We start from the raw sequence: 72089 nt of genomic DNA, 5'->3' as shown, positions 1-72089 counted from the left end.
CCTTAACGAGCCGTCATGTTTGCAATTCTTCTGCCTGTTACCTATATACTATACGTCACAAGTTAAAACATTAGCATAATCCCCGCCTGCCCACAAAACACGAACACTCTGACCTGCACATAAACACTTTCGCTAGTTACTGTGTTTACATCATGTTGAGAAGATGCTGTGTTTTCAGCCACACTGGGCATTCTAACACAGTTCCCACAAGTGCACCTCAAATAAGTAAATAATAATAATAATGAATGCCATAAAACATCAAGTAAAGTACCACATATATAGTTTAAACTTAGCACTGAGAATCGTCCTGATCAAGTTGTTCTTGCGATTTAGTTTCTGGTTGAGCGACTGCATTGGTGTCATCGTCAGGCTCGGGATCGGGCTCGAATTGTTAAGGTAATGTCAATGCCATTTTTGTAACCTCACAGTCTCTTTGTTTACAAATAACCCTCTGGAGCAAAAAAATTAATTATGGTAATGGGCGTTTCGTTTCCGACACGCATTGTATTGCATTGATACTGTTATTTACACTACTAACTTTGATATGTTACAAATCCAGAATTCATTACAGTCTGACTTAAACCTGGTTCAAAACTGAATTTTCCTTTTAGCCTTACAATTTTCTATTATATTCGTCTCTAGGTGCTAATCCACCATCTGATCTGGATCCAGTTGACTGCAGTGACCATCTGATATGGATACTGATCAGATCTGGGTGGCTACGGTGAAAGTGATGTAACAAATGTTATGGGAAGTATTCCCAGGTTTGGCTGACCTATTTAATGCAGCCTAACAATCCTTTAATGGATTTGAATTACAGAAATGCAATAGTGTATTATGTGTAAGCCATGTTAAACAGATGGATCTTTAATCTAGATTTAAACTGACAGAGTGTGTCTGCCTTCCAAACATTGCTATTAAGACTGTTCCAGAATTTGGGTGTTAAATAGGAAAAGGATATACCACCCACAGTTGATTTTGATATTCTAGGTATTATCAAATGGCCAGAGATTTGAGATTGCAGTGGACGTGAAGGACTATAATGCAATAAGAGTTTCCTCTGGTCCCTTCCAGGACTAAAGAAAGGTCCCAAGAAGGAACTCAGAGCCTGCATATAGGCCTCAGCTGTCTGCCACCATGCAAAAATCAAGGGAAGGTATGCAGGTAGCCTTGACCACATCTGCACCATGGCATCCAGCCCCACTGGAGCTTATTAAAAGTTGCTATATTAATATAGTATATTCAGCCTGTCATCCAGACCGGGTTCCCTTGTCGGGTGAATTCTGGCTGCATTAATTTCTACATTTAATGTGGATGACTAGTAATCTCCTACTGCAAAATTCTGAAAAAATGTGTCAATTATTGGATCAAAAATCTCCACATTTAATAATCAAGAACACTGTCTAACACTTGAAAGCTGTGCTGTCAATTCTTCGTCATCAGTTAATAAACTATCACAACCAAATAAATCAATCAAATAAATTTCACTTTCCCATAATTTATTAAACCACATTTTTCCATCTTAAAAATATATATGAATTATGATTGATAATACCATTTGATAACACCTAGAAGATCAAAATCCACTGGGGGCGGCAGAGCCTTTTTCCTATTTAGCGCCCAAATTCTGGAACCATCTACCTAGCATTGTTCTGGAGGCAGACACACTATGTCAGTTTAAATCAAGATTATAGACCCATCTCTTCAACTTGGCATACACATAACACACTATAACATTTCTTTAATTCAAATCTGTTAAAGGATTGTTAGGCTGCATTAATTAGGTCAACCGGAACCGGGAACACTTCCCATAACACCCGATGTACTTGCTCTATTGTAAGAAGAATGGAATCTACGCTAATATTAGTCTCTTTCATTCTTATTCCGAGGACACTGTAGCAAACCAGATCCAGTCCGTATCCAGTCCAGATGGTGGATCAGCACCTAGAGACGACCTCTACAGCCCTGAATGTCAGAGGAGACCACGTCAACTAAATGTGTTCCAGAGACAGATCCCCTGCAAAAACCTTATCACCTTGACAACCTGTAGCACAAGACTACGGGAACCAGACGAGTCCTCTGCACCTATGCAGCCTGGAATTAAACCACATCATACTGGGCCCCTGACTGAGACTGGTTTCTCCCAAGGTTCCCCTTTAGGAACTCAAGCTGCATCAAAACGCTTTGGGAAAGCCCCAGCGAGACCACATTCTGAAGCATGTGTGAAATCAGTCCAGTCCAGTAGAGAAGCGAGACATCACAAGTTGGGTGACTTGAGCAACCAGGAAGCATAAAAGTGCACCCGGCAAATGCACGTTAGCTTCTGTTCTTCAGCAAGTGCATGTATGTATGTGTGTCAAGTCAAGTCAAGTCACCTTTATTTATATAGCGCTTTAAACAAAATAGATTGCGTCAAAGCAACTGAACAACATTAATTAGGAAAACAGTGTGTCAATAATGCAAAATTACAAGGCAGTTCATCATTGAATTCAGTGATGTCATCATTCAGCTCAGTTCAGTTTAAATAGTATCTGCACAATAATTTGCAATCAAGTCAATGATATCGCTGTAAATGAAGTGTCCCCAACTAAGCATGCCAGAGGCGACAGCGGCAAGGAACCAAAACTCCATCAGTGACAGAATGGAGAAAAAAACCTTGGGAGAAACCAGGCTCAGTTGGGGGGCCAGTTCTCCTCAGGCCAGACGAAACCAGCAGTTCAATTCCAGGCTGCAGCAAAGTCAGACTGTGTATGCAATCAGTCAGATTGTGTATATGCAAAGCACTCAGTAAGTCAGATATATCTCTGTATAGAAAGCGAGAAACTGCCAAAGTGTAAACCCAAATCTAGTTCTGGGGTGGGCGGATGGCGTTTCGAGTCGTGTGTTCCTCCCTGCCCATGCTATCTCTTGGGTGGAGATACACACGTGTGGCGTCTGTTTGGAAGCAGAGCATGCACGATCAGCTCTTGAGGGGGCTGACTCTCCTTGACTGTGAGCTTCTCCCACTCTGCATGCTCCAATACCGCCTGGCCGTCTTCAATGAAAGCTGGCCAAGTTCGCAAAGCTGGATCCGGCACCGTTGTTGCCGAGGCACAGCGGTGGCTGTTATTGAGGGGATCATAAGTGGATTTAGCAGAAGGATCCAAGACGGTCTCATTCTTATCTCAGTCCTCACCCACTATATTCAATTAAATTCAATTCAAGTTTATTTGTATAGCGCTTTTTACGATACAAATCATTGCAAAGCAACTTTACAGAAAATTAAGTTTCTACAATATTTAGTAGTAGCTTATCAGTGGTGACTGTCAGTTTATGTGCATACGGCAGAAATGTTCAGAGAAAAATCAATAAAAGACGTAAACAAACAGACGATTAACACTATTAACAGCAATTATGCAATCAAACTTATAGCAAAATATGGTAATTCTGTATGTTGTCAAAGGGTTAGCCTCGTCTGAGGTCCTCTGAGGGGTTGGCATCATCTCTTCTCAGGTGTTCTGGATCAAGAATGGAGCTTGTGTAAATCCCGTGGCAAAACAGAGAAAAAAATAGAGACATAATTAGCGTAGCCGCTGTTCCAACCAAGTAAAATTAATTAGTTTAACCCAAGCTAAAGAATAATAATGCGCATTTGATCAGATATAACTGCAGTCCAAAAATTATGAGATGCATTATTTGAATGCTTGGCCAAAGAGGTGTGTTTTTAATCTAGATTTAAACAGATAGACTGTGTCTGAACCCTGAACATTATCAGGAAGGCTATTCCAGAGTTTGGGAGCCAAATGTGAAAAAGCTCTACCTCCTTTAGTTGACTTTGCTATCCGAGGTACTATCAAAAGTCCAGCGTTTTGTGACCTTAGGGAGCGTGATGGATTGTAGCGTGGTAGAAGACTAGTTAGGTATGCAGGAGCTAAACCATTAAGGGTTTAGTAAGTAATACTTACTTATAAGTAAGTAATAATATTTTGTAACTGATACAGAACTTAATAGGTAGCAAATGCAGAGAATGTAAAATTGGGGTAATATGATCATATTTTCTGGACCTGGTAAGGACTCTAGCCGCTGCATTTTGGACTACCTGTAGCTTGTTTATTGAGGATGCAGGACAAACACCTAGAAGTGCATTACAATAGTCCAGTCTAGAGGTCATGAACGCATGAACTAGCTTTTCTGCATCAGAAACCGGTAACATGTTTCTTAGCTTGGCAATGTTTCTAAGATGGAAGAATGGTGTTTTTGTAACATGGGAAATACGATTTTCAAAAGACAAGTTACTGTCTAATATAACACCCAGATTTTTGACAGTAGAGGAAGTAACAGTATATCCGTCTAATTACAAATTGTAATCTACGAGATTCTGTGTAATGTTTTTTGGTCCAATAAGTAATATCTCTGTCTTATCTGAATTTAATAGGAGAAAATTATTGGTCATCCAAACTTTAAAATTTTTAACACACTCTGTTAGCTTAGATAATTTAGAAGTTTCATCTGGTCTCGTTGAGATATATAGTTGACTATCATCAGCATAACAGTGGAAACTAATCCCGTATTTTCTAATGATATTACCAAGGGCCAACATGTATATTGAAAATAGCAGAGGACCTAGGACAGATCCTTGTAGCACTCCATATTTTACTGGTGATAAATGAGAAGACTCCCCATTTAAATAAACAATGTGGTAGAGATCGGACAGGTAGGATCTAAACAATCTTAAAGCCTGCCCTTGGATACCTGTATATGTCGTGATCTATGGTGTCGAACGCAGCACTAAGATCAAGTAAAACTAGCAATGAGATGCAGCCTTGGTCTGATGCAAGAAGCAAGTCATTTGTAATTTTAACAAGTGCAGTTTCTGTGCTATGATGGGGCCTGAAACCCGACTGAAATTCTTCATAGAGATATTTTTTTGCAGGAAGGAGCACAATTGAGCAGACATAACTTTTTCTAAAATTTTAGACATAAAGGGAAGATTTGAAATGGGTCTGTAATTTGCCAGTTCACTAGGATCTAGTTGTGGTTTCTTAATAAGAGGCTTAATAACCGCCAGCTTGAATGGTTTTGGGATGTGACCTAAAGATAACAGCGAGTTAATAATATTGAGAAGCGTTTTTTCTGCTACAGGTAACAACTCTTTCAATAATTTAGTGGGTACAGGATCTAATAAACATGTTGTTGGTTTAGTTGCAGTGATAAGTTTATTTAGATCTTCCTGTCCTATAGTTTTAAAGCACTGCAGATTATCTTTGGGTGCAATGGATAAAACTAAAGTATTAGATGCTGTAGAATCTACATTTATTATTGTATTTCTGATGTTATCTATTTTATCAGTGAAGAAATTCATAAAGTCATTACTATTTAACTGTGAGGGAATATTTAGATCGGGTGGCGTCTGGTTATTTGTTAATCTAGTCACTGTGCTAAATAAAAACCTTGGATTGTTTTGGTTGTTTTCTATGAGTTTGTGGATATGCTCGTCCCTGGCAGTTTTTAGAGCCTGTCTATAGGTAGACATACTGTTTTTCCACGCAATTATAAACACTTCCAAGTTAGTTTTTCTCCATTTGCGCTCAAGACTATGAGTTTCTTTCTTGAGAGAGTGGGTATTACTGTTGTACCATGGCACAGTACATTTCTCTAACCTTTTTCAATTTGATAGAGGCAACAGCTTCTAATGTATTAGAGAAGATAGTGCCCATGTTGCCAGTCATTTCGTCTAGTTCATGCGTATTTATGGCTACACAGAGCAGTTGAGATAAATCAGGCAAGTTATTTGCGTATCTGTCTTTGGTGGCTGGAACAATAGTTCTGCCCGGACGATAATGCGAAGCCATATAGTTATTATCATCAATACGCAGAATGCACAAGACAAGGAAATGGTCAGTAACATCATCACTTTGAGGTAAGATCAATTAGATATCAGTAAGATCAATTCCATGCGATATAATTAAATCTAGCGTATGATTAAAACGATGAGTGGGACCGGTGACATTTCGCTTGACTCCAAAAACAGTTTAATAAGTCAGTAAACGCAAGTCCTAATGCATCATTTGTATTATCAACATGAATGTTAAAATCTCCGAAAATTAGCGCTTTATCAACGGTAACCAATAGGTCTGAGAGGAAATCTGCAAATTCTTTTAGGAATTCTGTATAAGGCCCTGGTGGTCTATACAGAGTAGCCAGAGCAAGAGATACGATAGATTTATTTTGCATATCTGACAGTGTAACATTAAGCAGAAGTATTTCGAATGATTTAAACCTGTATCCTGTTTTCTGAGTAACATTGAGAATATCACTATATTCCCCCACGACCAGTGTGACGGGGCTCATATTTATAACAGTAGTTTGGTGGAGTAGACTCATTTAGACCAATATAATCATTTGGTTTTAGCCAGGTTTCAGTCAGGCAGAGTACATCAAAACTATTATCTGTGATCATTTCATTTACAATAACTGCTTTGGGTGTGAGTGATCTAATGTTTATGAGCCCAAACTTTAGAAATTGTTTTTGTTCATTTATTTTATGTTTTTCTGGTTTAATCACGATGATATTTTTTTTCTAGATCCTACATTACATTTATATTTTGACCTCATTATTCGGGGAACAGACACAGTCTTAATAGATTGGACAGCGCAAGTACTTCTAACATTTAAGCGGGTAGAACAAAAGCCATCATAGCAGTTATTTGAGAATTGGCTTACTAGTCAAATGGAGTGTAGAGTCCTGGAGATGTTGTCTATATCCATGGCTCCCTCTCAGGGACCGGAAGCCCCACTGTGTCTAATTACTCAAACATCACGGGGCTGAATGAGAAGGGATATGGGGCGATGCCATTGGTGGAGCAGACACTCACAAGCTATCTCTCCCAGAAACAGAGCGTTACGAACCGTACCCTTCCCCCACGGAAAGACCAGGGGGCAGGGTGGCACTCTCGGTCGAGGTCCTCTAAGCAGAAAGCAGATCTGCGGACTGATATTTTGTTGAAGAGGACCTCGGCCAAGCAGTCCTGACAATTCCATCGTCAGGACCCTAAGGGCAGCCCACCTAGAGAAAGAGAGGTACACACCTCGGTATACGGTGCCCAATCCTCCTCAGTGCCCTCAGGTAGCTTGACTGATACCCCTGCCACCCCCGGTGCTTCAGGGCTCAGTGAGCGAATGTCACAGCTGCCGCATGGTGATGGTACGGAACGGGAAAGCTCGTCCCCTCAAGTGAAGGCACTAGAGAGGTCAGTTCGGTCATTCCCTGCCGTTCTTTCGCTTCAGAGCACTGAAGTGGCTCCTCTAGTGACAACAGAAGCGAGTCTCGAGAGACTGGCTCCCTTAGTAGACTTTCTGACAGCGTGGTAACATCTGCCAAATGTCTCACAATGGGTCCTGCACACTGTAGAGAGAGGATACAGAATACAGTTCGGTGTTCATCCACCTCACTTTAAAGGGTTCATTCCTACATTAGTGGGCCCAGAGCAGGCTCTGGTATTGGAACAGGAAGTAGACACTCTCTTGAGGAGGGAGGCCATAGAATGTGTTCCTCTTCTCTCAAAAGAGTCAGGGTTCTACAACCGTTACTTCATTGTTCCGAAGAAGGATGGGAGGTTGCATCAAATCATAAATCATCATCTATTGAACCGCACTATAAAATGTTTTCAGTTCTAGATGCTCTATATCAGTCACATTTGTGTCTCAAATCAGGTCTGAGGACTGGTTTGTCACAATAGATCTCAAAGACTCAAAGTTCCACGTATCCATACTTCCTCAACACAGGAGGTTACTGAGGTTTGCTTTTGGTGGTGAAGCATACCAGTATCGCTTTCTTCCCTTTGGCCTGTCACTCTCACCCCACACTTTCACCAAGTGTGTGGATGCTGCCCTGGCTCAGTTGCGATTCCAGGGCATCTGCATACTGAATTACATTGATGATTGGTTGATATTAGCTCAGTCAGAACAGATGGCATTTCGCCATTAAGATGTTATCCCCGCCCATATGGAGGAGCTGGGATTAAGGCTCAATGCCATGAAAAGTGTGCTTTGTCCACTACAGAGGACCATTTATCTGGGTGTGGTGTGGGATTCGACAAGGATGCAAGCACAGTTGTCTTCTGCTCATATCGAAGCGATTTTCATGGTCATAAAAGGAGGAGTGAGAGAAGGCCACTCACTTACTGTTAAACAGTTTCAGAGACTGTTGGGTCTGATGGCACATGAGATGGCACATCTGATGGCTACATGAGACCCTTGCAGTGGTGGCTCAGGACCAAGGGGTTTTCCCAGAGGGGGAACCCACTTCGCACGATCAAGGTTACGTGGCGAAGAAACCTTGGTTCCTGTCACAAGGCATTGGGGGCTCCACCTCTCTCTAGGCCCGATATTGGGAGCTCCTTGTCATCGTGTAACACTAGCAATGGGCGCCTCCCTCACGGGCTGGGGAGTGCTCATGAATGGCAAGGGGTTCTGTGCTCGCTCCCTTTACAGGCTGGCACACCAGATCCTCCTGTGGGTTTAGGGAAAGCTCCTCTCAATCAGATCAGTCTACATCCCTGGGCACCTCAATCAGGGAGCAGACATCCTGTCAAGACAGGGGCTGAGGCCCGAGGAATGGAGGCTCCACCCAGAGGTGGTGGAACTCCTATGAAAGAAGTTCGGCCAGGTGTAAGGGATATGGCAGCCTCCAAGCCCTTATCAGTTTTTATTTTATTTTATTTTAGAGCCAAGCTCTGAGTATACTCTAGGAACATTTAAAAGTAATTTATCAGTAGTTATTTTACTATAATATCAAGTATAAGATTTTTTTTTTTTTAAAAGCTACAGATATAAGAGGGTAATTTCCCTACAAAGGCCTTAGCAGTAAACAACAACATATGTATTTTTCTCCTTTGAAACAAAGAGGACCAACCCACTAATTCATACAAGGTACAATGATGTGTGTGTGTGTGCGTGTGAAGTCACAAATCGTAATGCATCATGGCTTACACAATCCAACTTTTTTTTAAGATAGATAAACTTGCATGCATATCACATCACTGTAATCCCAAGTTGGGTTGGGGGTTTAGAGTTTAAAAGAAAATTTTAAGTTTGACATTGAAAGTAGCAATGACATAAAAGATTCTTGCAAAATATATATAGCTTGGTCCAAGGAATGCACTACTGTATAATAACAGTGTAATCAGCATAGAAATGAACTTTTGCTGGGGTTAGCCCACATCCCAAATCATTAATATAAATTGAAAATAAAATAGGTGCTAAAAATAGTTCCCTGTGGGACAGCTTTTTGCAATTGTAAGCTCTGATGAACTATAATTTTCAGAGTTCTGTCTGATAAATAACTATAGAACCAACTTAAAGCAAAAGTCTTTGCAACAAAATTCAAAAGTCAAATGCTTTGGTAAGATCTACAAATAAAGTTGCACAATGCTGTTGTCATACTACGCTGCCGGAAGGAACACGGAGCCGAGGACAATGGGAAAAGTCTTTATTAATCCAATTTGGAAAACAGGAGGAAGACACACGTACTTGACTTGTAGACCAGACAAAACTGAACTGAAAGGACTGGGGCATATAAAGACTGGATAATGAGGAAACACAGGTGTGCGGAATCTATTAATAATCAAACAAAACAAGGACAGGAAACAGATCAAATAAGGAAAAACAGGAACTGACACATGACAACAGGTCCAATCCTGACATTTCGCCGCCCTCCCGGAAGGTGTGTCCTCACACTATCGGCAACAACAGGAGGAGGCATAGGTGGGAGCTTGGGAGGAGGCTCTGGTGGAGAACGGACCCCCGGGAGGGGGCCGGCAGACAGAGACCACGGAGGGAGGAGCCAGGAGGAGTCCAGCTGGACCCAGGCCACAGCCATAATGACGGCCCACGGTGGAGCTGATGGTGGGAGGAGACATGGAGGAATGGCTGACGACTCCAAGGGGCCGACCAACAGTGGTGGAGCAGGTGCCCGAGGCGGAGAGCCAACGAGCCAGGGGGATGCCAAGGATCCAGGGGGGCCAGGGTGGAGCCGAGGGCTCTGGCGACTGAGGCGGAGATCCAGAGATGGGACCAGTGGAGACGACAGAGAGGGCAGTTCAACCTCCAGTTCAGATTCCCAGTCTATAAGATCCTCCTCCTCATTTTAGCCCTTTTGACACTCCATAGTCTGCTCACCCTCCTCTCCACACTCACACCATTCACGGCTTGCTCCCTCATGGAGGGGACTGTCGCCGGCTCTCGTACCTGTCTGATGGGTTGGGCTCTGACTCTCCATCATCAGTGGGCTCGGGCTTATGCTCCGTACCGTGGGGAGATAGTGGGCTGGGCTCTGGGTCGGGAGTGGCACTGGCGATCAATCCTTGGGAACCAGCGGGGAAAAGAGATCCATTTCTCACCAGTGTCCACTCCACAAAGGCGGCGAATTCCGCTCAAGGGCCATTTTCAGATGACGGCGCTCTGCACGAACTGTTGAGCTCCAGGTAGGTGGTGAGAAAGGCAATAGCCAGAAACAGTCTGGTATGAGCGAATTTTCCCCCCGGAGCAGGGGGAGAATGAATTCAGGGCGAAGGAGGGGGATCCACAGGGCACACAACGGAAATAAAAGGAAAACCAAAAAACAAACGGAGAGTAGACAAACGGAATTTAAACTGTATATTGGTCGGGTCTTCTGTCACACTACTGTGCCGGAAGGAACACGGAGCCGAGGATAATAAAAAAAAAAAAATTATTAATCCACCACAGGGATAAATCCATATATGGAAGACACATGTACTTTACTTGCAGACCCGCCAAAACTTAACTGAAAGGATTGGGGAATATAAAGACAGGATAACGAGGAAACACAGGTGTGGGGAATCAATTAATAATCAAACTAAACAAGAACAGGAAAGACCAAATAAGGAACAACAGGAACTGACACACATGACAACAGGTCCAATCCTGACAGCTGTTTACTATCCAAGCAGTTTATAATATCATTTATGACCAATACGGCTGTTATAGTACTGTGACCTGATTGAAATACGTTTAAAATTTCATTTTCAGTTAGAATTTTGTTTTACTTGTTCGTTTATAAAAGATTCAAATACTTTTTCCATCACCGACAACCTTGAAATCAGACGATAACATCTAATTTAGATGGGTCGCCACATCTTAACAAATGGAGAATCATTGCTGATTTCCATGCACAAGGAATAGCATTTAAGTCTGAACTTAAATTAAAAATAAAGTTATGGTCTCTGTTATCAGTGCTGCAGCAGCATTAATAATAATAATAATAATAATAATAATAAGGTTCTATTTTATGAAACCCTGCTGATTTTTTACAATCAAAATTTGATAAAGCTTTATAAACTTGTGTATCTAAAATTGGAGTAAAGGCGAATGGCTGAGTAGAACAATGTGAGGTGGTTTCCATAGTGCCTATGTTATACAGGTGCATCTCAATCAATTAGAATGTTGTGGAAAAGTTCATTTATTTCAGTAATTTAAGTCTTTGGTTCTTTTAATTGTGATGATTTTGGCTCACATTTAACAAAAACCCACCAATTCACTATCTCAACAAATTAGAATACTTCATAAGATGAAAAAAAAAAAAAAAAATAAAAACCTTTTTAGTGAATTGTTGGCCTTATGGAAAGTATGTTAATTTACTGTACATGTACTCAATACTTGGTAGGGGCTCCCTTTGCTTTAATTACTGCCTCAATTCATGGCATGGAGGTGATCAGTTTGTGGCACTGCTGAGGTGGTATGGAAGCCCAGGTTTCTTTGACAGTGACCTTCAGCTCATCTGCATTTTTTGGTCTCTTGTTTCTTATTTTCCTCTTGACAATACCCCATGGAGAATCTCTATGGGGTTCAGGTCTGGTGAGTTTGCTGGCCAGTCAAGCACACCAACACCATGGTCATTTAACCAACTTTTGGTGCTTTTGACAGTGCGGGCAGGTGCCAAATCCTGCTGGAAAATGTTCTTCTTTTCCTTAGCCCAGGTAAGACACCTCTGACGTTGTCTGTGGTTCAGGAGTGGCTTAACAAGAGGAATACGACAACTGTAGCCAAATTCCTTGACACGTCTGTGTGTGGTGGCACTTGATGCCTTCACCCCAGCCTCAGTCCATTCCTTGTGAAGTTCACTCAGATTCTTGAATCGATTTTGCTTGACAGCAAAACATAAGGCTGTGGTTCTCTCGGTTGGTTGTGCATCTTTTTCTTCCACACTTTTTCCATCCAATCCACTTTCTGTTAACATGCTTGGATACAGCACTCTGTGAACAGCCAGCTTCTTTGGCAATGAATGTTTGTGGCTTACCCCTCCTTGTGAAGGGTGTCAATGATTGTCTTCTGGACAACTGTCAGATCAGCAGTCTTCCCCATGATTGTGTAGCCTAGTGAACCAAACTGAGAGAGCGTTTTGAAGCCTCATGAAACCTTTGCAGGTGTAAGATGATCATTAGCTGATTAGCTGATGGCATGTCACCATATTCTTTTTTTTCTCGAATTGGTGGGTTTTTGTTAAATGTGAGCCAAAATCATCACAATTAAAAAATCAAATACTTAAACTACTTCAGTCTGTGTGCACTGAATTTAATACACAAGTTTCACAATTTGAGTTGAATTACTGAAATAAAAATAAAAAAAAACTTTTCCACAACATTCTAATTTATTGAGATGTACCTGTATGTTTTTTATATTATGTTCTCTTGAATTATTCAAATCCTTAAATAAACCAGCAGAGATAAAATGACTATTAAAAGCATTTACAATATTTTATTTTCCCCTGATTACACACTTATTTAATTTCAAATAATCAGGCAGACGGGTAAAAGTTTTTGAACTGATCTGGTTAACTTCCAAAACTTTGCTGGATCATTCAAATATTCATTTATCATACTTAAATAATAATCACGTTTTGATTTTTTTTTTTTTTTACCAATTTAGTACAATCATTTCTTTTTGTTCTGTAATTGATCCATTCCAATTGATTATTTGTTTTCTTTGCTATAGCCCAGGCAGCATCTCTTTATTTATTATAAAAATATTGACTCATTAAACCATGGATTATCTCGATTACTTATTCTAAATATTTTAAAAGGTGCATGTTTATCACATATAGCTAAAAAAAGTGCAGGTCACTATTACAAATATCTTGCAGAAAAGGTTGATAATTAAAATGTTTAAATTGTCTGTTCAAAATAAAACGTGATTTACCCTTTGGAATCCTGCAGTCTCTCAAACATACTATTGCACAGTGATCACTGACATCATTACAAAATTACATCATAGTGAATTTAGCTGGATCTTTCTGATTTAACCGGTAGGCAAATTTATAAGTTGCTCCAAACAAATATTTGCTCGCAAATACCCATGAATGGATCAGTCATTTGTGATGACCAGTCCCAATTTAATTCCCCAAGTAAAATCAACTCTGAATTAGTTCACTCGTGAAGAAAATCCGTAAGTGAACTGATAATTTCACTTGATGCCGATGGATGATAACATCCAACAACGACGATAGCAGGTCCATTAAGGAAAAAGTAATCTAATTGCAAGAAGTTTAAAGCATTTTGGTTTGCTGGTGGAAATAATACAATTGCAGTTTAGCTTAGTCTTAACATAAATAGCAAAATCGGCTATTTTTTTTTTTTTTTTTTTTTGTGCGGTCCGATCTTAAATCCCTCGATAAGTATCATGGAGTTTGACACTGATCTATTTAACTATCACTCAGAGAGAACAATAATATCTGAATTCGTTGAATCGGCCCATATTCTTATCCAATTCATTTTATTTACCAGACTGCATACATTAAGATGTAAAAAAAAAAAAAAAAAAAAAAAAAAATACAATGCGTTACTTGACTTGAACTCATCTGGAGTTTGAAACTGCATCCGCTCTGGGCCTGGATTCGGATGAATATTGCCCGACATTAAGAGCAAAAGAAAGACCATCCAGTTTTTCTTTGCTGAACCGGCTAATGGGCTGTCACCAATGTTCCCACTAAGCTGCGCGCGCGGCCGCGCACTTCTTCTATGGCAAGCCGAAAGATTCAGAATAACACTATAGATTAATCGCGTTTGCAGCCAAACGCCGTCAAATACGGCATTAAAAAAAAAAAAATACGCGAAGGTGTGATTACGTGAATACGTGTGATTACAAACGCTGTAAAAAAAAAAAACAAAAAACATGCGAAAATGACGGCGTATCTGACGGCGTTTTAGTGTGCATGAAAAATGCCGTTTTTACGTTGTTTATATTGCCATATGACGGCGTAAAAAACACTGTTTTGGTTGCACAGAGCGCGCGTCATTTACGGCGTTTTCCTTGTAGTATAATGAGACACGCCTGCTGATTTCCACAGCCAATAATATTGAACTGTTCTCACCCAATCAATGACGAACAGAACCAGACCAGACTAATTTACCACAGATCTTTAAGCGGAAGAAGTGCCTGTGAACTGATAGGAAATATTAAGTAACTTTTTGTATATTTTCATCTCTACAAACATTGAACATAGGCCGAATACAAGTCTTTATTATACTTTAATGTAATTGTTAATTACATGAACAGCATGTATTACACAAATAACCTTTTATGTATATAAATAAGTGCTGGTTTATAATATTCAATTAGCTTTGAGTAATTTAACTTCCAAAACAAGAAATCGTTCATGCTAACGGAAGTCAGAGAGTGTGTAAAAGCTGTGCATCTACAGAAGTTGGAGGCAATTCTGGTATACGGGGAGTTTATTTGCTGTTTAACAAACAAATATACAGTGATACATTGCTGCCACACATATAATTTTTTTCCACTCAGGTCATAATATCGAGATGTTATGTCGTTAAAACAATATATTTTCTCGTAATAACGAGATGCTACATCGTTAAAACGACAAAATTATCTCCTTAAAACAACATATTTCTTTCTCATAATAACAACATGTCATAAAAACAATATGATTTTCCCATTATAGATTACATTATGCGAGCAAGCTAAGCGATTGTCCGCGCTGCTGTCACCGCAGTCCTGACATAAACGAGCATCTGCACGCTGCTGAAGTTATAAAAATACAATGTTTAAAGTGTTTTGTAGTATTTTTACTGTAGCATCATGATTATTATGATTAGCTAATCTCCAATCCAATAACTGCACTCAGACCTAGAGGATATTACTCGTTTAAGATGATCAAACCAGTTATTTTTTAATAATACCGACTCTGTGATAGGAATATTTCTTTATTTGAGTGACTAGTTTGATTTAACAACAAATCTAAATACAAACAAAAGAAAAAAAAAATACAGTTTGATTTTATTATTATTATTATTATTATTATTATTAGCATCATTATTATTATTATTATTATTATTATTATTTCATTATATCTGAAGAACGGAAAAACAAAAATAAAGCTAGATATTTTGTAATTTTGTTCATGGATAAAAAATGAGCTTATGCATTTGTGCGTGAGCGGCCCTGAAACGCCACTTTTCAACTCAGCCTGTCTTTACTGTCTGTCCCATCAAGCAGAATAAGAGTTCATCTAGTGTACCGCTCTGCAAATTAGTCACAACGTTTCTTCATATTGTCTGACTGTTTCATAGTCTATATTTCTTGCAAATATACATCTCATATAAAGAGCAACACTGCACTTCTCGGGTCGGCGGCGATCCCTTGCATTGTGGTAACAGAGAAAAGAAATATAGGCCTAAATGTCTGCTCTATTTTGTGTACTTCCACTATAACAACAACAACTACAACAAAAGTTCCAAATTGCTTTTGTAAAATAACAGTGTGCGCTTTTTGCCGCACCATGTTATGCATAGACAGCTTGAAGGGTCTACTTAAAACATTTGAAAACAAATTAGTTTTTATTTAATTCATATCCAACAAGAGGCACTGTACAGCCTTTACCGTCTGAGCTCCTTATCTGCATTGTCCCCGCCACACACCCACACTCAGCACAGCCTCCCAGCTAACAAAAATGAGTTGTCAGAACGTTTTACTAACTTTTCATTTAAGTTATGAAAACGTTATTTTCGGAATGTTTTGTACATGTTGAAAACGGCAAGTTTTTTTTAATGTATTAAGAAAAACCGACACTGCCACATCCGAGCTGGAATCGGCCCGACACTGAAGTGTACAGCGCCCCGGATTCATTTTTAATATCTTCTTTACTGTTCAATAATCTTTCATTTAAAATTGATACGCTGCCAAAATGTTTACTTACCGCTAACCCTAACTCATCTCATTATGATAAATTGCATTTTAAAAGTAAAGAACTCACTGGATTAAGTTGGCATGAGATCAATTTATTTACAAAACTATGTAATTACAGCAAAAAAGAAGAAGAAGAAAAAAAAAGTTATACAGAAAGTTTATATAAATATAAAAAACATAACATTTAACTAAATTACCCTTACATTTATTTCTACTTACGTATAAATAATTTAACACATATAAACAATAAACACAGGTGAAACTTCACAATTTACAATAAGGTTTCATTTGTAACATTAGTTACCTACCCAACATGAACTAACATGACAAATAATTAACATTAACCTTAGTTAACTGTAGTTAATGTATTAACCTAGTTAATTTTAACATTTACTAATACATTAAGAACAAAAGTTGTGCCTGTTGACATTATTTAATGGATCAGAGCTAACATGAACTAACAAAGAACAGTTGTTGATTTTTACCGTATCAAAGATTAATGCAAATTGTAACAAATGTATTGCTCATTGTTATTTAATGTTAATTTCAACATTTACTAATGTTAAGTAATGATACCTTATTGTAAAGATACACCAAAACTTAGTGTTTTGAATAACACATTAGTAAATGGCAGAGTTTTAAAATTAAAACCATTTTGTACTTTTTATTAATTTATCTAATCATTTACTATTAAGATTTCGGAAGATGGCGGCAGGTAGCGGCAGAGTGGCAGGTACTGCTGTCTTACCTCCCCTAAACCATACTGGGAGACCGCCAGGTTATCATAAAATACGACATGAAACTTGGGCTCTTCGGCGATATAAAAACTTTGTTAAAATTAATACATCCTTACGCCATGTCACCTTGCTGTTGCACCTGCTTTTTTTGATGGGCACACAAATATGGGAGCTGGTGTTCTACCTCTAAACGTGCGCTTATGGACTCGCCTGGAAAACTCGCTGTCGGCCTGCCGGTGGATTCATGGAGCCAGTATATCCTATACTCAAGTGTTCTGGATGATGGTCGAGCGAGGCGTGTGCAAGGTGAGCTGCATGGACACTCTACAACATCGGTGTCAACAAAGCCAGGCCCAGCCATCGTGCTTTGCGCATTTCTCCTTTTGTGCGGGGATGTCCACCCAAATCCTGGACCGAGGTCTTTGGACATTTGCCAATCAGCTGATCCTGACATCTCTAGATCGGCGAAGTGTGCTGCTTTTACTGGCGTGGGAATTCGAGGTAATATTCCTCCAATAAACAACATCAAGCCTTATAGTAATGTTGGCCAAATGACGATAACATCGTTCCTGCACAGACCTCCAACACTCACCACACAAACTACATCGTACCTTAAACAGCAGCAGATGAAATTGTTTCAGACTGTAAATCATGCGAGTGTGTTGTGGGACGCAAAAACGAAGCCGAAAGGCATTTTTGGTGGACATCTGAATGTACGTAGCATTATCTCAAAAACTGAACAACTTGAACATCTACTGACGGACTCAAACATCGATTACTTATGCCTCACAGAGACTTGGTTAACCCCAACAACCCCTTTATCTGTTTTTAATATTCCAGGGTATAATGTTTATAGACGGGACAGAAGGAAAGGGAAAGGGGGCGGAGTCCTGATCTATGTGAAAGACAGCATTCAAAGTCAGCAAATAGTCTTTCCGGAAAACAATTTGGAATGCGTGGGGGTAAAACTTACGCTATCCCCCGAAATGTATTTTGCTGTCTTTGCAGTCTACCATCCTCCAACTGCCACAAATGAATTTTATGATTGCCTAAATGTTATACTTAAACAATATGGAAAGATGGAAGTTATTCTTATGGGTGATTTTAACTTAAACTGGCAAGATAAAACACGTAGGAAAAAGCTTAAAGATATTGCCAAAACTTTTCAGATGACACAGATGATACATAAGCCCACAAGAATAACAAAGTCTTCCCAAACGCTTTTAGACGTAATTTTCACAAATAACACAAAAAATAAATAAAAATTAATAACAACCACAACACTGTTATAACATAACAAAATCACACTCTTCTCCACAAAAAATAACAAAAAAAACACGTTTTAAAAATCAGAACTCAATGAAGGGGAAATCCATGCCTTTTATCGCTTCAAAGGACATGGCCCTCATTGAAAATGAAATAAAGCAAATAAACTGGCATGACACCATTGGTAGTTTGCCCTGTGAGCCAGCCTGTGCTGATTTAATGTCGACCATTAAAGGCATTATATTAAAGTACACCAGGAAAAGGGGCAAGAAAACAAATAAAAAATATAATCTACCCTGGTTTAACATAAATCTCTGGGAGTTAATGAAAAAACGGGATGCTTCTCTGAAAAAGTTTTTAAAATCAAAATTAAATACTGATCATCTAATTTTTAAAAGTTTAAGAAATAAAGTCACACAACAACTTAGAAAGGCTAGAGCAAATTTTTTCCTCAATGTTATTAGTGAAGCAAAAGGAAACTCTAAAAACGTTATGGAAGAGCATTGATAAATTACTTGGAAGGGGAAAAAATCAGCAAAATAAACATTTAAAACTCATGGTGGATGGCTGTATCCAGGATGATGATAAGATTATTGCGGAATGTTTTAATGATTATTTTATAAATTCGGTACCGGAAATGAGTCTAAGTTCACCAAAAATTCAACTTACACAAGCTTTAACCTGTAATGATTCTGCTTTTAAGTTTTCCCTAATCAACACAGAAAAAGTTGAAAATGTAATCTCACTTCTATCTAATAGTAAAGCTAAAGATATATATGGTTGTGATACAGATTTTCTCAAACAACACAAGACATCTATTATGATACCTCTAGTGATGATTATAAAAAGTCCTTTAACGAAAATATTTTTCCTAGTGTATTTAAGCCTGCCATTGTCACCCCTGTTCATAAATCTGGGGATACTCAAGAGGTCTCTAATTATCGACCCATCAGTATTCTCCCAGCTGCATCAAAGGTAATCGAAAAGGTTGTGGCAGAACAACTTATAGCACATCTAGACTCTAGCTGTAGTCCTTTTTCCATCCTATGCAATATTTGGGTTTCAGAAAAAAAATTCACACTGAAACTGCATGTTGCTACTTCCTTGAGGAGATTAAAACTAGCTTAGATCAAGGAGGAGTGGTGGGAGCTGTCTTCTTAGATTTACGCAAAGCCTTTGATACAGTTAACCATGAGGTACTGATACACAAATTGGCCAAATACGACATTTCCACAAATGTCCAAAATTGGATAAAATCATACTTGATAAATCGAAAACAATGTGTGCAAATAAATGGCACATTGTCTACATCTCTTGTCTCTACTATGGGAGTACCACAGGGGTCAATTCTAGGGCCACTGTTGTTTTGCTTATATATTAATGACCTGCCTTCGGCCTGCAAGGGCATGAATATTGTTATGTATGCTGATGATACAGTATTATATACCCATGGGAGAAGTGCAACAGACGTAGCCAAAAAATTATCAAGTGTCATGAGCAAGGGTTAGCCACTGGTTACAAATGACTCATGTCTCACATTAAATGTTGAAAAAAACTGTAACTATGTTTTTTACAAAACCGGTTTATACTTAAAACTTATCCGGAAATTTTAGTAAACGGACAACTTATAAAACATGTAGATAAATTTAAATATTTTGGGGGTAATTCTAGATTCCACCCTTAGTTTTAAAGGTCATGTTAAGAAATTGTGTAACCAATTGAAATTTAATTTTTAGTACATTTTAGATATATCAGAAACTCTCTCACCCCTGAAGCATCCAGTACTTATTTAAATGCAATGATCATCCCCCACTTTTTGTACTGCATTACATCCTGGTCTCAGGCATTTAAAACAGTCATAAAACCTTTAGAATCTTTGTATAAAAAACTGTCTCAAGATTCATGATAAAAAAACACGTTATTATCATCACTGTCAAATACTCGTCAAATATGATATACTTAGCTTTGAAAATCTAATAAAACACTCAAATGTGTCTTTGCTACATAAAATTATATATAGTGCTACTGCTCCCCCTTTGAAAAAGTTTGGGACCACTCTGCTCCGAAAAAACAGTGCGAACAACCTAGAAGCGTCCACAAGGGGGGAGTGTAGCTTCCCACAATGTAAACCCAATTTGGGAGCTCCTCCTTCTCATGTGTGGCCATGAGGCAGTGGAATACTCTTCCCACGGAACATAACTTGTGCACAGATTCTCACACTTTCTCATGCCTGACAAAGAGTGGTTTGCTAAGTAAGCAAGTTTGCACACATCTTTGAGATAGTATACCTCTCTGTGTGTGTGTGTGGTGGTGGGGGGGGGGGGGGGTATGTGGGGTGTGTGCTTAAGAGTGCTACTGAACCTGTTTTAAGTGTGTTTGCTGGAGAGAGAGGAGACAGAGAATAAATGGGTTGATGGCCTCCCTGGTTCTGATTTTTGCAAACTTGTTGTTTGTAATCACAATGGGGACATAATTTTATTCATAATGCTGTGAAATTTCTATTTTAAAATTGTTTATTTTGTAAAATTTGTCATACCTGCCCAGGGACTACAGGCCTCCCCCCCCCCCCCCCCCCCCCCCCCGGTGGAAATTAGCGATTGTTGCTACAACCTGGCCCAAGGACATATTCTCTGTGTTTAACAAGTTTAATGTTTATTTGTGCATTGTCCCTATAACAAAAAAAAAAAACCATTACCATGAATCATTTCTGACTAAAACAATGAGTACTTTTCCTTGGTTGTTGCCCATATTCAAATTACTCAGGATTTATGGTTGTTGTGGTGTAACATTGTGGTTTTTTGTAACATGTCTTTCCACATCTTAATCCGGTGACATCTTTGTTTGGGAGCTTTCATTTCTGCACCTGTAAAGAGCAAATAATATGCAAGTATCTATTAGTAAAGGTGTAATGTTGTGTCATTGTGAACTACATTAAATGTATGTTGTAGCAATGCACCTGTTATTTGACAGACTATTTACAGCACCAACTGCAGTGACAGCACAATAAGTGGCTGTGCCCAGCATGATTAATATTTAGTGTGTAGCATGCTAATTAAATAGAGTTCACCCAAAATATGAAAATCATTTTGTCCCCTTCATACTGTCCATACCTGACAAACTTGTTGGGTTTGATTACAAGCGTTCTTCAAAGTATCTTCTTTTGAGTTCTGCAGAGAAACAAAAGTCAGAGGTTTGGTGAAACATAAAAGACAGAATTCTGGTTAACTATACATTGAAGTAAATTAATAAACACTTTTCACCAGTCATCACTATGCAGAAAAATAACAGTGAACCCTGCAATAAAATGCTTGAAAAATACACATTCAGTAGCTCCAAAGCTTGCTGTTGATCAGATATCTTCAATTAATATTCCCTGCAGTTACTGCAAAAAATAACACGGTGAAATGGTCAATGCAAACATTTTACTTGAACTTACTTTCTCATTGTCTCTAATGCTTCTTGCTAGTTCAGTCAGAAGTATAATAAAGATGATTTCACTGTCTTGGACTCCAACCACTGCTCAGTGTTCACAGGTGTCTGAGTAACGTCTGACATTCCTTCAGCTTCTTTTGGTTACTACAAACACATAGAATATTAGAAGAAATGTGTATGTTAAGAGAAATATCAGTTTACTCCTGTGTGTCTTTACATCCTGAGTGAAGTACCCAGTAAAGTGATGAACTGTGATGCTGTGTTTGTGTTGTAGTCACGTGTGTTTTGGCAGAGATGAGAATCTATATAGTCTGTTTATATTTAGCATCTGTAAAAGCAGGACAGATATTGCAGATGATCTCAGACAAACCGATGCATATAACTTCAGTACATTCTCATCATAAAAATAGCTGAAACTAGCTAATGCATTTAGTTGACTTTATTTGAAAACAACGACCCACTTAAACAAATCTTCACTCTTACATACTTTAAGAAATATGTGGGAAAAATTATGTTTTCTTATTGCAACTGCATTTACAAAAATAATAATGTGGAAGGTAAAAAAACAAACAAACCTTTCTCTTTGTATATGCTGGACCACTGTGATTATCATCCTCATCTTCCTCGTCTGTTGGTGGGTTGGGTTGCTCGTCAGTTTTCTGCAGAGTAAAAACTCTAGAGTAGACCCACACAACAATTCGATCAAAAATTAAAAATATATCGTTTATTTTATTTATTTTTTTATAGGTTTCGCACAAAGCCGCGTTCGCTGCAGTCTCACACGTGAGGTGAAGGTTTGCGAGTTCATTTATGAGCTTATAAGCGCCTGCGCTAGTAAAATACTAAAAATAAATGCTCAACGATGCTTACCAGAAGTGTTTTATCGAAATGAGTTCATACATCCATATCTCTTGGTAAATAATCCATTGTATTGTTTGCATCCAAACTGCCCAAACATGGCGGACAGTACTCGCGAGCACAGGTACGAGACTCCGCCCACGCTGCGCGAGTGAAGGTGATACACGTGAGAGTGCAATGAAGCGCGTTCAAAATACAAGCAAACGTATAAAAGAATGACCTGCTGCGTTACATAAATATAGATTTGCTATCGTTATAAATATTAGAGAATTTTCTTATTTTTTTTACATTTTATCGCAGATAATTTGTTTTTGACAAATTCAAGACATTAGACGTATAATTAAAATTATAAGATACTGTAAAGATCTTAAGCAAGTTTAAAACAGTTTTATGTTATTTATTGCTATATTAATGTAATAACCATCTATGACTGAACCGAGCCGAGTTATTGCCAGAAGTGCCAGCGGACTCTATACAGCCAGACTCGGGTCGGTTACGGTGAACAGGAAATCGGGTCAGTGCTTTTTACAGCCGCATCACTAAACACATGCGTGAGAGGTGAGCGAGCTGCGGGCCACAACACTCGGCCCGGATAACACTCGCCGATGCCGAGTCTGAGCCGAGGGCCAGCCAAGCTCGGGCCGATTACTACATGCTGTCTGGGGACTGGAACTGGTCACACTCGTAATTTCTGTTCCCATCACTTATAAAATGAAGGCATTCCAATAATGGTGTTTTAAGGAATGTATTTGTTCAACATTATGAAATAACACCATAAACACGTTACAAGAACGTTGTTATGAGAACATCAGTCAAGTAAAGATAACACCATACAGACGTTACAAGAATGTTGTTAAGAGAACGTTTTCCCTCAACATTATGAGAACATCAGTCAATTAAAAATAACATCATAAAGACGTTACAAGAACGTTGTTATGAAAACGTTTTCGCTCAACGGTACGACAATGTATTTTAACTATGAAAACATTATAAGACTGTTCCAGAAACATTATGTCAGGAACGTTTTTTTTCTACCATTTACATAACTTTAACATAACGTTAGTGAAAGTTATGGGAACGTTCCCTGTTAGCTGGGAGGCTATTAACCGTAGGCTACTATATGATATGGATGCGCAACTTTTAAACACTAAATCACTTATTAGGGACGTTTTCTCATTTTGGAAACAATACTCAAAGCTGTGTCCAGTTATTTAGTAACACAGTAGTAAAAGGTATCTGTGTGATAAGTTGAATACATAAAATGGGGAAGGTAGGATAATTGCTGAACATGAAATCTTAGCAATAAGCCTAAATTAAACGGAGGTGCAATCTTTAATACGTTTTAAAACGCCGTATTTGACGGCGTTTGGCTGCAAAAGCGATTAATCTATAGCGTAATTCTGACACTTTGGGCGTGCCATTCACACACATGATGCGCAAACTCTGCATTTGAACAGTCAATAGCAAATACTTAAACTAATAACAAAACATACTCACACAGTCTCATACACAAAAACAACATATTCTTAGCAAAGCAAGAACAGAAACACCCCTTCCTACCTATATTAATAAAACATTTCAACAAAAAAAATCATCTCTTTTCTGTTGTAAGTAATCTTAAAGCTTTCTAAATGCATCTAATTTCGGAAGGCCAAATAAATTGCTTTTGCTTTCGTCTAGATACACACAGCATCTCCCTGACATTACTGCTTCAACACTAACTGTGTTACTGAAACCACGCCTTCTTTCTTTGCGTGAACATCTGGGCAGCATTACGCAAATCTTCCCACATAGTGACGTAGAGATGTGGGGGGTGTTAGAACAAGCTGTTTCAGGAGGGCGTGGCAGAGTCTTGACTTTGACAAAGAATATCTCTTTGGATTTGAGACTTTAGTCTTTGCAACTTTACAGATCTTCTTCATGCACCAAGAGCTTGTAACACTCCAAAGAGAAAGGAAAAATTTTAATTGCATCATACGACCCCTTTAAAAAGAGTGGGAGATTTACAGTCCCTATCTGTTGCCTCCCCCTGCCTAAATTTTGCCCCGGTTAGTCTAATCAATGCTACACCCTAGACCAGTGGTTGGCAACAGGTGGCCCGCGGGCTAAAACTTGCCCACCAGCAACAATATCTGGCTTTGATAGCAGCTGGTTCGGAAATAGATCTGTCTTGACAGCAACAGTTACTCACATTCAGACTATGTGAGTTAAGGGCCCGAAGATCAAGGGCATCCAGTATGGTTTTCTGGCCTTGACGCTTATGCACAGAGCTTGTTCCAGATTCTCTGAATCTTTGGATGATATTATCACTGTAGAGGATGATAACTTCAAAACTCTTTGCAATTTTTCTCTGAGAAAAACTCCTTTCTGATATTGCTCCACTATTTTTCGCCGCAGCATTGGGGGAATTGGTGATCCTCTGCCCATCTTGACTTCTGAGAGACACTGCCACTCTGAGAGGCTCTTTTTATACCCAATCATGTTGCCAATTGACCTAATAAGTTGACCTAATAGTCCTCCATCTGTTTGGTCCTTATATGTACATTAAACTTTTCCGGCCTCTTATTGCTACCTGTCCCAACTTCTTTGGAATGTGTAGCTCTCATGAAATCCAAAATGAGCCAATATTTGGCATGACATTTCAAAATGTCACACTTTCAACATTTGATATGTTATCTATATTCTATTGTGAATAAAATATAAGTTTATGAGATTTGTAAATTATTCCATTCCTTTTTTACTCATAATTTGTACAGTGTCCCATCTTTTTTGGAATCGGGTTTGTACATAAGTGGGAAGTTATAGTTCTCAAGGAATTTGTTTGTTCTGTCTCTAGATGCTAAATATTTTCAGCTGAAAGCATGATTTAAACAAAGACTACAACACTTATTCACACACAATCCCTCTCTCAATAATGCATTCAAACAAATATAATCTTACAGTGCTTCTTCATCTGTATCTGATTTCGAATGAGCAGAAATCTGTAAGAAATCCATCGATGCGATATTTTCATCACAAACTAAATTTGCACCGCAAAAAGCATTTTTTTTTTTTTTTTACTTTTAATGCTGACAACCATGTTATTAGCTTGTCATGTGGTAGGAAAAAAGTTTGAAAACTATTGTTCCAATAAGCCACTTTAAAACTGTTGTTAACTGCTGTTATTTTATTTTTTAATATACGTTATGAACAGAACTGTGATCATTTAAACATACTGAAATACTTTAGAGAGTAGAGAGCGGTGGTCTTCTGCGAGGAGTGGAGCGGGCCCAGTGGGAAATGGTGAACCCGGAGCGGAGGATTTATTAAATGCTCCTGGAGCGCAGAGGGGAAATTAGTTGATGCTTCCACTTCCGCTCACATAGCCCTACTTCTGCCGGACGACACCACCACACACAAAACATGTGGCTTTTTTGTTAATGATTGTTCTCCTACAGGAATTTAACACAGAGTAAAAGCTCACTACCAGTTACAAAAGACACTGTAACAGTCTTTCACAGGCAATTCTAGATGCATTTTTCATCAGTAAATTTCTTAAATTATCCTTTGACTATGTTCTGGCCCACCATCTTGAGGCAAAACATTTTTTTGGCCCATTGCCAAACTTACTTGCTGACCCCTGCCTTAGACCATGCTACATGCCTAAGGTACTATCAAATACCACACAGTCTACGATTCTGCAGGCCTTCCATCCTCCTCCTTTTGTGTCAGTGGACCAAGAGAGACTAAACTTACCATGCCTGTGAGGGCCCTTGAGATTTTATGTTCAGAGAACCTCTAAATAGCAAATTTTAGCTCAAAAGTAAACATCGCGGGTAATGACTGTAAATATGGTTCCTTGAAAAGCCTAATAAGATACCGCATAACCCTACTGTTAACCTTAACAAGATACTGCATCCCCTTGCCATATTCCCTGCATGCCTGTGAGTGACTTCCTTCAGCCAATCAGAAGCTGCACTGCTTTGTGTTTAGTATATCCTTTATAGCGTCAGTGGTACACTCACACACAATTAATGATTCATCAACAATCAAAAATACAATTTCAATTTCATCCTTGGAACAAAACCTAACCTTCCCCCTCCCCCCGAAACAATGTCAAAATCCTAAACCAAAGCAAATTCAAATACTCTCTCGCGAACATGAGAAAACATGCGTTAACACACCGTCCTTAACCAAGGCACGCATTTTCAATTACAAATTATTTTATAGGGCTCATTTAAAAACAAAGTTATCGTGTTGACATAGTCCTTAGTACTTGCTCTGTACTGACAAGTTTTAATTATACTTTGGGTCTTTCTATGGCTGAGACAGTAAAATTTATTTTTTATCTCCAGCTATATTTAAAATATTTGCCTTTCAGTTCATTGTGAACCATTATGTACTTGCTGATGTAACATTTCAAAATTCATTTCAAAGAAGCTTGTTAAATCAGTGCTTTATAAAAAAGGCACACAATCATTCCCATTGTTAAATTCGCCATTGTATTTTGAGAAATTTCTGTATACCATGTCCTGTTTCAGATTCTAAAGCAGTAGGGGTAAAATCTTTGCGTGGCAGGGGGAGCTGCCACAAAGACCTGCCACTTGACCCATCACCGCTATGGTAAATAAGTCAACTAAATATAGGCTAAATAAGTCGAGTGGGAGGTCATTTTACTCCCTCTCAATTTAAGCTAGTCGTCATGTGGGGTAATATATTATTGTCCAGCAGATGGCAGTATCGTCCTAGCAATATTTAAAGATAAAGTAATAAACGAATAGTTATGGCTGTTTTGAACCTTAGCCAAACAAGCATCTAACATTTTTAAATCATTCTCTACAAAGGAATGAGATGTTCTCACCTAAAGCCCTCATCTGCACATTTGTAAAAATAAATAAATAAATAAAATAAAGTAGATGCTCAGGAATCCTGGGGACCATGTGAAATAAACATTTTGGTAACACTTTAGAATCCTGTTCTGTCATTAATGATATGACTTCACAGGAACAAATGCACTGAGAAAAAAAATAAGTATTTTTTCTTAGTATTTTTTGTATCAACATGAAACATTCTTATATAAATATGTATTACTTGAGAAGCAAAATAAGATATTATGTCTTGTTTTCTGAAAAATGTATCAAAATTCAAAATTCAAAAAAAAAAAAAAAAAAACAAGAACAAGAAACAACAAAAAAAGTGAAACAAGATCATTTTTCTTGCCCCACTGGCAGATATTTTTTCTTGTAATAAGCAAAAACTAACAAAATTGTATTTATTTATTTAAAAAAAAATAAGATTTAATATATTAAGTCATTTTGCTTTTCAAATAAATGGATCTTGATTTAAGAATGTTAGATGTTTGTAATGGAAAACAATATTATAATTTGATAAAGGAAAATCATTTGCAAAATTTGCAGTGTCCATATCACAGTACAATATTATCAGTCTATTAATGAATTTACAAGTTATAGCACTCAGCTGAATGCACTAGCTAATAAATAACTACTACTTTTCATATCTGCCAGAAAACTACAAAGAAATCTACACAGAGTTTCAGAATGAATGCAAATAATACATAATGCATATTTATCTCTAAAGTGACAATCGTGGTAACCCACTAGTAATAACTCAAGTATTAATCCTTCAGTAGGAATGACTAATTATTAAAACAGTATTCTAAAGTACATCAGAGCAGAAATCATCAGAGCATTAGTGACTGTCTGCCTTATATCTGCTAACTCTTTATTGTGATGGATCCCCACACAGTTTCTACTGACTATAAGTAAATTTGCAAGTACATGCCAGCTTATTCCTAACCCTACCAGTCTACTAATGCTCTACTAACAATTTAATGAAAATTAGTAGACATAAAGGTGCAATGTTACTTGTAGTCAACAGAATGCATTAAAGGGACCATCAAAATAAAGTGAAACCAAATCTTCTAAACATTCATATTATATTACTGTGATGTACGTTTTAGCTTATTTTTGTCATTTGGGGTATGGCCTGACTCCATGACTCTCAGTGAGTGATTCAGTGAGAAGTTTGGACGTAAGCTGCCTTCCCTTTATTTAAGTAGTATAATATTAATGTGAAAAACAAATGAATTCTTAATACAGTGTGAAGTTCAGAGGGATGCTGGAAAACTGACCACAGGAGTAAGTTTCAGGAGTAATGCTATTTCTTTACAATTATCCATAATCAGTAAATAGCTCTGTAAGAAGACTGATAAAATGTAACAACTAGTAACATATAATTACCTATTGATTCTGTAAGTGTTTAAATGTTAATTAAAAGTAGTTTCAAAATAATTTGCTCTGCATTAGTTATTGACTATAGTTTCAAATTAATTTTGAAACTTTTTATGATTTTTTAGTAGACATGAAAAAAATAGTAGTTACTGATTAGTTAATTGTGAACTACCTTATTAAACTGAGGGCTACATACTAATTTGTTAGTTTCTTATTACTTAGTAGTTGCTAGAATGTTAATATTACATTACTCATTTGTTATTATTCATTAACGAGGGAACAGTATTCTAAAGTGTTACTAAAATTGTATCAGTTCTCTAACACAGTTGATTCATTCTCAGTACTCTTTTCACGCAAATATTGTAATTTGAATACAATATCTGAAAATGGCAATAATGTCTGAGGATATAAATGAATTTCCTTAAGATACAGTATGCTTGTGTGTTATACTTTGCTTAGACTATGAAATGAAAGCATGCCCAATGCATTACCTGACTGATAAGAGCAGTGAACTGGCAATTAATCAGTCTTAAGATTAGAGGTTGGAGCACATATAAAAGCAATGTCCTTCCACTGCATTTTTGGTCCATCTTTTTCTTCTCCTTTATATCTCTATGCTTTAATAGAACTGTGTCACTTTTTGTAGGATTTTTTCTTTACTTAGCTATAAACAGATTTCTGTTTGTTTCATTCTTTCACTTAGTTTGTGTTAAAATTAAGCTGAAAGTATCATACCTGTCCATTAAAAGCAAGTAAACAACTGTGTCACTCTCCACTATTGAACCTAAAAAGCCTGAAAAGAAACACTCAAACAGATGGTACTGCAAACACGGAGGGATATACTGTAATGAGAGAGAGAGAGAGAGAGAGAGAGAGAGAGAGAGAGATCAACGAAAACTGCCTGGCTATTAGCTACTACATGGACAACATCCCACCTTCAAATACATATACATACACTAGCAAACACGCTATACAAAGAGCTTTGCATAGATTTTAGATAATTCAGTTCAGTTAAGTATGTCCAATTAGTGGCTAGAAACATCAGACAAAATCAGTACATGAATACATTTAATACATGTGTGCAATACAAAATATGAATTAAGCTGCCAGTCCAGACTATTCAGTGGATGGAACTGAAAATCACTCTTAACCATCATGTATTCTCTATTCATTCATCCATCAAAGTGAATGAGTCGATGATACTTCTAACAAATACTTGACATACGAGTAAAGTCGTGGGGAAGTCGTGGCCTAGTGGTTAGAGCGTTTGACTCCTAATCCTAAAGTTGTGGGTTTGAGTCTCGGACCTAGGTGCCGCAGCATAAATGGCTGCCCACTGCTCCGGGTGTGTGTTCACAGCGTGTGTGCACTTTGGATGGGTTAAATGCAGAGCACAAATTCTGAGTATGGGTCACCATACTTGGCTGTATGTCACATCACTTTTATTAAACATTATTTTTGTATCTGACTGTGTTAAACTAATTTAAATGATGTGCAACAGAAGTGTTCACTTGTATTTCGGTTCATTGCACTGCAAATTTAGTATTGAATAATTCATTGGTACACAACATTTTTTCCATCTCAAGAATTAGTAATACACATATCCATCAACATCCTAACACACACACATACACACACACACAGCTACAACAGGCTGTTTTTCTCTGCAACACAAGACACATAATGGAAAACATTAGTGTTAAGGGATGGCTCTCTATCTTATTGAGTCCACACACACACACACACACATACTCCCTGTGGCTCTCTCCAATTACAGTTTCCTCGCCGCCTACTTGGCTTTAATGGAGGAGAGGCTGGTGGGGGTGAGGATGAGGGGTGCGGACCGCCATCGATCCCCACACATGGGAGGCTGTGATTGGGCCGCTTGCTCAGGCAAGTCTGGGGACCCTGAGAGCAGCGGGCCGCGCCATGCTGCAAATCACTGGAGAATGAAACCTTCTGCCGCGCTCTCTACACCTCGTCCACTCTTCACCACACACACACACATAGCAGGCCTCATATGTATCCAGCCTTTGCGCTGTGTTTATGTAACTCAGCCCTTAAGTGTCTACATACTAGGCTGAAATCCCAGTCAAGCATCCACACATGCTTTTGAAATGTAATTGAGTGCCTCTCAGAAGCTTATACAATGTCTGTCTAATTGTAGCACACACAAAAAGATTCTATGCTCACCCTAGACAATTCTACATCTCATTTCATCTCTTCCTCAATAAAATCTGCAATTAACAGTCAACATCCAAATCTGTGATTGCCTCAAAATGGGACAGTTTATAAGACATCTGACAGTCTGTGAAAGAGACTAACATGCACTAACACACACACACACACACACACACAACACACACACACACACACACACACACACACACACATCCCATGACTTTTGCTTCAAAATGATGTGAAAATCATCTTGTTTACTCGCTCACAGAAAACAATACATTGATTTAAATTCTCTAAGACACTTTTTGTTTCGAAAGGGCATATGCGAGTAGGCGTGAATGATTATGAATATTAGTGTGATTCACACCTGAGAAGACAAAGGCCCACATAATGAGCTGCATAATGATCAAAGGAATACATTTAATTTTAAAATATATTCAAATAGAAAGCAGTCATTTTAAATAGAAAAAAATATTTCACAATATTACTGCTTTAGCAAATGCAACTTTATGTATTTTGGATCAAATAAATTCAGGCTTGGTCAGCAGAAGTTCATTTCTTTACAAAAACATGAAAAATCTTACTGTTCAAAAGCTTTTGGCTGGTACTGTGTCATGTTGAAATATATAAATGAACATCACATACCTGGCATTTCTAGAGTGTATATTGTTTATGTGCTCTGAAGGACATACAATTTTTTTTTGAAGAGACTCATGGGAGTGTGACCCTCGCTTGGTCTTAGCTTTGTTCCAGGTTCCTGAGTGGGCTGCTTATTTGCATTGGCTAATTTGGATTGGTTATCCTCACACCTGAAATAAAAAAATATGCATGCTGTTTACACAAATAAACTACATTATTAACATAATTGTGATGGTCACTCATTCTAGTACTAATTTATTAAAAAAAAAAGAACACAGTTACCACATAGCACACATATCAGACTTGACAATATTATCAGTGATATTTACAGCTTACTTGATACATTTACACCTCAGAGGATCCCGGGTATAACACATTCAAAATACTTACACCAGAGCAGATATTCATGAACAGAAGCTTAGTTACATTCATAAACACAAGCATGCTTTGTATGAAGGCCTATACAATATATATATTGTATATATATTATATAACCATCACCTTCAGCTAAACCTTACTAAGACTGCTGGTGGTTCCAGCTAACCCATCGCTTCATCACAACTTCTCTATACAGCTGGGTTCGTCAACCATAACTCCTTCCAGGACAGCCAGAAACCTAGGAGTTGTGATGGATCATCAGTTAAGCTTCACAGACCATATCGCTACAACTACCCGGTCCTGCAGATTTGCCCTATACAACATTAGGAAGATCAGACCCTTCCTGTCAGAGCAAGCCACCCAACTTCTTGTCCAAGCTCTTGTTCTCTCCAGACTGGACTATTGCAATGCTCTACTGGCGGGCCTTCCTGCATGTACTATCAAACCTCTACAACTGATCCAGAATGCAGCAGCGAGGGTTATCTTCAATGAGCCAAAAACAGCCCATGTTACTCCTCTCCTCATCAGGTTACACTGGCTACCAGTAGCCGCTCGCATCAAATTCAAGATACTGATGCTTGCCTACAAGACGACCACTGGCACGGCGCCAACTTACCTAAACTCACTAGTTCAATCTTATGCACCCTCCAGAAGTTTGCGCTCTGCAAGTGAACGACGTCTTGTGGAGCCATCCCAAAGAGGTTCAAAATCACTCTCACATACTTTTTCCTGGACTGCTCCCAGCTGGTGGAATGACCTCCCGATCTCAATTCGAACAGCTGAGTCTTTACTCATTTTCAAAAAACATCTAAAGACTCATCTTTTTCGCCCTGCACTTAACCAACTAATACTAGTACTTACCTTTTTCTTTTTAAATATAAAAAAAAAAAAAAAAAAAAAAAAAAAAAAAAAAAAAACCCTGGCTACGTGTCCTGTACTAGACTAACGGAGACTTGTCATAGCACTTGTATACCGTTGTTGTTCTCTCGTTGATCTGATTGTTTCTACTGTTCTCATTTGTAAGTCGCTTTGGATAAAAGCGTCTGCTAAATGATTAAATGTAAATATAGTTATAAACATATATGGCTATAATCATGAAAAGAGAATAGCCTATCTCAGTAAAGTTTTGTCTAATCATTCTCACTGACATTAGGCTAGTAACATTATAACTCATATTTATATATATATATATCATATTGCTGTTTATGTTATATAACATAAAAAAAATAAAATAAAATAAAAATCCTGGCATCGTGAGACATTTAGATGCTGTGAATGAAACTTTATAATGTTTCACTTGATTATACATTTAGTCAGGAGGTATAGTTTGGAAAAATGTCAAACTAGTAATGTATACAAGTTATGTGAAAACCAATACAAATAGGTTAATTATAAAAAAAAAAAAAAAAAGTTAATGATCTCTGCTGGTTCAAGCTGCTGCATCAATAATCCAAAGCTTCTTGTGGTGAATTCTGTCTTATTTGTCACAGTGAGTCTTTTCTGAGAGGAATTCTATCTTATTCCTCTCAGCGCAAAGTGAAAAGTAAAATTTAAACACTGTTTGGTTTGTTTGCTCTGATGTGGGCAGTTACTGCTAAATAAGGGTGCTTTCACACCTGCCTCATTTAGTTCGGTTGAATCGTACCAGAGTTCGTTTCCCCCTTTGGTGCGGTTCGTTTGGTCAGGTGTGAAAGCAGCAATCGCACTCGGGTGCGCACCAAAAGCGGACCAAACAAGCGTACCGAGACCTGCCTGAAGAGGTGGTCTCAGTACGCTTTCAAACGAACTCTGGAGCGGTTCGTTTGTGGTGAGAACGTGATCCGACCTCGAACAGACCCAACTGCAAAAAGTACTGATCATTTTTGGACTAAACCAGCTGCCGTAGTCAGCTGCGCTGTGCATTATGGGATGAGGAAGTGTTTTGTTGACAGTTTTTTTTTTTTTTTTTTTTGTTTGTTGACAGTTTGCGCTTTAGCATGGCAGCTCGTGGATTAATGCACGCCTCCGCTTGAAGTTACGAGCGATGCCCCGCTCGCCGTTTGCAGTGCATTAGAACGTTGTTTTCAAGCCGCATCCGCGCTTCATTATAGAAATGTATTGTTTGCATATTGTGGTGTATACAAACAATGTAATAGATTATGGACAGGGACAAAACCAGCCCGTGCAGTCGTCTCTCCATATTTGTGTTGTCTCCGTGTTGTTTGCTGGCTTTTCCTCTTATGTTGGAATTTTCCCCGCACGTAAATTCTGACCAATCGAAAAGCAGTTTAGGAAAATACGTCATGACCAATGAGTGATGTGGATGTTGTCATGTGACTGCATTTTGGTTCGTTTCAACTGGTTCGGACCAAAGCAATCAGTGTGGTGTGAAAAGGAACCAAAAAAGCTGAAAAATGCTACAATGTATAATTGTTTGCCCTTGGTTTGGACCAAAATGAACCGAACTAGAGATGTGAAAGCACCGTAACTAGATGATTGTAATATCAATAGCGCTTAGTGCGTGGGTGTGGTCGCATTAGATATAATGAAGAGAGACATGAAAGACTGGACATCGCGTTGTTTTCATATGGATTACTTTATCACAGAATATTTGTTTTCAATAAGACTTGTTAAAGACCTAGTTTAAAAGTAGACATGTCAAGCTTTCTATAGATATCTCTCTCATGTCTCTTTGTTGAGTATTTGCTGAGTTACAGTTCATTTTAATGATGCGTTTCTAAATGAAGATCACGCAGAACCAAGGCGGCAAACAGCGCACCCTGTTTGTTTTCTTTATTTTGTAAATGCACAAGGTTTTGTTGTTATTATGTGTGTATACAAATAAAAGTAGACCCTTTACAGATTCGATTGATGTGTATTGCTCTTATCCATACGATCAAAACTGAAAGGCAAGGCAAGGCAATGCAAGTTTATTTATATAGCACATTTCGTACAAAATGGTAATTCAAAGTGCTTTACATAAAAGAAAGTAAAATAATCATTAAGAAAAATAATTAAAAAACAAAAAAAACAAGCAATTATAAAACTTTGAAAATGATTTAAAAATTGACTTATTTAAAATGAATTTAAAACAGTTAAAATAGAAAATGATTTTACATAAAATACAGTGAATACGTATGATACAGTGCAATCAGTTCGGACATCGCACAGTACTCATTCAATAAATGCACAGCTAAACAGATGAGTTTTGAGTCTAGATTTAAATGTGACTAATGTTTTAGCACATCTGATCTTTTCTGGAAGCTGATTCCAACTGCGAGCTCGTGGGTTGAAAGTGTAATTTAAGTTATTTTCGGTGTTATCAGGAGAAGATGCCACAAAACGCGTATCCGCGTTTGTCGACCCCAGATTAATGAAAGTAAAGCATTGCAATACATTAAAGCAATGTAAAAAAAAAAAGAGACAAAAAAAGAAAAGTAAAGCACTCACCAGCGCATGTGACACGCAGACTTCCGTACATCATCCTCCAGGAACTGCTTCTGTGTACAACACTGAGCGCAAGCTACATTAAATTGATTATTACATTTTAAATATGGATATTTTTCTTACAAAAATGCATTGATTCGCTACAGGAGGCCTTTGTTTATTTTTTAAATGGATGGGCGCTTTATATTTAACTTCTTTTGGACTGATGCATGCAACACCCGCTGAGTGCCATTAAACAGCTTGAAAGATCAAAGACAATTTTTAATATAACTCCGACTGGATTCGTCTGAAAGAAGAAAGTCATATATACCTAGGGTGACTTGAGGGTGAGTAATTTATGGGCTAATTTTCATTTTTAGGTGAACTAACCCTTTAAGCTTAAAAAATGTTGCTTGTCTACCTCAAACTTAACATTATAAGCTGGTTTATTTAATATATTATTTATAGTTTTACATAAATAATAATTATATATGAGTTTTGCTTTTCCTATTACCAAAACGTATGACATTATTGTATTTGCCATTTTTGAAAAATATATAAAAAAAGCTCATCTGCAAAATCAATTTGCTAGCAAAAGCAAATAAACAAGATATATTAACCAGTCCACGTTACAGTCATCTCTGGGATCCCAGATGCATGCATTAATTAAAAAAAAAAAAAAAAAAAACACAAAGTCTCTTTTCAGATCCACTGGAGTTGTAACAATAGGTTGTCATACTGTTTTTTTTTTTTTCTGACAAACAGTTGTTTCACGTCTGTAGTAGTTCATTAAGGTAAGAGAGGCTTATAATTATTTAGACATACTAATAAGCCTGGTCTTACCAGAATAAGATCTGGCCCACACAGATACACAACCACACTTTTAAATATACACTGAAAATGCATTATTAGACAAAAGTCAAAGTTACATATGAGATGACACAGGTAACTGATAGCTAGATATGTGTTCCCTTGTCTGTTACACAATTTTTGCTGAAAATTATTACTTGTTTCTGATTTTGCATAAATAGCTAATAGCCTTAATAGCTCACCTCAGTATTCAGTTCATGTTTAAAGCGACTGTGGGCTGAAAAGGTCAGGACCACCTCACATTTGCTAGTCGTGACATTACCATCACGGGCGGCATGCAAATGAAGCCAGTTGCTGTGTGTTTCTTACTAGCAGACTTGACAACGGTTCCTCAGAGGTGAGCTGTTCGAGGATGTACCCTCATGTACACAGCATTTGTGAACACACAAGCCCTTCTGCAAACTCTGAACACTCTAAAGTGGATTTCACTGGAGGAGCGACTCCTGCCTCTGTGCTAGCAAACCTCGTGTTTCAAAATAGAAAGGATAACTTTTGTGTTGTAGCCTACATTCATTATTAAAATTTAGAGAATCTTAGCACTTAATAACGTTCCAAAAATAATTATATGACAGAGGGGAGGGGATGATTGTAACATGAGGAGAGTTGTAACAGCACAATTTCCACCTTTCAGGGATAAGCTAGGAGTCTTATGATAATTTCATTATTTACCCACTTCCACCCTGATCTTATATGAATGGTTGTCAAGGCTGTAAATAGGTATATGTAGATTTTAGAAATAAAAAAAATATTTTGATGTAAAAATCACATTTTAGCATCCCCTTACATAGAACTCAGAACTTTAATGTTGTCTATATGGATCTTTTTTGGCAGCTCAAAGCCAAAGGAAGTGTGGGTAAAATGTGCCCTATGCAGTTTCTGGATAGATCCACCAAGTCTGCTCTCTAGGGTTAAAAACATTGGTTTGTCACCATTGTGACTCTGATTGAGAAAGTTTATACATAGACACAATCTCACACACAAATTTGTACAGTTTTTTGTTAGATCTGCATATTCTTTACTTCGGTACACTAGAGTTGAGTGTTTAGTATAAGCATAAATACCATTAAGGAAGTTTGTTCTAGTAGTCAAATTTACACACACTCCTGCATCAATCAGAACGTGGATGTGAGCTGTGGTCATTCGTAGAAAGCGCGATATAGTTTTTTATTGTTCTTTTAGATTGCTTCAATAAACCTGTTTTTGAAGAAAACTTTGTGAGGTGGCTGCTGCTTTTGTCTGACTGTTACAATTCTCCTCAGTATTATTTACAACAACACCCTAGTAGTGTAGAATATAACAACTACAGCACTCCATGTATTTGACATCAACTTAAGGGCTGTGATATTCTTCTAGAGGTTTGAATTGGGGCCTTTTGTAGTGAACAAATGTGGGTACTTTGTATAAAAGTTTGAGCACTCTAGCTAAAAAATTCAGCGAGTTACAGATGTTGAAACAAAAAGTGTTACAACCATACCCAGTCTCCCCCTACTTCAGAAATCATCTACAGTATGTTGTTCTTGAATGGGCATTTACAGAGAAACCTGGAGTTAAACATGGCTGCCTAGTGATGCAGGGGCAAGGGGAGAAAGATGAACATGTGCCCACTTCTGTATGCAGGTGATTGTATTTTCTGTCATGTGATCATATAAGCAGGATGTTTTCATGCTGTGAAGTATCATTGTAGTACATAATGCAATTTTTATAAGATTAGGAAACCATGAAGAGAAGAAATGCAGATAATTAGTGTGTATATGTGTGTGTGTGTACTGGTATGTATGGTTTATTAGGACACAAATGTGTATAATGGCTTGGGTACTACAATGTAAACATGGTTCCTGTGTCCCCATAAAACAAAAGGCTTAAAAAACATACAAAACGGTGTTTTATGAAATTCAGAAATTGCCAGTAGTTTTAGCTTATAAATCATACAGAATGAGTTTTTTATTTTATAAAAGTAAAAATGCAGAAAGTTTTCTGTGAGGGGTAGATTTAGGTGTAGGGTTGGTGTAGGGTGATAAAAAATACAGTTTGTACAGTATAAAAACCATTACGTCTATGGAGAGTACCCGTAAACCACAAATGCAAGTATATATGTGAGTGTGTGTGTGTGTGTGTGTACATGACTGTGGGTGTACTGGTATTCCCTACATTACGGGGACCAAATGTCCCCACAAGTGTAGTAATACCATTAAATTTTGACATGGTGGGGACATTTTTTGGTCACCATGAGGAAACAAGCTTATAAATTACACAGAATGTTTTTTGAAAATCTAAAAATGGGAAATGGGATAGAAAAAATGGTTCTTTTTGGAATCAAACTACCAACTTCAAAAACTTCAATCACATTAGGGCGTGACCAACTGCAGAAGCTCCTATGACACCACGTCTGTCTTTGACAGTCAGGTTGACCTGTTACCAGGCTCCCACCTATATCAGTCAGGTTGACCCCTGCCAAAGTCATTCGCGCTTTCTTCCCATGGGAGACTGCAGCAAGCTCTCTCAGCACATCCTGACTTTGCTAAGTTCGCTAAACTGTTAAACTTAACTGTGTTATCAAACGGGCCGTAATTGGATTCCGTTACCGAACGCGAGGTTAGTTGGAAGGGAGTGTGTTGAGTGATAGCCTACAATTAGAATAGTGTCCACGTCAAGGAGAGGTATTCTTATCAGCCTACTGTGCATTAAATTGACTGCGGTAGGTGACGTTAAGTCAATTAAGGTTTAACACATCAAGGCAAAACTTCGTAAGGTTTAATTACCTTAAACCAGCAGGTTAACGGGTTTGTGACAAATCTGAAGGTTGCATCACTTCTCAGCCATGTCTCAGCCATGTCGACTGCCATCACCCCCGCCAAAGGGAAGGAGAGAAAACCCAGGGAGGTTGCATCCCGCCCGTGTCCATCCTCTTGTGGAGCTACCATCTCGGGCAGGGACCCTCACCCCATGTGCATCTTGTGTATGGGCCTGAAGCGCTGGCGGATCCACAAACATGCACTTACTGTGTGTCATTGCCGATGAAAATCCTGGAAAAGAGGCTGAGAGTGGGGTAGCCACCCGCAAAGAGAAGAAGGTGGGAATACAGCCCTCTTGTTCTGAGTTTGTTAAGGGCCCGTTTGGTAAGCTCTCCTCAAAGTCAGGGAGACGAGGGAGCTCAGAGTCATGTTCTACAGTGTCACCAAGCATTCACACGGTGTTTTCTAACACGTTTCAGTTTGGGGAAATTGAAAATAAGGAAGGCATCATCGCATCCAAGCCATGGGCTGAGGGCGATATGCTCTCAGAGTTCAGAAAACACATTAATAAATGTTGCACTATCGCAGCCAGGCAAACAGCCGAGGGCGATAAGTTCCAGAGACAGAAATTTCAAAGATATGAGAAACGCTCCCCTAGTTTCTCCACTGGAGGGAGCGCTCGCTCCTTCAATGGGAGCCAGCGCGGCAGCAGTGATGACGTCATCACTGTGCGCCATCAGCCGGGGGGAAGTGTTCAGAGAACTTCTTTCTGCCCAAATAGTCAGTTGGTGCGCATGCCCGGTTCACCCGTGGGTCATGTCAATGATTTCACGGGGGTACAGAGATGAAACCACCTCGATTCAATGGGGTGATTATGTCAGTGGCCGAGGGAAAATCGGCTCGTGTCTTGGCGGCCGAGATAGAAATGCTTTTAAACAAATGAGCTATCAGAGTGGTGCCCGAGGAGGAGAGCCGTCAGGGCTTTTATTCTCTATATTTCATAGTTCCAAAGAAAGGGATCACAGCCCTTCGTCCGATTCTGGACCTTTGTGTTTTAAACAAACACCTACGAAAGTATTCATTCAGAATGTTAACACACAAAACACTTTGTTGATCGATTCATCCAAACAATTGGTTTGTCACAATCGATCTGTCGCTTATTTTCACATAGAGATTTACCCCTCTCACAAGAAATTCCTCAGATTTGCATTCCGATGCACAGCTTACGAGTAAAAAAACGATTCTGTTCGGCTATGTTTGGCTCCAAGAGTTTTTTCAAAATGTGTGGAGCCATATTACGTTAAGGAACAAGGGTATAAGAATATTGTCGTACATAGACGATTCTCTGATCTGCTCATCGTCAAGAGAGCAAGCAGTGACAGACGCGGGGATGGTGTTACATCATCTCAGCAGCTTGGGGTTCAGGATCAACTCAAAAACGAGCCGTTTAGAGCCCGTTCAACAAACGGAATATCTGGGTCTCAGTATAGACTCCCTCTCTTACCGATTCACACTGACAGAGGGGGGAGAATTGGCGTCTTTCACACAATGTATGGCCTGTTTTTCAGATGGGCAAAGTGGTTCCGTACAGACTGTGCTTACGAATGCTTTACATAACAGCCAAGCTTATTACAGAATTACATTTGGGGCTGCTCAAAATGAGGGATTTTCAGAGCTGGATCACACAATTGAACCTGTGCTCTCGGCGGCATCTCAGCCGGCCGGTGAGAATTACTCATGCGTGCATCAGGGTGCTAGGGTGTGGAAAAGTCCCACAATTCTCAGAATGGGGATTCCCTTGGGGGCGGTGTCATCGAGAGTCACTATGATGACGGACGTGTCCTTAAAGGGCTAGGGTGCAATTCTATAGGACAGAGCAATGAATGGCGTGTGGCCTCCCCAGCTGACTCTCAAACATATAAATTATTTGAAGTTGCTAGCAGTGTGGTTAGTGCTGAAACATTTTCTAGGCTTCATCAAAGGGCATCATGTGTTAGTGAAAACAGACAATTCCACAGTGGTCGCTTACATCAATCGACAGGGGGCATGCGGGGGGGATCTACTGTCAGGGGGGCACGCAGGGGGATCTACTGTCCAAGAGGGAACCCTCTGTATGGGGAGTGGAAACTCCATCCCCAGGTGGTGAACCAGATATGGCAGAGGTACGGTCAGGCAGCCGCAGATCTCTTCGCCTCGCAAGAAAACGCTCAATGTCCTCTGTATTTCTCTAGCGGACAAAAATGCACCACTGGGTGTAGATGCTCTAGCCCACCCATGGCCAGACGTCCTTCTTTATGCATTCCCTCCTCTGAGCTTAATTACCCCCCACTCTAGACAAAGTGAGGCAACAGGGTCGGTCTTTAATACTGATAGCTCCGCGTTGGCCATCCAGACATTGGGTGGCCGAGATAGTTAAACTGCTGTCTGACCAGCCGTGGCCCCTCCCTCCATGGAGGGATCTTCTGTCTCAGGCGGGGGGCGGGGTTTACCATCCTCATCCAGACAGGATAGGTCTCTGAGCCTGGCCCGCGAGGGGTGGAATTTGAATGCAGCAGGTCTGCCTCCATCGGTCATACATACTATACAGAATGCGAAAGCCTCCTCTACTCGCTCACTTTGTAGCAATAAATGGCGAGTCTTTGAAAAATGGTGTGAGCAGGGTCACATTGTCCCTTTTCAGTGCTCAGTGAGGGATATTTTATGCTTTCTACAAGATCTACTGGATAAAGGGAAGGCTTTTTCCACGATTAAGGTGTATTTAGCAGCCATCTCAGCTTGCCATGTAGGTTTTGGTGAGAACAATCAGCAGGCCAGCACCCTTTAATCAGCATCCCTTTATGGGATTTATCCATCGTCCTAGAAGCCCTTTCTCAAAGTCCTTTTGACCTTTGGAGGGAATGGGCTTAAATTTCTCTCTCTTTTAAGACGGTGTTGCTTATAGACTTAGGGTACTTTCAACTTGCACTGGGTGCAATTGCCTGGTCTGAGCCCGAGTTCAATTGCTCCCCCCTCCCCCGCCCCCCTGCCCCCGATGGACTGTGTTCACATATTATTTTTGTATCCGAACCGCGGTACGCTTGCGTCATCAAGCTGCAGCCGGCGCGTATTCATGTTGCTTGGCAACCGCTGTAAACGAGAAGGCGCCAAAATGGATAGAATTGCTCGCTTCACTTTTGTTCTTCTTTTTTTTAACCTTTGGTTTTGTTTTCAAAGAAATGATACAGAAACACACTTGTGTCTGTCTGCCAACAAAATACTAAAATAGTTTCAAAGACACAGGCTGTCCACTGACGTCATTTTTGCGGAGGCTGCAGAAATCATCTCTCTGCTTGCAGTTCGTCAATCACACTGGTCGTCAAGGTAAGTGCACACACACACACACACACACACACACACACTCACTCAGTCTCTCTCTCACACACACGCATATATATACATATTATCAGATATATACAAACACAATCGTTTATCCAAACAATACAATATTTTGTACACTTAACTGTACCAACTGCGTGTAATAGTATGCTAATATTTGAGTTTTATTGTGTGTAGTTTAACTTTTTAAACTGTAAAATTAGATGTACGATATCATACTGTATGATCTATACAATGAGATTTAAATAATGATTTTACATTCGTTTATAGAATAGTTGTGTATTGCCCATTTTCTTGCATGCATAGGAGGAATTTGGATACGTCATCGATTCTGGTGTGTGGTGGAAGCAGTTGTCCTAACCAGCGGGGACAGACTTTGAATGGTGTTGCAAGAATTTTAGGATGAAGAGGACCGTGCTTATTTGATAGTCCTCAGGCCACCATCTTGAAAGGACATATCACCAGATTAGAACGACCTGCTGTGAACAGCAACCTTGCAAATATGTATCTGGAGGCTGGCTACAAACCTGACTTAGTTCAATTTAATTATTGGGATGGGATTGTCCACTGCTTGTATTGTCCCAACACGTTAACATCAGTCATTGTACAGGAATTGCTCCAAGTGCTACATCAAAACACCTTCTGAAGATGAATTCAAGGTCATCATTCCAAGGTTTTCATGACCATTGGGGTTTCCCACAATGTGTGTGGGGATTGATCGGTACCCACATTGGTATTTTATGTCCACCCAGACAGCCCAGCGAAACTATTATAACCCTTAAAGGCTTTTATTCAGTCATTTCTACAAGGGGTGGTAGACCCATTGAATGAGGTTCTGAGGACACATGTAGGGGGGGGGGCTGGCCAGGAAGCAGAGCAAGTTCACGATGCCAGGAGTGTTTGGAAATTCATCACTTTATCAGAGGGGCCACAGTGGGTACACTGTTCCCTAACAGCACAGAGAGATTTCAAGATTGTTGACTGTGCCTATAATGTTATTTGGGGATGCAGCGTATCCTCTACTGAAATGGTTAATGAAACCATACCAGAAAACAGAGGAGCAACACCGGCACAGGCTGTCTTCAACCACAGGCTAAGCCAAGCACGGATGACTGTCGAGAGGGGCTTTGGCCGTCTCAAGGAAGATGGCGGTGCTTGATGAAAAGGTAGACTGTACATCAAAAACATTAATACTACCATCACAGCGTGTTGTGAGCTCTCACAATTTTTGTGAAATTTATAATGAGGACTATGATGAAGAAAATGATGCAGTAAATGAGTCCAGCGAATCGAATGCCTTGAGTCAAGCAACACTGCCAGCTCAATTAGAGGTGCCCTATGTTCTTATTTTTCAAGTTTGTAATTGTGGGTTAATTTTATTTATTTTTGTTATTGTTTTTACCAAAACTTGTTTCGAAAACAAGAAACAATTTCCCAATCAGTTAGTACACAAATACGCATGATTTGGGACTTTAGTAAACTAGATGAGTGGATTAATGACTATTCACTGAACAAGACTTAAACTGGTTCAATAGTCCAAAACAAATGTGTTCTTATATCTATCTGCTCTGTTTATGATGTTTGTGGTAAGTGATTAAAGAGATTTTTTTTTTTTTTTTTTTTTCTGGCAAACACCTTAGGTATTTTGCTGCAAACTGGTTTCATAAGTTTTTGCGAAGCAGTAATAGTATCTTTAGTTTTAAACTAGGTGGATTCCTTTATATTATTTAAAACTTTAAAGAAAGTTGAAGAGAGATGGTAAATAATATTTGCATTATAATTAATAAATATATCATAGATAATAAATCATTTGTGAAATATCTGTTTATGTGTAGACTTTGTGATCACAATTTCCTTCTGTCCAAAACTAACAATAACAGCCCTTGTTACCTTCATAAAACAACAGTCCTAAACCTAAGTGCCTTGCAGGAAGTTAAACATCATTCAGTCAGTCAGATTGGAAAACTGGTGATTTTGCAGGGTTTTGTTTGTAATGTACATCAGTGTGACCTGATCTTGGATGAGACAAAAGCAGGAATCCCATATGCAAAGAAAAGTTTAATTGACAAAAGCAGAATCACAGAGGATTCAGACCTGGAAACCAGGAGTGAATCCACACATGGGTACCAGGAAACAAGAACACACAGGGGAGGAAATGACTGAAAATGACTATATACGCATAGTACGCTAACAAGATGAGCAAGCAGGGTGCCGCTAATGAGTTTACTATGGAAAAACTAATGATGGTAACATCAAGGCAGATACATGGAGCAAGAGGGCAGCAAGAAAAACCAGAACTGACCACAGGAAGAAAGCACAGACCAATATGAATACAATGTCAAGTCAAGTCAAGTCACCTTTATTTTATAGCGCTTTAAACAAAAAAAAGATTGCGTCTCAAAGCAACTGAACAACATTAATTAGGAAAACAGTGTGTCAATAATGCAAACATGACAGTTAAAGGCAGTTCATCATTGAATCAGTGAGGTCATCATGGCAGCTCAGTTTCAGTTTAAATAGTATATGTGCAATAATTGGCAATCAAGTCAACGATATCACTTGTAAATGAAGTGTCCCCAACTGAAGCAGCCAGAGGCGACAGCGGCAAGGAACCCAAAACTCCATCAGTTGAGAGAATGGAGAAAAAAACCTTGGGAGAAACCCAGGCTCAGTTGGGGGGCCAGTTCTCCTCCTGACCAGGACGAAACCAGTCAGTTCAATTCCCAGGCTGCAGCAAAGTCAGATTGTCGCAGAAGCATCAATCTGGTTCCTGTGGTCTTGTGCCCGGTGGTCGTCTGAGACTAGGTCTTTACGGGGATCTGTCTCTGGGCTCTAATCCTGGTCTCCGCTGTCTTTTCAGGGTTGTAGAGTCCTTTCCAAAAATGGATAAAAAATAAAAGTCCTTAACAAGAAACACAGGGACACACAAACTGTATCGTGACAGGTCAGACAGTGACAGTGAATTGACTGTGGGGGACGGACCATGGGCGACCCAGCCTGAGCCTTTCTTTAATGAATATGGATAGTCCAAAACAAAGGTTAGATAAATGGGAAGTGTATTTCTAATTAGATTTTTGACTTCATACACATTCATTGTGAAATGTCATTCAGTTGTAGTTGTAGGAGTGCAAATTAACAATAGGATCGATTTTTATCCACCGAAAAGATCTGATTTAGGACAGAATACCTTTTGATAAGTCAAGAGGATCACATTTACCAAGGTCACCCAATACGTAAAAAAATAATAAATAATAACTAAAATATTGAACAAAAATAGTGCTTTTAAAAGGTTGATCCTCTAATTGGCTCAGCAAACTGTAAGTTTTGACACTTGTAATTGGTTTTTAATTGACATTGTCGTGCACATGATATATGATTTATTGATTTCAATGCTTATGTGACAAATACAGCAGTAGTTTCTGTTTAGGTTCTTCAAATACCTCGAGAATGATTAATGGCAGTTGTTATTGACACATTTTTAAAATAATATTCAGTTGTTCAAGCAGATGTTTCTGAATGAATTGGTCTTTGTTACAGCAAAAATGACCATCACTCACACTTAGTAATGTGAACACACTCTTTAGCCTAAGTGTAAAGCTTCAGCACATCACTCACCCTGGACCATTTAAAAACATGAATGAGAACTCAAATCTTCTAGAGGAAAAGAACTGTCTAAGTGCTCAAATGTTTCATCTGATAACCAAGCATTTACTAACATACCGTATAGAGACTTGCTAGTTGCCCTTTGGAATGGTGGGATACTTACACAAGTATCATAGAAGCAAGTTTTAACACGGGAAAAAACACTTACTTCTGAACATAAAGAAAATGTTCTCAGATCTCAAAATCTCAGATTCATAATCAAATGTCAGAGGCAGAAAACGTGAAACCAAAGATATGTCTGAGAGTGACAATGTCATTGTGCAAGGCTTTTGGCAGCTTCTATAGTTACACAGGACACAGACCTGATCTAATTAGGCTAAAACTAGTGTGAAAATATGGACAATAAACTTAATTTGTCAATCACCATTAATGCTGAGCAAATACCACAGACTTGTTGAAAACTGTTTAAACTCCTACATAGTGTAATATTAAAAGGCATCATGACCATGTCACCATGTGTCTGTCACTGAAGTTACTGGTGTCTAAAAGAGTGTCCTAAATAAGCAATTGCTCAAGAGGCTTATACTGTCAGTGACACTAAAATAACACACGGCTGCTAATCTCACATAGGCTAACTAACTGCCTCTTTCCCAGCACACATTTTTTCTTTTCTGGGCCACAATATTTGTTGAGTAATTTTGTAATCTATATATTTTTTAATAAAATAATAATAATCATACTAATATAAACAAAAAAACAACAAACAAAAAACATTAAAAAACTGAATATTTTTCATATGAAAGATAGTTTTTGTCCATTCATAAATGCTCATCAGAGAGGGATTCCCTTTGTTTTGAGCACAAACCATTCTTAAAAACTACCCTCCTGTAAGTGGGGTACAACAATTGTATTGCAAACTATTTCTCATGAAAAATGCTGGAAATGTCCACTAATTATTAATTGCTCAAAAAGAGACTTAATTGTCTGTATGTGGGCTTTGTTAGTACTCTGATACAGTTATAAGGAAATATGTTCCCAGCTAAAGCAAGGACAGTAGTCTGTTAATTGACGTGTTTGTTGTAGCACTCAGATGTGAGGCGTGAGATGCTCGCCCAACAGAAGAATGATAAGAAGAGGACCTTGCAGCAATGAAGGCACTGCAACATTTGCTGAATTCCAGTCTAGTTCCTAATCAATCTCTCAGTCATTTAGGCAAGTCTCTCAATCAGGTCTCGGCCAATTAAAACACTCTTCATGTTGAGCCACACTTACCAAACACTAATCTAGAAGCATGGCTAGCTGTGGGCCCGATCTATAGTTCTGTCCACAATAAAATGATGAAATGGGATTTCCTGCCTCCCTCACTAACATTCCTGAATGAATAGGCGGATCTATGCCATTGTAGCAAGACTCAAAGACTGAGACAAATGCATGAATAAATCAAAAAGGAAAATAAGATTTTTATTGGCACTATGGATGCCAGTAACTTCATAGAGTGTCGTTTATGACGGTAAGAAATAATACATTTATATGTAAAGCCGTGTCATCTCAAATCACCAAATAGCTAAAAGATGTGAACGCTAGGGAAGTGGCAGGTATATGTGTTCGTATGGTGGATACAACTCTGTGCTCTTCTCAGCACTTACATGACTGGAAGGCCTTTTTGTACTTCACTTTTAATAACCTTAGAGGTTTTTTATGTTAACATACGCACAATGCAAAAACATTAAGTAACAGTATCCCAAAAAATTATAACAAACTACAAGATGGCAGTAATAATAATAATATATGCACCCAGTATGGAACGTAAGAGGAAGTGACATTCATCCATGAAAAGTTGCTTTGAGACCAGTTGGTTAAAAATAATTAAAATAGTGGTTTAGAAAAGTGAAATTAGTTCTGAGAGAAGCTCTATTCCTCTATTTACTCTCTTTGACAGTTACAGCCAGTGCAGAATAACCCAATTTCCATACAACTGTTATAGTGTCCTGTAAGTTACAGTATGTAAATTGTATTCTGCACACGTCTGGAACACACTCTCAGGAATGTCAGTCACCCTCGCCCATCGTGCTGTTGGAGATGTGACTAAAGCGATTAGGATTTTTTTTTCTTTAAGATTTGAGAATAATGCCTGACTATATCTAAGAGTGATCAGAATATGTATGAGGAACCTTTAGGACAGGAGAACTTAACGGCATTTGGGTTGGTGGGTCAGAATTAGGTTTAGGTGCAGCATTTTTTGTGGGATCATGTTTTTGACATCATGTAGCAAATGAAGTTTCAGATCTGCCAAACACTTCAGTGAGATCGTTAATTGCATTCCTTAATTATCTAAAGACATACATGATTGAGGTTACATTGTTATAGTGTTTATAAAGTATAGTGTAAGGACTAATCAAGTCCCCTTTATTATATAGTGATTTTAACACTACAGATTGTGTCAAAGCAACTGAACAACATTAATGAGGAAAAATAGTGTGCCAATAATGCAAAATGACAACGTAAACACTTATATTAGCGTAGATGCCATTCTTCTAACGATGGAGCAAGTACATCTAGTGTTATGGTAAGTGTTCCCGGTTGGGGGTGGGTTCCGGTTGACCTAATTTAATGCAGCCTAAAAATCCTTTAAAAGTAACGGATTTGACTATTAGAAGCGTATTAGTGGTTATGTGTAAGCCAGGTTAAGAGATGCAGCTGACGTGGAGGACTTTTCTGTAATCAGAGCTTGTTTCAAATACCGAGTTTCCTAACCCATTAAGGGATTTATAGAGTAATAAGCAAAGATTTAAAATTCTATACAAATTTTAATAGGTAGCCAGTGCCCATGTGTTGATAGAACCGGGCTACAAAAACACTATTCATACTAAAATCCAACCTGGTTCTAGTAAGAACTCTAGCTGCTGCAGCTTTTGGACCAGCTGGATTTTTGTTTACTAACGCGTGCAGAACACCACCCACTTAAAGCATTACAATAATTAACCTTGAGGTCAAAAAAGTAATGAATTAACATTTCTGCATTTGACATTGAGCGCATAGGTCATAATTTAGATATATTTTGAGATGGAAAAAGGCGTTTCCAAATGCTAGAAAAATGGCTTTCTAAGGAAAGATTCCTATCCAAATAGCACACCTCGGTTCCTAACTCATGACGAAGAATTGACAGGAGCAGCCATCACGGTTGTAGACATTGTTCTCAGGTCATTAAATGCAGAGTTTTGTGGTCCTGTAGTTACAAACCACCTCTGTTTTTTTTTTTTTTTTCAGAATTTAGCAGTAAGAAATTACTTTCGTCATCCATGTTTTTTTTATATATCGACCTATGCATTCCACTAGTTTTCAAATTGGTCTGTTTCAAAGGGCTGCAAAAGAAATATAGAGCTGAGTATCACAAGCATAACAGTGAAAGCTAACACTGTGTTTTTCCTGATGATGATATCTCCCAAGGGTGTTTATGTAAAGCGTGAAGAGTAACTGCCCTAGTACTGAGCCTTGAGGTACTCCATACTGCACTTGAAGGTTTTGGGGACGTATCCTAATGACAATGATGAATTAATAATAGTCAGAAGAGGATCTATGACTTCTGGAAGCATCTCTTTTAGGGAGCCTTAGATGGAATAAGGTCTAAAATACAGGTTGTTGGTTTAGATGATTTAACAAGTTTATACAATTCTTCCTCATCCTATAGTAGAGAATGAGTGTGGAATTGTTCCTCAGGCAGTCTATAGTGTGCCGCTATATGATGCAATACCTTGGCTAGCGGATGCACGGTTTACAAATTATATTTCTAATATGGTATTGATCTTAGACGTCGTTCATAAAGTCATTACTGCTGTGCTGTTGGGAAATGTCAACAACCTGTTAGATGCTTTATTTTCGTTGTACATTTATCCACGGTATTGAAAAATACTGGGTTATGTTTATTTTCTTTCGAAAAGAGCTGTAAAAGTACCCAGAGATCTAGCAAAGCTTTGATGGCTTTTCTGTAGGATAGGTTACTTCTCTCAAAGCAATCCGAAATACCCCTCTAGTTTTGTTTTCTTTCCCCCAGCTGTGCCCCATTTTCTGGCTTAATCTCTTTAGGGGTGCGAGGTTGCTAATTATGCCCATGGTGTCAGGACTGTTTTCCTTAAAATCTTCCTAAACAGTAAAGCGAGCACACTGTATTTAAAAATGCTTAGGAAAGAGAGAGTCCATGTTTCTGTTACATCAGGTTGTTCTGAGGCTTTGAATCTCTTAAGGAATTAGAGGAATCAGGAAGATTCTACATTTGTGGTAAAGGACGTTCTTAACATATTGTAACAAGGAGTAGAATTTACAGTTTTAGCTATATGAAGTTAGCAGACTAAATACATGATCTGCGATATCATCGCTGCGGCGAATTTCAACCCAACATCAAATGCAGGCAGGGAACAGGCCAGAGAGTTTCAGGGACGGCCTCCTTGGCTGTGACAGACAGGCAGGGGATTTCAAAGTTGCGCACTACCACCTCTGGAGGTTCTGCAGTGGAAGCCACCTCCTATGGAGGGTTTCTGCAGCGGATGCCACCGCCTCTGGGGGCACTGGAGACTGAAATCTACGGTCAGGAACTGCCTCAGGAGCAGACTCGTGGGACAGGAGAGATCTATGGAGCGCAGGTTGCAGCCCACATGCCTCAAAAGGGTGGACCCGCCATTTGCAGGAAGCACTTGAGGTCATGGGGAACAGTCTCTGTGGACTGCCCCGGAATGGCGTGACTCAGGAGTGGCCGGGCCATCGTGGCCGTGGGACATATGCGTGGCGGCCATCTTGGCGGGGGGACTCAGTGCGTGGCGGCCATCTTGGCCGTGGGACTCAGGCGTCTGGCGGCCATCTTGGCCGGGGACTCAGGCGTGGCTGCCTCTTTGGCCGGGGACTCAGGCGTGGGGGCGGGCATCTTGGCCGTGGACGCAGGAGTGGCGGCCATCTGGGCCGGGGACTCAGCCCGTGGCATGAGCCTCTAGCGCAAGCAGCCAGCTTTTCCAAGAGACTGTTGTGTATGCAGACATCTTGCTCTAAAGCTCTTGAATAGCGGCACATGTATTTGAAGGAGCTCGTAGATGGCTTGAGCAGGCTCAGGCTTGGCAGGACCCATGACGCTAGCAGGCGTCTGGAGTAAAGCAGGTGTGGATGTTTAGCAGACCTTGAAGCAGCAGTCATGGCTTGAGACATACCTCCGGAGAGCAGGCATGATCTTAGCAAACTCTAGCTTGGCAGACATGTTAAGCAAGCTTTAGACTTGACAGACATGGCATGAGGGTACACTTTGACAAACTGGCATGGTAGTAAGCCGGTCCTGGAGTCGCAGGCATGAATGTGAGCAGACTCTGATTGGGCAGAAGCATGATGTGAACAAGCTTTGGCTTGGCAGAGTGTGATGTGAGCAGTGCCCAGCATAGTGAGCAGGTCCTGGAGTAAGGGGCATGACGTTAGCAAGCTGTGGCTTGGCAGACATGATGTGATTTAGGCCTTGGCTTGGCTGGTGTATATGAACAAATCCTGACATGACGGTTGTGACGTGGAAAGTTCGCATGGTGCGGTACTGTAGGTCACGAAGGACCCTCTCCTGGACCGACAACACTGCAGCACTGGGCCAAGAAAATTCACAGCGCGTCTCTTCTACTTCCCCTCCGCAAACATGAAGGAGGGCCATAGCCCCACCCCCCCGATCATGTACACCTTCTCCAGAAGCACTCATCGAGACAGCAATTCTGACCAGCTGCATGCCACTGTGTGGTATGGCGCCTGCAACGCTTCCTGCCGGAAACTCTGCAACGCATAGTGCGAGCAGCTGAAAATCCCCTTGTGTCCTCACCTCTTCCCTTCCTCCAGGACATTTATGGAACCCGTCTCACTCGGAAAAGCCACTCTGCATTGCAGGTGGATCCCCCTCACCTGTCACACAGCTTCTTCAGTCCTTGCTGCCATCAGGGGGAGACTCGAAGTCTCCAGGCCAGGACCAGCAGGACTGAAGGACAGCTTTTCATTCCATCAGGACTTTGTCAGGAAGCGGAACTAGTTCCCGACATTGCCCACCCTTCCCTCTTCTGCCCCGGCACCACTGAACTATGAATTTATATTTATTTTTCTATTAGTGTGTCTTTTTTTACATTCCCTTATTGTATAGTTTATCTTATATTTTATATTTGATCTAAGATTTTTAGGCTCTACTGTTAGTGTTATCTGTATGCACCGGGGGTCTTGAGAGTAACGCAATTTCGGATTCTCTGTATGTATGTACTGTACATGTGGAAGAAATTTGATCAATTAAAGCAGACTTGACTTGACCTTGACCTGTAGGATAACTGTGTTCCCCCACAGTAAATGGTAAACCGCCAAGCAAAAAGAGCATGGTCAAAATATTTTTCAAGAGGTCCCTTGGGGGAAGGGTAATACGTGGCATTAAACAAGATATATTTTTTATTCAAACCATAAACGGAAAATGTCTTTCAAGAAGCTATCTGTTTAAGGCTCTACCTATGATAAAGGTCCCACAAAAGTCCTCCAACGTAATCTTCTATGGCCCGTTTGCCTTGGCGAACGGGACGAACAAGAAGACTCTGCTGGGTTTATTTTGTGGGTTGTGTATTCTGTAAAGATAGTCCACTGAAGGCGAGCCGTAGTTGAGAAACCCAAGTGCAGTTTTATTTTCAGAGTGATCCAAAACATCAAACCACAGAAACGAATAACTTCACTTGACTTGACTTCACTGACGAGGTGTGAAACAGACTTGACATAAAGCAGACTAGACTCAACCAACAGCAGTGTTACAACATTAAAACATGACAGGGGACCAAATGTCAAAAACTGGCTACTTTATAACAGACACTGATGACACAATGACATGAACAAACCAATGGGGAACAGAAATGCAACATGACTAAAACAACCAATGAGTGTAACAGAACTGATACGTCACATGACAAGACAAAACCAATCAGAACAGGACACAATGAACAAGAGGGCAAGGGAAGCATGACCATAAAACCGCATAAATCATCACAAGAACAAACTAAAAGAACATGAAAACATGAACATGGACCAAACCTCACACATGAAACCAAAACCCACATTACAATCAGTTGCAAGGTTTAACGGATTCTTAGCTTCGGTATTTGACCACTGTTTTGATACAACATTGTTTTGCCGTGGACAGTAATGTAGTTACTTTATGTCAGGAGTGCAAAATAATAAATATGTATGAGTCAGTTTTTAGAACCAGAAATTCAACCACGAATTCATATTCAGCATTTTTATAACAATAAAAATTTCTATAACCTTTTGTTACAAACTCCTGTAATTGTGAATTGTAATTATGTTTTAGCATATAATGGTTCTGTTCTCTGTACCCCAGCGGGGTGTGTCTTGTTGCTCTCTCCCTTCTCGTCCCAAGCATGGCTGCAATGGAAGGGCGTGTAGGATTGTTGCCCAGAACATTAACCATACCGCCAAAAACGCACGGTATCCAATATAAGTGTCATAACTATACGTGACGGAAGTGGTTCCCTGATTGAAGTGTTGTCCCTTGCCAGCCAAGCAGGTTTAAACTGAAAATGAATAAGGCGCACAAGATAAGCTCAAAATTAGATGGAAAAAGTAAGAATAGACGCGACACTGAGGTTAGAAGTTGTTAATGGCTACAATGAGAAGTCTGAGGCAAGCCGCGAGTGGGAGGGCACAAGTACTTGGAAGATGCTGAATTAGCAATGCATGCGGCAGTTGAAAGAGAAGGATCTGAATCAATAGAAAAGTAAAAGTCAATGTACCAGTGAATATATCAATTCTCAACATTAAACTTCAAGACACATTCTCCCTCCTCCCACTCTTATCACCTTTACATGTCGCTGCCTCCATATTTCATGCAGAATCAATAACAGAGCCGCATAGACACAGAGGTCTGTCTGCACAAGACATTTCAAACTACACAGTATAACCAACAACAAGCTGAAGTCTGAGAAAGCTGATAGTATTATACTTGTACCTTGCAAAAACCTACCTGATCTGTCTGCAGGTGCAACCTTGACAGTCTGAAAGTTAAGAGGACCAAGCCCATTCATGAACGGCACAATGATAAGTTATATGTTTCCTCTATACATTCCTCCAAGCTAGCACGCACAACCCTATACATAGCCTTTGCATCAGTAATTTAGCATGGACGAATCCTATTCGCTGTAACGCTTGGCCTTATCCGAAGGATGTTACAAATGATTACAAGGGGTCAAGAAGTAGACCCGCATAAAGAGAGTAGCATTCAAACAATCAGAGTCATTGAACCAAACACTGCCACTAGATTGATTGTGGTAGTTTATTTAGGAATTTACCATTCCAATATCCTCACTCATCTTGGATTATCACTTTCCTTGGACTGCATAACACCAGTGGACACTTTAACTTGGAACTTCAACACAATTGAGATTTAGGGATGATTCAAATGGACAAATCGACTTTTTACAGGCTTAAGTTAGTCTATTTTAATTGTGTTGTTTTAAGTTCCTTTGTTGCACTGTGTAAATACACCATTTATTCCGTCTACTTTTGTATTTTGTGCAAAAAAAAAAAAATTATTTAACCTCACCACACAATGGCCCCTTGCCGCAACAACTAGACCTGGACTGGTAGTATAGCGAGGTGTGCTGGTAAAGTGAAGTGACGTGACATACAGCAATATGGTGACCCATACTCAGAATTTTGTGCTCTGCATTTCACCCATCCAAAGTTGCCACACACAACAGCAGTGAACACACACACCACCTTGAACACACCCCTGAAGCAGGTCAGTGGGCAGCCATTTCTGTTACATTAAGACATACACGTCAACACCATTCAAGACCAATGTACTGGAAAGTGGTCATCAATCATTTTTTCAACTCTGTACAAGTTTTAATGCAGTGATAAGGAATACAGCAAAGGCAGTAACATGTCCTGCACAAAGCAACTGCAGAAGAATGCTGTGACAGACAGTGCTCAGCCAGAACTGAGGCATGACAACAAACCTGCTCCATTCGTGAAGACACGGCTCTACCTAAAAATAATGGACCAACAAACAGAAGGGATGCGAAAACAGCGGGGTAGACCCTCTACTGTTTCAGAGAACCTTGCCAGATCTTGCCAAACAATAAAGAGCACAGGGTTCAATCAAATTCACATGCCGGAATTGACCCTGAAGAGGAAACCTGAGATAACACAACAGTTTGTGTGCATTCATGGAAATATATTCACCAACGACAATGCTGAGGGTAGCGTCAACAGCTGAGAAGGGGGATGAATGCTGGGTAGATTCCTACAATTAAACTCCATTGTGGGTTGTTCTGCTGCTGCGCTTTCGGAAGGAGACCACTTGAATCATTAGCAGACAAAATCAGAAGATGGTTCCACTGTGTTCTTGGTGCGTGAAGATTCATCGCAACTTTGTCTTTCTTTTGCACAAAGACAATGATGTCCGACAAGAAAAAGATTGAGATTACGGATGAAGGGCCACATCTTTAAACACTCGGCCATATCCTGCTGTGGCCATTTAAGGGCTGACGAAGAAGAGCTACAAGAGAATGGCGCAGCAGCACAACATGGTGCGGGTACCATCACGCTTGTGGCCAGATATTTTCTAGGTTGATGATGGCTTAGTCGCCCTGGAGGTGGTGCTCTTAACACATTGTTTTAAAGTTGGAGTAAGGATTTTTAAAAACTCTTTTAAAAAAGTAATCTTGATCCATGCACTGTGTTTCAGAGAGGCTGTGGACCTTAAATGTGAATAAAAGGAGGAATCTTCCAGGACACTCAGGGTGACGACTAGAGGATAGAGGTCATCAACTGTTTTTAAGAGAAGAGGAGAGAAACTGTGTCGAAACAGCTGGAGCAGACAAAGGAAATCCAGAAGCCGCCAGCTCTCCTCCCACTGTGACGACAGCCCAGTGCTGCCCAGGTCAATCCCTGGCTTTCCCCAGCCAACCATCCCAGCCAAATCTACCCCTTCAGAGCCAACCAACAGGAGTGACATTGAGAATTCTGCGCCACCACTCCAAACTGGACCAGATTTCGACCATAGCTTCTCCATCCCTCCTTTCTCCAGAGAGCAACTCAGCAGTGCGAAGGGTGATGACGGGCACTCCTCCGAGTGACATTCCAGCTTTCATCCAATCCCCCTAAACCAGCAGGATCGAAGTATGGGAATACTTCAGGGGCTTGCTGTACCGGGCGGATCCAGAAAGGGGGACTCCATTCTAACCAGAGCCAGCCTCATACGTCACTAAGAACCTGGTCCAGCAGACATTACAGCACTTCCACCATGAGGGACAGCAGAGAGAAAGGACACATATCTAATCCCGCCCCATTATATTTGAACTATTTTATGTTACAGTATATTTGAGGCTTTTTAATAGAGTTTTCATGTTGTCTAGCCATTTTTATTTCCTCTTAACCATATTAATGTGTGTATGTCTTAACCGATGTCTGGGTGCTGTTCTCATGTAGGACTGATCAGTGTGAAATAGGAAATGGACAAATATAAAGGACCGGCAGAATGTCAAACAAGCATGGTTAATGCCTCCCCTAAGGACCAAGTGGTAACACCTGCCAAACTGGAAAAGTGGAGCCCGTTCCTATTGTGGACGTACCTTTTTCAACACTTTTGATTAACACTGCAGTGTACTTTTGTATATACACAAGTGGACACTTTTGGGACATTCACTTTGGGGACTAGCAAAACACTGGATCTTTTAAGGACTGTGGTTAATTGGTATGGAACTGAAAAAAACTCTGTGCTTAACAGCCTGGGTTATTCTAGTCTTATTGTTGTGTTTTTAAGTTGAAGTGAAATATTGTAAATACATATCTGATTTTCACTTAACATTGTTGTTGTCGACTCATTCATTTTAAAACATTCAAAGTTTCCTCACACAGTATAATCTGGACCACTTTTTGGACAAACGTAAAATCTTCCAATAAGGCTAATCGTTACAAACCTTCACCCCTGCGAATGGGAGGTTTAGGTCTGCTGTGGGAGATCAGGGACAACACATTCAACCTACTCCGAAAACCGGTGTCCTCTCCACTGTCAACAGTTTTTCAGATCCTTTGGGTCTTTTTGGTAACTGTCCAATCCTTGGACCAGGTGACCTTCTCAGGAGAAGGTACCTCTACACAGGTCAGACTGGGACATCCTCCTTTCCTGGCGGACAAACTAAGGAAGATGGGAAAAGCCTCGGAGAGATTCTCTACATGACCAAAACAGCTTCATGTTTGTGACGTACATACACACCTCACCTCACGTACTGGAAGCAGCACAGACAGAATTGTGTGTATTCTCGGACCACATTACCTCAGGCTCATAGGGTGTACTGGTTGCAATATCTGAAAGCAACATCCAGGAAAGAGGAGCAAGAGTTGCAGTCCGGATCTGTAATAGGGCAACGGGCAAAAACAGCATCCCTGGACTGAACCTACAATCCTCAACCGGCAATTGAATCTGGCTGGGGCCTGCTGTCCTCTACAGTACCGAGATGGGCAGATCCTCAATCCAGGATGATCTCGCAGGTGAGTTCTAAATCTCATAATAATTCTCTTGACAGCCAACAAGGTGTTTGCTTGGCTACAATTAATAACGAGTCAGAACAATTTTTACATGCATGTTCACAATAGAGTCCAAATGTATACATCAATCCTCAATACCTTGAGCAACGACACTATGTATGTACAGAAGGAAGAAAACCCTGCAAATCATTGTGTCTGAGATCCTTTGACCCTGCATCCTGCCTGGCACAGGACTTCTTGGTTCACCGGGCCCTCCTTCCTTCATCTGCCACCTGCTAATGAGAAATCTCAACTGACTGAGACTATTTGCGCTAATAGACATGAAAAAAGACGCCAAAATCCGACCACAGTCAGACACTGGGCTACTAACGATGAAAGAACCAGACTTACCTCTTAACTGATGCCAGTGGTTCTTCCCACCTTCACGTTCCCGAGTAGAGTACGGGGATTTCTAGTTACATGCAAACATCTGATCCTTCAAACACATGAGACCCCAACAACAATGCAAAGGGTGTCAGATGATGTGACTTACCTCGTACATCCAGACAAATGTAACAAACAGAATGTTATCTTAGACCTGTGAATCTGGCAACCCACCTATCTTGGAACTCACAGCTGGAAAAGACCTACCTAACTTAAAAATTTAATAGTTCCGGACTTGAAATCCGCAAAGATACAAGTTATGACACTGAAGTGCCTTGCAAAAAATTGTACCACAATGGATGTGTTTTTATTTATATAAAATACATGAAATCAGTCCTGAAGCATCCAGACAATGTAATGAATTGAAAGTCACACGTCTCATGAGGTTTCTCATTTCAAATCTGAAGATTTCCATGAAAAATTAGATTCCTGCAACCATTTTTTCTGAGACTACAAATGTAGATATTTACCCCCCCACTGCATAGTTCACTTTTACAATTATTGAAAACAATATACAAAATCTTAGACATCGTATAAGAGATTTAAATTTGAGCACTAGAAAACTAGACAATAAGACGATAATTTGAGTAATAAACAATGAGAAATACGAAAAAAAAAGGAATGCAACTATGTGTATGCCCAATTACAGTATCCGTGAGGTTGCTACGAAATACAAGCATTATCACTGACATAGAACCACCTACAGGAGGTAATCACATTCTGATGGCCTTAAGACAATGGTAAAACATAGAGGATGCGCCATGAGTCAATAATCCAAAACTCTAGTCATAAAGACCGCATTTGACACTGCTCTTGTCTATCACACGTTGATTATCCATCATAGAGAGGTATCATGCAGATACAGCCACATTCCCCACAACCACACACACACACCCACATATAGAAAACTAGTTGAAGAGAAACAAGAAGATTAGTTTGTGCAAAAGCTGATCAATAAGTTATGCCCCCATCGGATGAAGTGGTTGTGTCGGGACCAGTGCATGTCACGAGCTACTATAAGAGAGTGCCTTAATTAAAATGAAATTATAGTCCACTTATCTTTTGCTTTGTTTTTGTAGAAGAGGTCTCATTCTGTTTGTGAGCAGCTGTATTGCGACAAACTGTGGCTGGTTTTTTTTACACCACCCTACACAAGGACGCAGTGTTTTTTTGACATAGGTTCCCTTTCCAGTCGGTTACGAATCACATGACATTACGACGTGACCGTGACCGATTGGGAATAGCGCTTTCGATAGACCAAAGCTACTGCAAGTGTCAACTAAATTCCCCTGTCACCGAGCATCAGCACTAAAAGAGCATTTCCTAAAGGACCAAATTTCTCTAAAAGAGCTTCATGGGTGCGTCTTGGTGCATACGGACGGAATCGTCCTTATCATGATGCCGTTTCCACCTTCGCGTTGTCTGGTGCTGGTCGTAGTACCTTGGCAACGGTGGTGACAGTCGACGATCGCTGTCCTCACGTGTCGGGGCATCAACAATGCTGAGGTGGCCTTCTGGGATGAGTCATGTTCCCACTGCAGGAAGATGCCCAGCATCGGAGCTGCGAAGCGCAGTCTACTGCTACCTTCAGGGGGGTGGGATCCCGTTGCTGACGATCTGGGGCTGCGTTTCTGGTGGCCGACAGATGAGACCACTTGCAGCTAGTATGCGCGGTTTGGTTTGAGGAGTACAGTGGTGGCCAAACCCCAAAGGGAACCAACCCTCTGGTGACCAATCACGTCTTCCTTGCACCAATCCGATCACACTGGACACCCACCACGGAACACGCCTGGGGGCCCTCTTCACAGAGTCGTACCAGCGGTACTTCCAGTGGCCTCCCCCCGACCTAGATGTCGATTTCATGCCTCGGATGGAGAAGCTGTTCCGAAAAAAATGAAGATTCGGCCGTGCAGGTGTCCTTAAGCCCTCTTACACACCGGGATGGTTGTCCCCGCAAAGTCCCTGAATCGGATCCGGTAGGTGACATACTCATGCTTTTATCAACCACAAGGATCTGACACGAGATTGGTGGGAGCTCCCGTGAGCGGACAAAGTTCACCACGTATTCCTCTGGGTCATGTTATGATCCACACGCGCAGTGTTTTCCGGACGCGCCATCACGATCTGTGCTTAGTCTGGTTGAAATAGAGACACCCGACAAATGATTGCGATTCCTTAATGCCCCTGTGTCAACGATACCGCGGCCTCTTCAGCAACGCAGCTCGAGAACCTGGCCCAGGCAGTTCTTTCGGCTGCAACGTAGCCCTACTGTCGGCATGTCCAACCTTCGGTCCCGGCGGTCAGCTGATGCCTCCACCCCCACCCATCCACTGGCTCGCAGCGCCCCAGCCGGCTCGTCGACGCCGGAGGGCGGCCGCCCTGCGTTCACCGCACCACGGCTCCCCCGCCATCTCCGGCGTGCCGCAAGCATCCGCCACAGTCAAGCCTCCAGCAAGTGGCGGCCGTAGAGCTGGGCATCAGGCACAGTCCGCGCCGCGCACCCGTCCGGCCCCCCTTCAAACGCTTGCGGTGACGAACGAAGGCAAATGGAGCCCGGGAGTGGCAACACCAGAGAGAGGTAAGCTGCGTTTCTGGTGGGCATGGTGAAAGCACGCTCGTCACTTCCCTGGAGAGAGGGGCCCAGAGGTGGAGAATCTGGAAATCTCAAAGAGAGAGCGGTTTTCTGCTATCCTCTGGTCCCAGGAGGGGCCAGTCTGAATTTTGCGCAGGACGAGAACCGGTCCTTTCGCCAGTGTGTTCAAGCAGCGGGTGCGTTCGAGGAAGGCATCAACGAAGTCACCCTATCTCCACAACCCCTCTGCTTTAACCTTGTGGAACTAGGTGAGCCTTTGCAACTCCCACCACCCTTACCCGAACCTCTTCGCCTCCTCGGAGACTGGCTCACCAGGTAAAAAAGCCACTGCAGCCGAGGTTTTTGGGTCCTCTTGTGGTTCCCACCTCGCGCTGCCCCGGCCACTGCTTGGTTGGACGGCTGTGTGTTTCGCGCATGCTCGCACTATTGTACGGTGTTTTCCTAAGCACTGCTGTTCAGCGCTATCCCCAAGCCATGTTCTCGCCTGTGCTTGGGCTTCTGTAAAACCATCGAGCCATGCAGCCGTCAGCGGATAGCATATTCATTATCGCGGAACTCGGCGATCCCCCGCAAGTTCAGTGGTATTCCACTACAGTGAAAGCATTCTGATGCCCCTCTAGTTCTGGCGGGTAGAGTATCGCAATTCCCTACTGGTGCTGAAGGACGGCGAATAGGGAGCCGGGTCCCTCCGATCCTATATGAGGACTTGGACGGGTTTTACACAGCCCTTACATCATTGTACCTGCCCCTACACAGTCTTCGGAGAAAGGCTGGTGTGGTCGCGCCATCTCTCCCCACTTGGATCAATGGGAAGTTTCTATAGGGAAACCGGAACGCCCAAATTCATCGGCTACGCGTAGGGGAATCAAGATGGGTATGCTTTTTGAGTACAGAAATGCATCTGCGAGTGCATCGACGGTCTCCCGAGTATTGTGAGGTTTTGCAGTGATATCGTGACCTGAAGGACGGGTCAACTTTCATAAGTAATCGATCATCTACAGACCTTACATCTGTGGTTTGTGTTCGAATCAGGATGGGACATAGCCAATACAAGGTCCTCTGTCCCCTTCAGCGGCTGTCCCTGCTCTCCCCGTGGTGGTCTTGCATAGAAAGTCATACAGGAGCACGCAGCTCTTTTTCCCCTCAGAGAGCGGTGGTGTATTCGCCATTCTCAACCTATCTAGACGATTTGTGCTGATACTAGTGCACAATCTCGTCGATTAGTTTGTGCGAGCACAGGGACCGGGCTTAAACGTTCCGGCACCTCCGCCTGTTGGGGCGCTTCGGTCCAATACTGGTGTACAAGAAAGCAACGGAACGATAAAGCGCAGCGGAACATAGCAGAGGAATCTTGCTTTTCTTTGGTATTGTATGTTGGCGATTCGTGCGCATTCATAACGAGATCTCTGCGTGACCACAGCACAGTGGAACGCCGCTTTGCTCTGAATACCTCACATCAAAGGGTTCCACTTACAAGGCAATAGCACATGCTTGGTGAGCCCGAATGTCACAACACAGCAACCATGTGGGGGCATACATCAAACCGAGCAAAGTGGGTGCTGCGCCTTCCTATGCGGCCGTGCGCATGTTCACAGGACTAGCCCGCCACCACTCCGCCTTTGGAGTCGGGAAGGGAGTAGTCTGAGGAGTCGACTTTCCTGCTGGGCACAGCCACAGGCCGTGCTCAACCATACAGGCCGACGAGCGGTCTGCGAGAGCGGGGTAGCTCCTGAGAGAATGATGACGCCAGCCCGCTGACGGTCCAGCTGATTTGGAGACGGTTTCAGAGGCCTCTCAGTAGTACCAGTTTGCTTCTCTCGAGACTATCTATAATATGCCAGTCTGTTGCTACTCCCTGACGTGATGGGCAAAACACCTCGGGAAACGGAACGCCTATGGCATCTCAGCTGCCGTCCAGGGAGTTGCATGGGTATATGCAGTTTCCATGCTTCCCCCAGTGAGAGCCTTCTCGCACAGACCGGACGGTGCAAAGGTCCGGGAGGCGAGAGCAAGATCGAACCTGGCTGAGTAAGACCGCCCGAAGAAGCCCAGGGGGGGGGGGAAAAAAAAAAGATTGCGGTTCGTGCGTTTCCTTTCCTAAGCAAGCAAGTTGCTGGATGCCGACAGGGCGGAATCTCCCTCCACACTTAAAAAAAAGTCCCGGTTGCCCAACTATGGCTGCGTACCATCCCCCCGTGAATGGGAAGTCGTTAGGTAAGGCCATACCGCCACCATCAGGTTCCTTAGAGGCCAGGGAGGATTCTCCTTCCCAGGGCCCCCCTCCTATACCCTCAGTGGGACCTACTCTAGTGCTAAAATCACTACAGCAGGCTCTTTGAAGCCTTTGCATCAGTTGATCTAAATTTTCTTTCATTGAAAACTTTGCTCCTGCTTGCACTGGCCACCTCACGAGCGTAGGGGCCGCATGCCACTACGTGATGTCTCCGTTCCCATCCTTCAGGAGCGGGTTTATCCTAGTCCACCGATATCGTTATTCCATAACAGATACCAACAATACTGCCCCACGAAACAATTATGACTGAACAAGTGAATTACCATCCAGTACCGACCTAATTGCTTCGATTCGTTTGACTAAAAAGTGCTCTATGAGATGGTCATTTAGTGTACTCCTTACCTTTCTAACTAAACCGGGATGTACAGCGGTGGATGTAGTTTGCTGACTCGCTTATTTATGACAACTCTGGTGACCGTTCTGTGTTCTTGTTAATGCATGTTTTGATGTGGACGGCTTACACAAATTGAGCAAGCTACAGTCCTTTATAAGCTTTCCATGGAAAAACGGTGATTGTGTTTCCGACAAGCTGAGCTTAGACCTTTATAATGACATATAGTTTTTAAAGATGAATTGTTGTCCCGCTTCATTTAATTTATTCAGAAACCTTGACACATGCCAAACAAAGAGCCTTCATCAGTGCACCTTCAAGGCCGTCCAGGTACGGCTTAACAAGTTCAGTGTAACCACGAAAGTACAGCATTTGCAAAAAGAACTTCCCAGTCCTCCAAGCTAAACCCTGCGAGTATCCAAAAGTAGCCGTCTTGCTATAAAACGCAATCTCATCTTCCAGCATTTGGTGGAAGGAGCGATCAAGGCAGCAGGAATGTAGATCTTAAGGTTGCCACGAGCACATGAAAGATTAAGGCCATCATTTGGTGGAAGGAGTGATCAAGGCAGCAGGAATGTAGATCTTGGGAGGCAAGGTGCTAATCAATTCAGTACTCCACAAATGCATACCCTTGCTGCAAGCTACATGGAAAGCTGGAAATACAATGCATGGTGCGACTCCACCATATCTGAATGCCTACAAATCTGTCCTCCGCTTTAGATATGTGAGGCTATGTACTAGGACCCTGGTCTGTCAGCAACAGAACGCACGAGGGCTTGATTGCACTTGGAATATAGGTAAAGAAAAAAAGAAAAAAAAAAAAAAAAGAATGGCGAACGAAAAATAAAAAATTACACCACCAGTAAACGTTAGCAATCAGAGTAGCCAGAGGAGGACAGTGTAGTAGGGCGCAAGAACCTCATGTTCTGACGGGAGCTATGCATATTGAGGTCAATGCGTTGACACTAGGGGACACGGCAAGTGCATAAAGGCTACTCAGTCATTTCTTTGTACTTCTGAGCACATACAACCACAGGCGTCTCACTTCTGATTTGCATTACCACAGTTCCATCGAAGACAGAGCAAGGAGCTTGAATGAGATAAAATCGGGTGAAGAGGGGTAATTTCAGTGAGCAGCAGGATGCAGCTGGGAAAGTATACAACCCTCCCACACATGTTCCAACAATGGGAGGCCTAAGGGAGTACATGATCGGGCATTGCCAAAAGAAATCCTTGTCCTTTAAGGAATTTTAACTTTCAACATCTGCGTTGAAATATTTGCTGGTAGATGTTATTATGTTTAAAAACTGGGAAGTCTATATTTCCGTTTCTGTTTGTACAATATAGGAAACATTTTTTTTTCATTGTGATAATGGCCACTCCTGTTTACAGTCCAAACTTCCATAATTAGTTCGTCGCCAGTTCTGCATGAAAACAATTAGCCATGGCCCATACGTTCGGGGAAACTAGGCAATGATGTCATGTGTCTGATCTTGTGTTCTGTTCCATCATTTCATTTGACCTAGTTTTTCGTTTGTCTAGTTCGGGTCGCAACCCGCACCTCTTTCAGCCCTCCATGTCCCCCTCACTTCTGAAATGGTCGCTACACCTCCGCCCTGTAACATATCTGAATTTAAAACTTTAGCTATATGCTGTGTTATCTTTATGTTAGGGATCAAACAGGTTTTGTGGCTCCACATTAATTTTATTCGGTGGGAAAGGCGCCAAAATGGCTCTTTTGATGTTGAAGGTTGCAATAATGTCAAGTTACAGTGGTTGTAAAGAAGTGCACATCGTTAGAGAGTAAACAGAGAGTCTTAATGATGTCCGATTCTTGAACAAATTGTTATTTTGAGCCGATTCTAAGGAAGTAACCAGTCGAGTTGGTTCACAAAAACAAACATTAGCTCTGGATTGATGACATAAGACACATGGCCGAAGTAGCACGTCCGACTCTAAAAGAACTGAATGAGCCGGCTCAACCAACTGTCAAATTTAGCCTAAGTATGCACATGTGTGTGTACAACTGAGGACTTGAACGAGACTCATGCGCAATATAATATAAGTTTCTTTAATAATAAACGAAGCATACTGGAAATATGCTTTTGACTAATTACATTAAATAGGCCTACATTTGTATTACAACATGGAAAACCTGAATTTTACTATGGTTTATTGTGCATGCAGATTATATTTTAAGTTTATAAGACTGGTTTAGTCTTCTTTAGGCCTATAGTTTAGACATGTAGAACATACCTGGGTTTATACGTAGGCTACTCAATATTGGTCAGTTGTGACTGGTATCTGACATGAAGAATCAGTGAATGAAACTGTGACCACAGACATCAACTTAAATTAACAAAAGGCAATAATCAGCAATAATACGTTATTTAAAGGTGCCATGTGTAAAAATTGAGGTAAAAATATCCAAAAAATTACCTACACGCATCAAAAGAATGAGAAGAAATAAGGGCGATGATGTCATTAAAAAAAATGTCAAATTATAGTGCTGCAGAGATATCAACCTTAATTAGCATTAGCATTACTAGCCATGGCCCGACAGGTGTCGTAATACCAGTCTCGGCCATGGGAGGCGGTATGCGGGCAACATAACCACCAGCCAACCTGCAATAGAAACACGAATAACTCGCACGGCTTGTGGGCGTACTGGAACCTGATGTCAATCGCGTGGAAGGTACAGCCCACTACTTCATTTCAGTTCAGGGAAGAGAGCGGAAGGATGGCTGAAGCCCTTGGCAAGAGACACCTACCACCACCACCCGCTACAGGGAAATAACCGCGCTCGGAATCACAAAATCAAATCCGATAAGAAAAGGAGCCGAACCAGAGTAAACATCGGCACTGCTTTCCATCGCTGGAGACAACTGATGGACTTGAAAGAAATGAGGTTCGACTCCGAACTTGCAACATTTCTTTTGGATTGGTAAGTAAGATGCTGTTAGTATTTCGCTAGAAGTTTGTTTTATATGTTTGCGTATTTTTTTCGGGAAGTTATAACATAGAAATGTATCGAAGGCTGTTCGATAAACGTGCTAATGTTAGCGATGGCTATTTTCACCTGTTATCTACCAAAGCCCGTCTCTACCAAGCTGATGCTAAAATGTAACATTACCTAAGAAGCTTGAAATGTCTTCGATGATAATGAACCCGAGAGAGAGAGAGAGAGAGAGAGAGAGAGAGAGAGAGAGAGGGAGAGCGCCCCGGCCGCGCGCGCACTCACTCACTATATTCAGAGCGGTCAAGTTTTTGAAAGCGTGTGAAAAGAGTCAATTGCGTGTATCTCACAGTGAATGCTTGAGAGTTGGCAGCTCTGGTTACGTTGGTTGGTGCTAGCTTGGTCAACATCAGCTGTCTGATGTTGACCAATGATGTTGACAGAATGCTGTCTGTCAAATTAATTTAATTCAAATAATGTGTATATACAACTCAAAATGGTAATATGAACAAAACGAATATGAACATATTCACTGGTAAAGGTGAAGGGGAGTAGCTTGAAGATGTCATGTTTTAAAATCACTTGACATCACCCAACGTTCCTCTGGAGGCAAAAAACGTCCTTTAGGCTTCGGCTATGGCTCTAGGGTTGTTGTGAAGGTAGGGGCGGAGCATAGAGACTATGCCGTTTCTCGTTTGTTACTCTAGAGTAGACCAATTCACTTTATTGAGGCATACTGCCCCCATCTGGTATGGAATGTGGAGTATGACTTGATTTTTTTGCCAGACATTACACATGGCTCCTTTAATATCTTTATTTGAATGTTTTATTGATATAAAATGACACTGAGTTGTTGGAAAAGAAATGTATACTGACATCATTGCAAGTTGACTTGAGAAACCAAATTTCCCTTGATCTTTTGACATAGAAGAGTTCTTTGTTAGCTTAATACATCCTGCAACTTTCATAACTTAAAATGTCCCAATCATCTATAAATCAACATTTATTGAGCAGTCGCTTGCATGTGACTGCCTCCAGAGCAAGACAACAATACCTATTTTGAGTCATCGCATCGTTGTCACACCAACAGGTTTTCAGTCGACGTGCAGTGAGTGGGTCTGAAGGAGCAGTTGTTTACAATAAGACTGCAATGCCAGGCAGAAGATGTGCCGTTCCTGGCTGTGGAAGAACAACATGTTTGTATATGCTGCCGAAGGATCCCGACCTCAGAGAAAAATGGATTCAGTTTATTTTTAGTGAACGTCCCAGTCATGTCATTGCTAATTTCCCTGTGTGTTCAGTACATTTCATTATTGACTGCTTTGAGAAAAAAAAAAAAAACAGTGTGATGCTGGCTTGGCAAAAATACCTCTGCTCAAAGATCAGGCCGTGCCAACTGTTCTGGACCCAACAACGACGCCCCAAACTGTAAGTAATATATTTCATGTAAAAACTATTTTTAAAACGGTAATGGCAGTTTAATTCATAATGAATAATCACAGTATTTTTACTTTGTTTACTATTGTTTTTAGAGTCCATCATGTTCAGGTCCATTGTTAAAAGATGTTAACCAATCATAAAAGTGGGTGGTTACACTGACCTCTTTAATGGAAAACACCCCAAAACCGTCTGTTGCAGTCAGAGGATGAGAAACAGGGTGGAAAAAGTCAGAAATCACTAAATTTTTAATGTTTTCGTCTAATTTTTTATTTTTTTTATTTTTTTTATTATAATTACACCTCAGGGAACATAATAAAATAAAAAATAAAAAAAACACACACCATGACCCCTTTAAAGAACCAATGAATCAGTTTCTTTGAACCGGATCATTGAGCCAAACTGTCCGAAAGAACCAGTTCATGAAAATGTATCGGTCTTTGCATCAATAGTCTGTATTTAATATGCAACCATTTACAATATTAATGAGACTGAACAATAAACAGAAGGAACTTAGGGCTTAAATTAATAACAGAACTCGGAATGGATTAGAAACAATTTAACAACCATGGAAACAAACAAGGAACTAGGACTTAGGCAAAGCAGAACCGGGAACAGAATGAAAACAAAACAGAATGAGACGTAACAAAACCCGAATCTTTAAAAAAGATATATATATATATATATACACACACACACACACTGTGTATATATATAATTTTGTAGTTCACTAAGTTTGTATTTGATGAAAGCATAAAATAGCTTCATTTAGAATGTATTTTCAGTTAGTATAGACATGTCAGTCTATTTTTAGTACAATTATCATGAATTAAATATATTTTAAATACAATTAAGTATGTTTATTTTACACTAGGGTTTACTGAACACTTTCCACATCACTGTGAAAGTTTAATGGAATAAGTACGTAAACTCGACCTTGTTGTTGTGACCTGGATGATCCACAGCTGATTTTATAATGCATGAATAATGAGTTTAAGGAGATGTTAACAAGTCCTTGCCTGCTGTTCTCCGGGTCCTGCACAAATTTTTTTTTTTTTTTTTTTTTTTTTTTCAGTATATCCTGCACATATAAACTCTTTATGATGATTTTGAGATCCATCTTTTCACACTGATGACAAATGATGGACTCATGCACAACAGGAATCATACAAGGCTGATTTTTTTTTTCTTTTTTTTTTTTTCATTTTATTACATTTTTTTGTACTTTTAGGAGCACTTCAACCTACACCAAATACTACACCAACCTACTACCTTCAACCTACACCAAATCCACAAGGACCCTACATCAGGTCCCTTGCTGTTTCACATTTATATACATAATACAGTATTGACCCTTGTTTTAAAACTAAATAACCAATATTCAGAAAAACAACAAAGATGGTAATGTATACATCAGGATCCTTTCAGTTCAAACTGGTTCATAGATTGCCTTGTGATTCACTTACCCTGAGGGATATTAAAGTCACTCTCAAAACAAAGAGTGTCTTCTCTGGAGAGCAGACTCTTGAATCGGTGGGTAAGGGCTAGAAGAGATCAATACTGTAATGGCTGGACAGGTGGATCTGATCTGTGAGTCATCTGCTCTCCTCACTTCTTAGTTCTCATCAGAGTGTGAGTATGTGAGCCAGCAGACATTCACTCTCATGCCAAGGGGTTAGGGGTGAATACTTGACTATGAGGATTCAAAAGATGAGTAGATCTAAGGTGAACTGATTAGAACCTTAGAGCAGTAATAATTACCTTTAACGTACTACTGTGAACCTTTTAGGGGTATGAGGGTACTGCCCTGAAGGAACAGAGACTGAAGGGCACTTTGATGCAGGTCTAGCCTCTGTGTTTGTGTCTTCTTCCCTGAATTACTTTTAGGTCCTGTCCATGAGTGGTAGTTTTATTATATTATATTATATTATATTATATTATATATTATATTATATTATATTATATTATCCCAATACTGGCATGCATTTCAGTATGATTCAAAAATATGTCTGAAAGCAATCTAACATAATTTTTAACAAGTGACTCAGAGAAGGTAAACATTAACTTGGTATTTATTCTGTAAAGTGTTAACAGATAGTGGTGAGTGAGTTACAATAATTACTGAATAGTTGTATAGAAAAATTATTTTGGCATAGGACAAATCCTTTGTCCAAATCCTGGGGATGCAGATTTGGCTGATCCTGCCTACCCCCAAAACGTAGTGTGAAATGATACCCATCAGTTGAGGCTTTTCTTTATTGGATATCCTAAAATTGAGTCAAAAGATTAGCATTAAATTTTATGAAAAGGCATAATTAATAAATATTTATAAACAAATGACTGTATGAGCTATGTTATGACAGGCCGCATTATGTTGTTTAATGCAAAGGCAGCGTAGTTCATGTAATAATAAAAGCCATGATAGGCCCATGTTGTGCTTCAGCTTCAGAGGCTTTTTCCGTCACAAACGGCGTCAAGCAAGGGTGCGTGTTGGCACCGACCCTGTTCAGCATGATGTTTTCAGCCATGCTGTCAGACGCCTTTCAGAACAGTTCCTTGGGAGTCAGCCTGAGATATAGGACAGATAGGAAACTCTTCACGCGGAAGGCCATGCTATGCAAAAGGCTGTGATAGTCCATGCTATGCAGAAGGCCGCAAAAGACCATGTTAAATCAAAGGCTGTGATAGGCCATGCTATGCAAGCAGCTGTGATAGGCCATGCTATGCAAAAGTAGGACTGAGATGGTCTGTGCTATGTGAATGGCCACGATAGACCATGCTACGAAAGGCTGCGAAAAGCCAATAATGAGAATAAACAATAAAATCCATGATATGGCAATTACTTGAAGGGCCACTAAGGCCAGATTACCTAAAAACAATAATCAGTCTTACCTAATGGCCTCGATAGGCTGTGCTACACGAAGGGTCATGATATGCCAGTTTTGTTAATAAATGATGAAAAGTTATGAAAGGCCCATTATGTGAGGGGCCACAATATGCTGGATTAAATAAACAATAATATTCAGTTTTACCTGATGGCCACAATAGGCCATGCCATGCAAAGGACACAATAACCCAATTATGTAAATAAAGCAATGAAAGACTATGATTGGCCAGTTATGAGAAGGGAAGTATTTGTGAAGTCTGAAGCCAAAAATTTAGTAGAAAAATGAATGAAACCACCACTGGTAGCTAGCGAAGAGAAACATACAATACTTTATGATGGAAGAAGGCATAAATATTAATATTTATAAACAGACTGTTCACCATTAGGCCAATTAACAAAAAGACAACACTAGTCATGTAACATAAAACCCACTATAGATCATTTATTTGCCTGCCAAACCACAGCCAACTCATGTCATACCTGCTACGCCAGAGCCTACACACATCATGCCAGTTTCTCAAGAGATTCTCCACAACATGGCCGCTATTCAAGAGCTCCGTCGCAAAATGGCTGCCACTCAAGAGTCTCTTCGGAAAATGGCTGCTATTCTAGAGTCTTGTCACGCCTCAGCTGACCTTCCAGAGTCTCGTCACGCCTCAGCTGAACTTCCAGAGCCTCGTCACAACCCCGGGCTGAAAAGCAACTTGAAAGAGCCACCAGACACGACTTAGAAAGAGAACTGTTTCACACAAAATCACTGTTAAAAACAGCGAATGTGGAACTTAACGAGAGGGACACTAGAGTTAAGGCCTTAGAAAGCCATCTACATGCAGTGAGAGCTAAAGTCCAAACCCTGACTCAGCAATTCTGCAACATTAACCCTCTGAGGTATAAGGGGGTTTTGGGGGCCTGGAGAAGTTTTGTCATGCCCTGACATTTGTGCTTTATTCAGTTGCTTATAAGCATAATAAATGGCTAAAATCTAATAACTCTAATCAGCACAAGACTGGGCTACAATAATATGTCAGCAGCATGTATGTACATTATTGTGTTTATGAGAAAGCAACGTTTATGCGTGGTTAGTGAAAAACATCTCAGGTTACAAATGTAACAACTCTTCCCTAACCATGGAACGAGACACTGACACAACAGATTCCTAGTAGCAACACCCTGTTTAAATAGGTATCCTGAGGATACATAGGTGGGGTGGTGCCCAAGATGAACAGGGCTTACCAGCTCAAGAGAGGGCACGAAGCCACAGCGCGAAGCCCTCACCATATAGGATTTTAGAAAGAACGTAGAGATCTAGTATGCAAACTTACCACAGTGTGGATTTTAGAAAGTGTGCAAATACTTCACATGCACACTTACTTAGATACTGTTCTAAGGGGCTCTCGTGGCACTCTGAAAGAGCAGCTCATAGATGGAATGGTGCATCCTAAAACCAATAACAGAGGTAGGGCCTAGTTCACCTGATGCTGCTAGTTGCCAGGTGCTCTGGGAAAACAGAGAATTCCACTCCCACGTGAGAGGAGAACTCTGAATTCAGGAAAAGAGTAGCGTGCTCATAGGCAACCCTTTTTTTGTATAAGGGGAGCGCTGCTAAACTACCACGAGAACAGCCCACGGAGCAAGGAATTCAGCTCCTCAGAAGGGGAGAGAACGCAAGTACTTGTTACAGGAAGCACCATGCTCACAATAACCTTCCATGCTGAGGGGAGC

This window comes from Cyprinus carpio, chromosome A8 (assembly GCF_018340385.1).
Source record: "Cyprinus carpio isolate SPL01 chromosome A8, ASM1834038v1, whole genome shotgun sequence".
In the NCBI taxonomy this organism is placed as follows: Eukaryota; Metazoa; Chordata; class Actinopteri; order Cypriniformes; family Cyprinidae; genus Cyprinus; species Cyprinus carpio.
Note: the sequence above shows the minus strand (reverse complement) of the source record.